This window comes from Amia ocellicauda, chromosome 6 (genome assembly GCF_036373705.1).
Source record: "Amia ocellicauda isolate fAmiCal2 chromosome 6, fAmiCal2.hap1, whole genome shotgun sequence".
Taxonomy (NCBI): domain Eukaryota; kingdom Metazoa; phylum Chordata; class Actinopteri; order Amiiformes; family Amiidae; genus Amia; species Amia ocellicauda.
The window spans coordinates 41,783,838-41,855,926 of record NC_089855.1 but is presented as its reverse complement, the minus strand read 5'-3'; the positions used below and the strand labels follow the sequence as shown (position 1 = coordinate 41,855,926).

General features: G+C 43.0%; 4 non-coding genes across 4 annotated transcripts; 3 read left to right on the top strand and 1 right to left on the bottom strand.

Moving 5' to 3' along the window:
• The first annotated feature begins 6,322 nt into the window (after positions 1 to 6,322).
• LOC136751972 (U5 spliceosomal RNA) lies at positions 6,323 to 6,437 on the top strand. The gene has a single exon (XR_010817155.1). It is a non-coding gene; the product is annotated as a U5 spliceosomal RNA (small nuclear RNA).
• A 10,407-nt stretch (positions 6,438 to 16,844) lies between these two features.
• On the top strand, positions 16,845 to 16,959 carry LOC136752127 (U5 spliceosomal RNA). The gene has a single exon (XR_010817290.1). It is a non-coding gene; the product is annotated as a U5 spliceosomal RNA (small nuclear RNA).
• Positions 16,960 to 24,276: 7,317 nt separating this feature from the next.
• LOC136751936 (U5 spliceosomal RNA) lies at positions 24,277 to 24,391 on the top strand. Its single transcript, XR_010817122.1, has one exon. It is a non-coding gene; the product is annotated as a U5 spliceosomal RNA (small nuclear RNA).
• A 20,012-nt stretch (positions 24,392 to 44,403) lies between these two features.
• On the bottom strand, positions 44,404 to 44,518 carry LOC136751974 (U5 spliceosomal RNA). Its single transcript, XR_010817157.1, has one exon. It is a non-coding gene; the product is annotated as a U5 spliceosomal RNA (small nuclear RNA).
• Positions 44,519 to 72,089: the final 27,571 nt, after the last annotated feature.

Genomic DNA, 72,089 nt, shown 5'->3' with positions numbered 1-72,089 from the left:
CCAGCTCCCTACCCAGGGAGAAGCGCTGCCACACCTCTAAAACAGAACTATAAAAAACAGGCAGGGACGGAAGTATATTGGGACGTGTCTTAAGTAAAAACATGTGTCTGTCATAACAAGTGTCCAGGGCGGGAGACACTGGGGATCTGGAGGGTACAGGAGCCTCTGAGCTGTCTGCAGCCGAAAGGCACTCAGCCTGCTTAACAGATCTACCAACCCCTGTCCCCCCTCCTGGAGCGGCAGGTACAGCACTGCTTTGCGCACCCAGTGCAGCCCGTCCCAGAAGAAATCCAGGAGCAGGGTCTGTATCTGGGACACCAGGGCCGGTGGGGGGTCCAGACATGCATAAGTGTGCCAGAGCATGGAGGCCACCAAGATATTAATTACAATTGCTCTCCCCCTAAAGGAGAGCTGGGGCAGCAGCCAGTGCCATGCCCTCAACCGGCCCTGTACCCTCTCCAGCAGGCCAGCCCAGTTCTCCTGCGTCTCCCCCAAAGTCACACCCAGCATCCGAGGGCCTGAGAGAGACCACTGCAGCCCCGCAGGGAGGGCAGGGGGTGCAGAAACCTCCCACACCCTAACCAGATGAGCGCTGCTCTTGCCCTAGTTGACCTTGGCTGAGGAGGCCCTGCTGAACTCCTCCAGACACTCCCACAATGACCTGGACGTCTCGCTGCCCAGACTGCGTGTTTCAGCAGCATAGGCCGACACCCTTGGGTGACAAGGGATTGACAGCCCGGCTAGCAGCCTGTGCAGCAGGGGCTCGATAGAAAGGAAGTATAGCATCCCTGACAGACTGCAGCCCTGTCTGATGTCTCGATGGATGGGGATAGGCTCACTCAGGCCACCATTGATCTTCAGCACAATAAACACATGACAGTACAGCAGCTGAATCAATTCTACGAACCGCGGGCCGACACCAACTGCTCTCAGCACCTGAAACAGGCACTGCGGCCGGCATGATGTCTCTGAGCCGCTTAGCCAGAGCCTTAGACAGGATCTTATAGTCCTGACACAGTAGCGCCACTGGCCTCATGTTCACAATGGAGGACAGATTCCCCTTCTTGGGCAGCAGGGTCAGAATAGCTCTACGACAGCTAATGGGCAGCAGCCCAGCTCACAGGCCCTCCTGCAGCACTGAGAGCAGGTCCGGGCCCAGCTCAGTCCAAAACTCTGAGAAAAACTCCACAGTGAGCCCATCCAGCCCCGGTGCCCAGCCCTTATTGAGCTCTTGCATTGCGCAGGTCAGCTCTGCCAGATTTAGAAGGGCCTCCAGCCCCTTGACCCCATCCTGTGGGAACTTAGGCAGACCCTGCAGAAACTGCCGCTGCTGCTCCAGGCGGCCTGGCTCTGCGGAGTACAGCTCCCTATAGAACTGGGCGGCATGACTACACATCTCTTGCCCATCCTGCAGCGCGCGGCCCTCAGCCGTCCTCAGGCAGAGCATCACCCTGCTCTGCTGCCGCCTGCATTCCAACCCAATGAAGAACTTGATGGGCGCATCCATCTGTGTCAGGCTCTGGAACTGCAAGCGCACCATTGCTCCTCGAGCCCGCGTCCTTAGCAGCTCTGACAATGCCTGCTGCATAGCTTTGAGGTCCTCTAATGCCCCTGAATCTCCAGAGTCCAAGGCTCGGTGGAGCACCTGAATCTCTCCTTCTAACTCCTTCTTAGATTCATTCAAGCTGTCAGTCCTATGCTCAGTGTACTTCTGGCAGAAGAGCCTGATCTGAACCTTGCCAATGTCCCACCACTGTCTCAGGGAGGCAAACCTAGGGTGCTCTGATCTCTGCCAAAAGAAAAGAAAAGAATTACAAAAAATCCTGTCCTGCAGCAAGCTATTATTGAAAAGCCAGTAGGCACTGCGCAGCCGGACAGGAGGCAGGGTGACACTCACAGTGATGAGACATTGGTCAGTGGTCAGGTGGGGGTGATATGGAAGCCACCGATCAGATTGACATGATGTCTAAAGGTATTAAATCTATTCAGCCTGGCTAGCGACATAATGCTAGAACCCAGCCTCACCCAGGTGTACTGTTTCACCTTTGGGTTGGCATTCCTCCAGACATCGACCAGATTGTGCAACTGTGTATTACCTTCCAGCTGTTTTGCCGACTGTGGACTGGGCTCCAAATGATTCCTATCTAATCTATAGTCCACAGTACAGTTCCAATCACCCCCCCAAAACCAGGATCTCCTCAGCCCCACAGTCTGCTAGCACTTTGCTGAGCACCGAAAACACTGACAGTCTGTCTCTCACAGCATTGGGGGCATAGATATTAATAAACACTGTAGCATTATGTTGGGTGTATTTTTATAAGAGCATTTTAGCTCTGAGCTGAAGCACTGACTTCTCCCCCCAAAGTTATCAGATTTTCTTAACTCATCAGCTTGGAACTGGTTTACATCAAAGTGACAGTTTTGGGGAGGATAGCACCAAGAATAGGCCAAATAGTTTGGAATCCTGCTGTGGGATGTCTGGAGAAGTGGGCCTGTAGGTAATATAAGTCTTTGAACTGGAAATCCAATCTCACAAACTCAAGAACCAATCATCTATTGATCTGACAGGCGTATACAGAACAGCACACGGTCTCTCTCTCTCTCTCTCTCTCTCTCTCTCTCTCTCTCTCTCTCTCTCTCTCACCTGAACCAGAAACTTGCTGCCACAGCTCAACCTGTAGCTCTGTTGCCAGAACCAGAACCAGAAACCAACTAAGTCTTTTCCGGCAACAGAAGAGTTAAACTGGGAGAAGGAGATTGAGCCGTACGAAGAATTCTTTTAAAGGACTTTATCAAATAAAGAATTTTACAGACTGCGCTGCCCGCCTGTGCCCACCTGATCAGTGGAGTTTTTACAGCTGGACAATTGACTAAGTTGACTGTATACGAAAGTGTCAGTCATATAAATAGCTACTGAGTCTTAAGAAACTCGATCCTTGGAATGAACAGGGCCCTGCTTTCCTCAAAGACTTTGTCTTCAAGTAACTATGGTGGAAACCCTGCTTACAAAGAAGATTTTGTGCACAACCTTGGAGCCTTCAAACCACTGGAAAATCGGTTTGGAAAAGACTCTACATTCGCGAAACCCCAACTTCCAGGTGCATCGACTGAGTGGAAGTTCTTGGACAAAGCCGAACCGGACTGCCTTTGTTCCAAACCACACGGACCTCGTGCCGTGTGCTGTTATCTGAGCCCGAAGCCAGAGAGGCCTCTCTGCGACGAAGTTCAGATAAGTTTAACAGTTTGTGATTCATGACATTTGAGAAATCAATTAGAAATGTTAATCTGTGATTCATAACTCTAGAATGTGTAATATCATTTAGTTTTCTTCAATATAAATGTGTGTTGCATTAAACTGTTTTGTTGATAATTTTAGAAATAAAATCTGTCAACGCCGTGAAATATCTTCTCATTCCTGTTTAACTTTTTAGTCTGAAATTGACACAAGTTAATAGACATTAGATTATAGGTGGCCCTGCCTATCCTTAATCATTGAATAATAATCAGTTAAGGGAAATTGTGGTAACAAGTAATGATAGGATCTTTCTCGGCACCTACGTAAATGAGACTGATATATACATAACGAGAAGTTACCTGACATAAATACTATCCTGCGTAGTTATTTAATGTCTGACTAACAATACTAATGAGAGACTCACCTTCGTCTTACTAACCGGTATTGTGGTCAATGTGTTTATAACCTTTTTTGTTTAACCATTTGTGTGATATCATATGCGATCACATGGTCTTTGATTTGGTCAAGGAAGTGATTTGTCTTTGAGTTGTTGATCTAGAGATGAATGTTAATTAGTTTTGCCCTTTTGTATAATTAGTGTAGTGCTACATTTAGTCTTTGTTTTTGAATAAATTTGACAATTTATATCTTTGGAATTGGAGTCTGCATCCAATTATTACAGAAATTGAGTTCTACAAGATTCCAGGATTCGTGATAAGGTGATACTATAAATTCACTACTTGAATTGAAATTTATAAGTGTACCTTACGCTACAATAAACAGAACTATTATTTTGAAAGTGTGCAATTTGTAGCCGAAACCGAAGCACACCGGAGCCCCGGAGCGCGGACGGAACAGAGTCGGATTAGCTATCAAAGATAATAACTAATAACACAAATAGACACAGACAATAATAACAACGGTGGTGACAGCACAGCCGTGAAGCCAAATAACCGAGCAAAAATAATTGTTAATAAACAATTGTAAGAGAATTTTGAATGCTCGTTTTTTCAGTCAATCTAAATAAATAGTTGAACTGAAAACTCATAGGTCAATTGGTTTCTCTTTTAAGATTCTTTTTAGAGGGAAGATGCGTTCAAGTCACAGATGTGCAATAATCATTTATTTTGACAAAAATAGGAAACTAATATCATTCAATTATATTACTGAAAATAAGTAATATTAAGCTTCTGCTGGATTACAGTAAGAAACAGATAATACCCATTTTCTTCTTTCTCCTCACAGTACAGCTTATAGGCCAGTCTGGTCAGGCAGGAAGCAGTGTGTCTCTCTCTGTCTCCCTCCAGCTCTCTCTTGTGTCTCGTTGCAGGATGAAGAAGTTAAGAGAACTCAAATTCTCTTTGTTTTCCCTTTTATAAGGTTTCCTTCCAACCAATAGCATTTTGCCACCACCATGACCTAATTATGAAGTGGGGGTCCCTTCGAATTTGGCTAGGAACCGGTAAGAGGACAGGTCCCTTTTGGTCTTCTGGACATACAGACAAGGTTACCAGGGGCTACCAGAGGCTACCAGTGGCTACAAAGGAACTGTCCATTGCTTATATTTAAATAAATTCTGTTATCCAATCAAAAAACATAACAGCCATTACTGTTATCCGTCAGTCTGCTGTACTGTACGCTCCTATACTGTACTATCAAGAGTATGCGCTGCACACATTCATATCGGTTTCCTCTTTAAGTAAAGAGGACATTTAAAAACCTTTACATTAAATCTTCTATTTAACATTTACCAAATTTTATAATTGATAATTATATATATACAGTATGTTATTACATAATTATTTAAAAAGATATAATTCTTCTAAATAGTTATTTCTGTTCTAATTATTGTAAATAAGCAATTATTTTTAAAAGAGAAGAGTAAGAAATTATGCAGGTTTTCCATTATGTAGAGAGGGAAAAAAAAACACAGAAACTGCATGCAACTTCCATAATGCACCATTTTGGGCAACACAAATGTTCCCATGTAAATTAGACTGAGTTGACTATCTAATTTACATAGAGGACATTTAGCACCCCCTGGATGTGCCCTGGATGTGCATCCCACAAATCTCCATCAACTGCAAGATGCTATCCTATCAATATGGGCCAACATTTCTAAAGAATGCTTTCAGCACCTTGTTGAATCAATGCCACTTAGAATTAAGGCAGTTCTGAAGGCGAAAGGGGGTCAAACACAGTATTAGTATGGTGTTCCTAATTATTATTATTATTATGTATTTGTTAGCAGACGCTCTTATCCAGGGTGACTTTCAAAACATAGGAGCATTGCTGTGTGTCTGGCAACAGGGACAATGCAACAGTAATTTTAGACCTTCATCACAGACTTCATCAATAAGCACAATATCCCATTAAAGCATTAACATCACCTGAGATGGTCCAACAGTTTATTGATCTGCCCACAATTGTGCCGCAAAAACCAACAAAACAGTCGGATCCATAATCAATAGGCTAGCCAATTGTTTTTTAAATAAGAATAAAAGTAAAGATACGCCACAAAATGAATGAAAATTTGAACTGTGTGCATGGTGACGAAAGGCTGATCTTAGCATATTCGTATACTTGTATGTTCGTTTCTGGTTTTCTACATGTGATTTCGTGTTTTTTGTTTGGTTTTTACAATGTATCTGTGCTGTGTGTAGACGTGGAATGAGTTTGATTGTGATGTTAAATAGGGTTTAGAAACACAGTCGCCTCGGGGCTGATTACTATTGCTGTGTTTCTTCACTTCTACTCAAATACAAAATTGAGGAAGCAGTGGTTAGTTCTGAATCAAACATATTGACCCCCTCACTCAATCTGTAAGTCCTGCAGCAAACATTGGAATATGCATAGATATTTGCACACATTTCTCTCTTTCTCTCATTCTCTCTCTCTCTCTCAATTCAGTGCATTTGTATTGTGAAAGCAATTGGACATGCAAACATACATACATACATACATATATATGGAAAATAAACAATACAATTATAAATCACAATAAGATGTAATAAAGTACAGAAAAACAAAATGTAATAAAATGTGATCTTTAATACACACATATGTATGGCTGGTCGGAAGCGTCTTGGACTCGGGTTCCTCTTCATTACTTATAATGCTTTTGCCTTTTGCTAAAGCTTTCCATGGAGGGGAACGTGGATGAGTTTGTACCATTCTTGGGAGGCTCTGCCTTGTTGGGGCGGAGCTGTGATCCAGGTGAACAGCAGATCGGGCATAGGTGGGCATGTGGGCGGAGGAGGAGGAAGACCGGTCAAGCAAATAAGCTTGCTAAGGTACGCAGCAGCAGCAAACAGCCCCCCCATCCAGCCAGCCAGGCAGTCTGGCTGGCAGTGACTGAGTGGTTGACAGACTGCAAGCAACGGAATGCACGTGCTCTGTGATGTCATAGCAGTCAGCTCAGAGAGAGGTTAGTGATGTCATCGCTGAGTTGGCTGGCTCTGTGTGTCTTGCTGGCTGTTTGTGTATGTGAGAGAGAGAGATAGTGTGTGTGTGTGTGAGTGGGTGGGAGGTTGTGCTAGTGTCTGTCTGTCTGTCTGTCTGTCTGTCTCTGTCTCTCAATTCAATTCAATTCAATTCAATTCAATTCAATTCAAGGGTGCTTTATTGGCATGACAAACAGTTTTCTCTGTCTCTCTCTCTCGCTCTGTAGATGCATCATAGGGAACATATGTAACAATCTCTCTTCTTGTTTACCAAAAATGTTTATGAACGTATTTCAATTGGGGTTTGCCTTGGTTGGAAACGTTTTAAGATTATTTATGAAGTGAAAATAGGATTTGTCTAAATTCTCCGTAGTTTTCAATGTATGTGCCATTCAGTAGCGTTCATGTTACAGATGTGTCCTATGCAGTGGTTTGGTCAATAAAATGTAAGTAAAACTTTATTTAAGCAATTAAAGAGGGGATCAAATGCAAATAGAGGGTCCTAACTAATTATCTAATTTACCAACAACTTTTAAAATTAGGTCTTGCGAAGCTGCAAGAAATGCTGTATAATCGTATGTGTGTTCATACACCAGCTGCTAAAGTCTGATAGCTTTTGGAGACTCTGTATAGGACGTTGAAGAATGTGTTTTGTGATAATAATATAATGTTTTATATTAATACTAGCATTAGAAGTAGTTTTGTATACAGGCTGAGCAGATTAGATTTAGCAGGACAAGTAAAGGGTCAACAAGGTCGGTTTGTTAGAAACTCCTGTCAGTAATGAAAGATTACACAGTGCCGAAATAGCCTACAGATGTCTGCTGTAAATTTGTTTATGACTTAACCGTTTCTCCAGATAGGCAGGAATTGTTTCTGTTAATGGGCGATTGACACTAGGTAAATGACGACCGTGGGATCGCATCTTCCTAGTGCACATCAAAGACGGACATCTGCTTTGGAACCATCACCTCTTCACGGGAGGACAGATCGTAAAACGGACCCAGACCTGTATCTTCTGATTGGATGAACGTCCATAAGATGTTATGTCATTTTTCCTATAAAGTTATACTCATGTTTGTAAACATTAAGCCTCACTGAAGGAGTTATTCCTGACGTGGGGCTTCCGAGCAGCTCGATTGATGTTCTGTTTGCATTATCTCCATGACTTCTCTAGTTATTTCTGACACGGTTCTACAACTTGGCATAACGAACGAGGATCTGAACTTGCCTCCACTCCCGGGACCAAAATATGGGTGAGTAGCTTTAAAAATGACCACCCTGTATATTTAATTTTGATCTCGGGATTTTGTGAGGCTCTCAGATTGTAATTTAAAGAGAACCTGTGGAGAGGTAGAGGTAAAACAAACAGAAAGGTTGACTGTACAGCGGAGGATCACAGTAGGGTGAACTCCAGGTAAGACAGATCTGTGGGGAACCGAAAGGTACGACGAGGCCTGCTGAGCCCCAGGTTAAGCAAGGAAACCCTTGTACACCAGGGCCAGAGTCAGTTGCAGTCAATAACCAGACGGAACCAGAGGTCCAGCAATATAGCCCCATCGTTGGCAAAGATAGGATTGGCATAATGGCGTTAAATAAGTGTCTGTATGTGAATTCCTACAAGTTTTAATTGTTAAACTTAAAATGGTAAAGGCAAGATAAAAAAACGACAAAGTTTCTATAATTCTTTGTCTGAATAATAAGAATTTAGAGAAGAAATTGATCATAATAGATCAAGAAAACACCAAAGTAGTGTATTTCAAAGATTATTTTACATCTGATTTTTAATAATAACAATATAACAAATTAATAAATGCTAAGGGCTGTTTGAGACACTGCAGGGTCAACAAAACACGCCACTAATCTAATATCTGAATTATCTTTGGATGTCAATCTGTATGTGCTTTGTGTGTTTATGTATATATATAGTCTGAAGGTTATGTAAGGTAAATGTCTGTTTTGCACGCTTTGTATTTTTAATATTGTGCATAGTCCAGAATAAGACTGAGAAGGGAAGTAACCAATAATTTCTGAATTATATTTACAATTACGCAGTTATTGATGTTTTAACAACAGATTAATGAGGATTTAGACATATAACTGTATACATAGTGCATAAAGCATCAGAAATTAGAAATGAATAATCTATCATTAGAATAATGTTAAAGTAATACAAAACATACACTAAATACATAGATTAATAATACTAATAAAGTAAATAAATAGTAATGGTGTCCTCTAAGACTCAGAAGAACAATAATTTGTTTGTTAAAAATCATATTATGGACAAATTCTGTAAAGTCAAATTAAAGGAAAACTAAAGGCTGGAATCCACAGGAGCAGCACTCTGGTGCAGCCCTGAGTGACAGCCTGATGTAAAACCCATAGCAGGAGAATGTAAACAGTATAGTGACATATTATAGTCTTATTTTAGAAAATATTTGGTTATTGGTGCATAGCATAAAATACCTGAAATAAAAGTTAAAATTAGACCTTGGATTTAAGATGAGTGAATTAGTCAAAGGGTAAGAATTTTAAGGATACTATAGAAATATAAATTATAAGCATTGAGTAAGTGAGCTAAAATTAGTATTGCATAATTTTGAAGGAGAAAATAAAACATAAAAATACTATTAGAATGAGTTTTACCAAACAGAAATAAAAAATAATTATGTTAAAAATTGAATTAGAGCTAATTTTTGAAATGGAAATCTGAGGATACAGTGAAATTTGGTGAAGATATAAATACATAGATAACCAGATACTCCAGGAATTTAAAGGTGTGGTCATTTGGTAGCTGTGAGTTCCACAATGAAGAGTTTTTGAAATCCCCAGATTTAGGATCCCTAAATTCAAGGTGTAGGTAAGAAATGAACTATTGATCAGTTCAATCTGGCTTTGGGAACAGTTCTTCTGAACATGTACCGGTGTAGATTGGACTTCAATAGGAGGAAGTGAAACAATAAAGACATATATGAGCCGTGCAGGCAGACAGTCTTAGTGCCCACACAGGCTCTTCATTGGGGAAATCATTGACTGAACACATTTGTTTTGAAAATTTGTTTTCCTGAGGTATCTGGGAATCATTATTGAAATCAATTAAAATGCTTATTTTCTAAAAATATATTTTATTAGGAAAATATCTTAATTTATTAACACAAATAATGGAGCGAAATATGTTTATAAATAGTAATAATACATGTCAATAAATATAACTTGAATTGTCTAGTAAGAAATTAGGAAAGGAGAAAGAACAGCTGTTAGGATACAGAGTGATGTTTTCAGAGGGGGCATTGGGGCAGTGAAAGTGTCTGTGAGGTCAGCTCCCCACTGAGAGAGATAAGAGAGCTGCCTTGTAACTAAATACAGATGTACTACTACAAACCAAGCAACATTGTCAACCGACAGTAATGTCCTGGGAAATCGAGAATAGTTACATTACTAATAATACTGATGTTGATACAGATGAATAGAAAAATAACTACTATTATCTGTCTTCACAGGAACCAGCAACAATGAATTTCCCTCACATTTAGTCCACAGGTTCCCTACTCACATGCCATGACACATCAGTGCATAGTCTCCCCTCTCACATTGGCCTCCGCTCTAAGTGCTGCAGCCCATAATCCGTCCTCATGGCCACTGATGCCAGTGTGTGTGGACGGACAGGAGGGAGGGGGATGGTGGAAACATACGATGCTTACCATACTCTGGTAAAAGTAATAAACCAACTAACTCTGCTGATTCCAATTGACAACAGGAGGGTGGCGATGTCCAGGAATAGACGGACAGATTATTAACAATGCATTTCTGATTGATTTCAGGTGCTGAAAAATAACAATTTTATCTTTGAGGAAAAGGCCTGAAGAAACAATATGGAAATAGATTGGGAAGAAACATGAATACTCATACAACTCCAACCTCTTTTAAATCTAAGCACAAGGATACAGAGTCTGGTGGGACTATGGGCATTTCATGAACTATCCTTTCCATAGTTTATTAGAGTGACTACTGGATTGAAAGAATTGTGCTGTTTGGATGTGTGACCGAAGTGTGAAATGATATGTGATGTTTCAATGTGATGTAAGTGGATACACACTTAATAATGCTACTATGGTGTATTGTATTATTGTATATGGGAATTGAGTGAAAAACTAGTTCTAAAAAAATGTATGTGATAACAAAGCCAATGCTTTTTAATGAACGAATAATACATATTAAAAAAAAAAAGGTTTTATTGCATAATAAGTCTATTGGGTGATAGAATTGGCTTTAGAGCAGTGCCAATTTGGTTCTAACTTTTGGGAAATATAACTATTTACTTCTCCCGGTTTTGTATTCATTTTTTGCAAAACCGTTTTTAGGTGCTCAAGTCTATCTGAATCAAAAGTCCCATCTTCTGGAAACCTTAACTTTCTGTCACCTATTGTCCAGTCAAACCACTTGTGCACATCGCACACATCTTCACTCCATAGTTATCATACATATATCTGACATGTGTACCTTTGGGTGGCGGGTCACCAGTTTTACTGGAGCCGTTACCACGCATTTTCTTTGTAACGTTTTGTACACAACTACCAAGACATACAAGCACAAAATAATAACAAAATGACAGGAGAGAAAAGAAAAAAAAGTAAGAAGAAATAAAAATATAACAAAACACAAATTAAAATAAATCCTATATTCGAATAATAACAAACATGTTTTTCAATATGTTTGCATTTATATAACTTGTATATAACTTCATGACGTTTCTTCATTTACCATTCATGGTTCTACAAAACACGTGCTTTTATATTATCACCGGCATATCAGATATTGAACATTTTTTTTTTTTCTAATTGTAGGTCAAACCTACCCTGCAGTTTTACAGACACACTTTTGTCTACGGGAACCCAAACAGGAAGACACAGTCCTGTTTCTTCACAAACAAGAAAACACAGTCAAGTTCATGGCAACCCAGGTTAAATAGGAAGACACAGTCCTATTACTTCATAAACAAGAAGACACAGTCAAGTCTATGGTAACACTAAGAAACTTTGTTTGTTAACAAGCAAGAAAACATTTCCTGCCTCAAGTAATTGATATAAGGCAAGCAACAACGTTTAATAAAATATAGATTGCGTTACCTCATCGTCAGAGGGCCAGGCGAGCAGACAAGTGAAAGCAAAGCACCGCAGTAGGGAATTTTTCAAAAAGGTTCCTTTACCTTTTTCTATTTTGCTGGCGCGGTTTTGCTGGTCACTGGTCTGGCCATTCCAGTCCTCTCTGTCAGGGTTAGCAATCCCATCCTCGTCGCCATGTAATGTGGAAGAAAAACCATCTTCAATCAGGTTGGAACGTTCGTTGCAATGCCTTTAATACACGCAGCGTGGAGAGGAACAGTGAATCAAGAAGATCCCAAAGTCGCTCTGCCTTCATTTAAAAGTCAGAGGCTTTTATACACAAAAAACAAAGATCTGGTTACAATCACAGAGTCATTACTATATTATCATTAGAGAGTTAGCTAAGCAGAATATATATCAGAGTTCATAGGTCAACACATGGATTAGGGGGCAGGCACTTCAATCGTACTGTTTGACATTGTCTCCAAGGTTCTCATCTTAAATAACGAACAGAAAACAAGCTACCTTCTGGCATGTCCTCCTGGCTTGACCTTATCTTTCTTAAGTATACAAGAGAGTAGAATTGATATGAGGGAAAGAATTCTAACTTTCCTTCCACAGTGCCCAACACCTACCAGTATGTCCTTTAAGTATGTCACAAAGGTTCCCTAATTAGTTTTACAAATGTTCCCTGTATGTTATGAATGTTCTCTAGTTTATGTTACAGAAGTGCACTAGCACTTCTATCTCTCAATTCAGAGCATTTGTATTGGAGGGGAACGTGGATGAGTTTGTACCATTCTTGGGAGGCTCTGCCTTGTTGAGGCGGAGCTGTGATCCAGGTGAACAGCAGATCGGGCATAGGTGGGCATGTGGGCGGAGGAGGAGGAAGGCCGGTCAAGCAAATAAGCTTGCTAAGGTACGCAGCAGCAGCAAACAGCCCCCCCCATCCAGCCAGCCAGGCAGTCTGGCTGGCAGTGACTGAGTGGTTGACAGACGGCAAGCAACGGAATGCACGTGCTCTGTGATGTCATAGCAGTCAGCTCAGAGAGAGGTTCGTGATGTCATCGCTGAGCTGGCTGGCTCTGTGTGTCTTGCTGGCTGTGTGTGCGTGTGTGTGTGAGTGGGTGGGTGGGTGGCTGTGTTAGTGTCTGTCTGTCTGTCTGTCTGTCTCTCTCTGTCTTCCTCTCTCTCTCTCTCTGTCTCTCGCTCTGTAGATGCATCATAGGGAACATATGTAACAATCTCTCTTTTTGTTACCAAAAATGTGAATGAACGTATTTCAAGTGGGTTTTGCCTTGGTTGGAAACGTTTTAAGATCATTAAGATTAAGTGTAAAGTGGATTTGTCTCAATTCTCTGTAGTTTTCAATGTATGTGCCTTTCAGTAGCGTTCATGTTACAGATGTGTCCTATGCAGTGGTAGGGTCAATAAAATGTCAGTAAAACTTTATTTTAGCAATTATAGAGGGGAACAAATGCAAATAGATGGTCCTCACTAATTATATAATTTACCGACAACATTTGAAATTAGGTCTTGCGAAGCTGCAAGAAATGCTGTATAATCGTATGTGTGTTTATACACCAGCTCATATTTTTTCTCTCGTGAACAACAAATGCTGTTGGCTTGATTTTTACAGAGTATGTCATAAATTCCATTTTTATGAAGCCTGACAAATTGTACGCTGTGATATTGAATATTTTCAAAGTTACATAATTTGTTTGTTTTTCCTATCATGTTGCAAATGTTCCCTATGTGAAAGATGCATTATATCTTAATAATGTCAAAACAACTAAAGATATTCAGATTATTATTTACGTTAAAGTTATAACACATCTCTTTTCACTATGTGTGTCAGTAAAAGTTTAAAAAATCCTGAAAGTTTTTTATTGATCCTGCAAAATAAGTGTTTAGGGAACATTTTTAACTTAAAGTTATGCTTAGTGTTAGGGTTAGGGATATGAATATAATTGATATATAGAATTGTTAAGAAGTGTAAATAATTACATTCCATTTCTCATGGATTGTCTGAAAGTTTCAGATGTATATTCAGTTTGGAAACCATTTTTTCTATTTGTGTATATGAAAGATATACATCTATACAATATCTTCACTATTACTATTATCACTATTATTAATTATTATTTTTGGCATTGTGAAAGCACATTGGTATTACCTATGTGTATCTTTAAAAGTTTAAAATTCCTAAAGGTTCTTTATTGATCTTGCAAAATAAGGTTTTAGGGAACATTTGTAACATAGAGTTAGGGTTAGCCACTGGGTAAGGGTTACATCTTACACAAGGGTTACACAAGTGCCGGAATGAGGTCAAGGACTCTGCTGTTTTGACTTCGGTGGTGGAATGACCTGCCCACCAAAGTCAAAACAGCAGAGTCCTTGACCTCATTCCGGCGCTTACTCAAGACGCATCTCTTCTGACCGCACTTGTAATATTAGTCCTCTATCTCTGCTAGAAAGCACTTCAGCTTATTATGCTCCTCTCGTTCTTGAATGTTTTCCTCCTTGCTCCCTTTCCTGTAGCCCTAGTCTGTAACCCTACATCTTGACAGCACTTAGCTTTCACCGTCCAGGATGTAGGAAGTCTTTTACTGTACTTGTGTAAATTGTAATTGGAATTTTTAAAATGTATTTTGAATTGCGATATTTTTTAACTAAGTTGAATTTGTAATAATTGATGCCTTGTACTTCTCTGTATTTTTGCACTTATGTTGTAAGTCGCCCTGGATAAGGGCGTCTGCCAAGAAATAAAATTAATAAAATAATAATCTTCAACAGTAAGTTAATTCATGTGAATTATTCTCATCAATGTTAAAGAACAATAAGTTCTATTATGTGTGTCGATAAAATGCTGATATTCCATAACATTTGCTTGTGTATTCTGCAAAAAACATATTTAGGGAACATTTGTAACATTAGGGTTACGATTTGCCATAGACGCGGAATGAGTTTGATTGTGAAGTTAAAGACGCAGTTGCCTCGGAACTGATTATTATTGCTGTGTTTCTCCACTTCTACTCCACGCTTGGGAACGCCCACATCCAGTGACGTCAGCGTTCGATTCTAAAACCGGTGGAAAAGCGGGCCGGTTCACAAGAAGATCAGCTGGATCCCAGGCCGAGCAGCGGCTCTGGCTCCAGTACCGGCACCATGTCGGTGGAAAAGCGCTAAGTGAGCTCACACTGAGCTCAGTGTAATGTCTGCTCTGGAGAGCTCACAGTGTGACCTAGTCGTGAGTTCACGTCTTTACTGGGTAGTCCTTGACAACTTAATTGACTCAATTCTTGGGCTTAATTGGTCAAAATGACCATTGGTTGAAAGTACTCAGGGACTGATGTGTAGAGAGACTTATTAAACCTGCAGGATTGTGGTTTTCCCAGATCAGAATTAACCAGCTCACCACAAAGGAACATGGTAGGTGCTATTGCAAAATGGATTACACAAAAACATTGAAATCCAAGTTTGCAGTGGTCCTTCGGCCATTGCGTGGTGTTCCAGATCACTTCAGCACGAATTTTGCAGTGGTCTGGACTACAACTCCAGGGACTACTGTGCAGTGGTCCAGACCTCAGAAACTGAATGTATATGAACAGTGAAGTAGGCATCATAACTGTAGCCAATACTTTGTGGTTAAAATACTTAATTTAATCCCTGTTTTGTACTGTAAGATATTATTTGTTAGAATGTATTTTTCTATGGGAAATTCTATACCATCTGGTTTGGTAGAGGAAACAGATCTCCTCCCTGGTAGCCCCTGGTAGCCCCTGGTAGCCCTGGTAACCCTATCTTTATGACCAGAGACCAAAAGGGACCTGTCCTCTGATTGGCTCTTAGCCAAATTTGAAATGACCCCCCCACTTCTAGATTACTTTAGCATTAGACACCCAAGTCAGTAGTGGTGGCAAAATGCTATTGGTAGGAAGGAAACCTTATAAAAGGGTAAACAAAGAGAATTTGAGTTCTCTTAACTTCTTCATCCTGCAACGAGACACAAGAGAGAGCTGGAGAGGAGAGACAGAGAGAGACACACTGCTTTCTGCCTGACCAGACTGGCCTATAAGCTGTACTGTGAGGAGAAAGAAGAAAATGGGTATTATCTGTTTCTTACTGTAATCCAGCAGAAACTTAATATTACTTATTTTCAGTAATATAATTGATTGATATTAGTTTCCTATTTTTGTCAAAATAAATTATTATTGCACATCTGTGACTTGAACGCATCTTCCCTCTAAAAAGAATCTTACAAAGAGAAACCAAATGACCTATGAGTTTTCAGTTCAACTATTTATTTAGATTGACTGAAAAACCAAGTATTCAAATTCTCTTACAGTATGATTGTAGTTTGGATGATCTATTAATGCAAGTTGATAACATATTTTACAGAAAATGGGTTTTAGGAATTGTGTCAAAAAACTAAAAGAATTGTCTTAGGGACCACTGCTCCTTTTTTCCAGACCAATGTATAGCCCACTTTTCTTTTAAATTATGTTTAAAACAAAACTGAGGAAGCAGTGGTTACTTCTGAATCAAACATATTGACCCCCTCACTCAATCTGTAAATCCTGCAGCAAACATTGGAATATGCATAGATATTTGCACAGACTGGTATTAATGTCCCAATTAAAATAACCAAATGCCATTTTTGTTGTTTCAAATGTGCCCAACATCTTACCAGTATGTCCTTTTAGTATGTCACAAAGGTTCCCTAATTCGTTTTACAAATGTTCCCTGTATGATATGAATGTTCCCTAAGCATGTGACGAATGTTCCATAGTTTATGTTACAGATGTGCCCTAGCACTTCTCTCTCACTCTCTCTCTCTCTCTCTCTCTCAATTCAGTGCATTTGTATTGTCAAAGCAATTGGACATGCAAACATACATACATACATACATCCATACATACAAACATACATACATACATATGGAAAATAAACAATATCATTATAAATCACAATAAGATGTAATAAAGTACAGAAAAACAAAATGTAATAAAATGTGATCTTTAATACACACAAATATGTATGGCTGGTCGGAAGCGTCTTGGACTCGGGTTCCTCTTCATTACTTATAATGCTTTTGCCTTTTGCTAAAGCTTTCCATGGAGGGGAACGTGGATGAGTTTGTACCATTCTTGGGAGGCTCTGCCTTGTTGGGACAGAGCTGTGATCCAGGTGAACAGCAGATCGGGCAGAGCTGAGCATGTTGCCGAAGGAGGAGGAAGGCCGGTCAAGCAAATAAGCTTGCTAAGGTACGCAGCAGCAGCAAACAGCCCCCCCATCCAGCCAGCCAGGCAGTCTGGCTGGCAGTGACTGAGTGGTTGACAGACGGCAAGCAACGGAATGCACGTGCTCTGTGATGTCATAGCAGTCAGCTCAGAGAGAGGTTCGTGATGTCATCGCTGAGCTGGCTGGCTCTGTGTGTCTTGCTGGTTGTGTGTATGTGTGTGTGTGTGTGTGAGAGAGAGAGAGATAGAGTGTGTGTGAGTGGGTGGGTGGCTGTGTTAGTGTCTGTCTGTCTCTCTCTGTCTCTCAATTCAATTCAATTCAATTCAAGGTTGCTTTATTGGCATGACAAACAGATTCGTAGTGTTGCCAAAGCAGTTGATATATACATACATTGAAAAATAATAAGAATAAGGTAAGAAAAAAGAAACAAAAAAAATGAAACAGTAACATTATAATTTATAAATTAAATCTTAATAGACATGTACATTTACTTTATAGTTATCAGGTTACAGCTGGTGCTCATGTATGTCATGTTTTCACAGTGAGCCCCTCAGGCTGTGGCAGGCGGCTACATATTGGGCGGCCAGGGGGGCTGTGTGTCCCTCCCCCAGGAGGATAGCTTTTTTTTTTTTCATTCATCAATTCAGAGAATGATTTTATAATATTTATGAATTTATTATAGAACGTGTCCCTTAATTTGGCATATTTATTGCATCGGAGGAGGAAGTGCATCTCTGTCTCGACCTCTCCTGTCTCGCAGTGACCACAGCGCCGCTCCTCTCTGGGCAGCCAGCTCTGCCTGTGTCGGCCCGTCTCTATGGCCAGGCTGTGGTCACTGAGCCTGTACTTGGTCAGGATCCATCTCTGCTTCATATCTCTGACAGTGAAGAGATATTCTGCCAGGGTGTATTCTCTGTTTAGGGCCCGATAGCAATCCAGTTTACTTTGGGATTTGGTTTCATTGTTCCAATGTTCCAGATAGGAGGTTTTGGTTATCTTTATGATTTGGTTGACTCTGATTGGGGGCAGGTAAGCAGTGCTGACCTGAAGCTGGTCTCTGTTCGCAGTATTAGCGGGGGTCAGTGCCGTGAGCTTCAGGGCCAGCTGACTCAGTGGACTCTTTTCAGGGCTGAGCTCTTGGGTTTGGAGGGCCTTGTACTGGAGTGAGTCTGACTCACTTTTCTTCAGGTGCATCCAGAATTTCAGTGTTCTTTTCTTTATATTAATGAGGGTTGGGAAGCGGCCTAATTCTGCCCTGCATGCGTGGTTTGGTGTGCTCCTGTGCACCTGCAGTATGTTTTTATAGAGTTCAGCATGCAGGGTCTCTATTGGATGTTTGTCCCACCTAGTGTAGTCCTGTTGACTGAGTGGACCCCATACTTCACTACCGTACAGCGCAATGGGCTGGATCACACTGTCAATTAGTTTGAGACAGAAGAAGATTCTATAACATTAATATCCCATTTCAATCTGATTGCGTAGAAAGCTCTTCTTGCTTTGTCTTTGAGTGCCTTCACTGCCAGGTTAAAGCCCCCTGACGCACTAATAGTCAGGCCCAGGTTAGTGTAGTGTGAGGTGTGTTCTATGGTAGTGTTGCCTAGCGTGAAGTGGTATTTGTTTCCCTGAGGAATTTTTTTTTGGAAAATCATGATCTTTGTCTTCTTCATGTTTACTGCCAGGGCCCAGGACTAACAGTACTGCTCTAGCAGTGCAAGGTTTTGCTGAAGCCCCTGTTCTGTGGATGACAGCAAGACTAGGTCATCCGAATAGAGCAGGAATTTGACTTCTGTGTCATTTAGGGTGAGGCCAGGGGCATCAGACTGCTCCAACACCGTTGCCAACTCACTGATGTAGATGTTGAACAGTGTTGGGCTCAGACTGCAGCCCTGCCTCACTCCCCGCCCCTGAGTGAAGAATTCTGTTCTTTTGTTGCCAATTTTTACTGCACATTTGTTTTCGGTGTACATTGTTTTTATAACATCATAGACTTTACCCCCTACACCGCTTTGAAGAATTCTGTAATAAAGTCTCTCGTGCCAAATGGAATCGAATGCCATTTTGAAATCAATGAAACAGGCAAAGATTTTGCCTTTACTTTTTTGGTGGACGTGTTTGTCTATGAGGGTGTGTAGGGTGTAAATATGATCTGTAGTGCAGTGATTTGGGAGGAAGCCAATCTGACTCTTACTCAGGACACTGTGCTCGGTAAGGAAGGCCAGTATCCGGGCGTTGATGATACTGCAGAACACCTTCCCCAGGTTACTGCTAACACAGATGCCCTGGTAGTTGTTAGGGTCGAATTTGTCTCCACTCTTATAGATTGGGGTGATCAGCCCCTGCTTCCAGATGTCAGGGAAGTAACCAGTTCTGAGGACCATGTTGAACAATTTAAGCACAGCCTCCTGCAGTTGTGCGCTGCTGTGTTTGAGCATTTCAGTGCTGATACTGTCCGGGCTGCAGGCTTTTCTGGGTGGAAGTGCCTGGAGCTTTTTAGATAGTTCCTGTAGGGTGATTGGAGCGTCATTTGGGTTTTGATTATTTTTAATTGATTGTTCAAGCAATTTCAGTTTTTCCATGGTTTCAATTTGTTTGTGTGTCAGATCATTTTGTTGGATATCTTTATAAAGGTTTTCAAAGTATTTTTTCCAAATGGTTCCGTTTCGTATTGCCAATTCTTGTTGTTTTGTTGAATTTAAATTGTTCCACATTTCCCAGAACTGGTTTTGGTCAACAGATTTCTCTATGTCTGTGAGTGTTTTGTTTGTGTGTTTCTGTTTTTTATTTTTAAGGGTGTTTGTAGTGTTTTAGGGTCTAACAGTACTGTTGGCATAGTTCTGTGTCTTGTGGTTGATGATGTTTTTGATTGGATAGGTGCCTTAAATTTGTTTCTTATTGATTTACACTCATCATCAAACCATGTCTGTGTGTGTGTATGATTCTGGTTGATTTTTTCTTTGTCTTTTTAAGATTTGCCATTGTGGCTGCAATTTGAAATATTTGATTGATATCATTTATGGCCAGATTTAGTCCTGTCACGTCAGGCTGGTACTGTGAGCTGAGGAAAGTGTTGATGATGTCTGTTATTTCTGTAGAACTGATTGCTTGGTTAAATTCCTCTGTGCTGTTTGGAGCCCATCTGTATGTTTGATTAAGGTTGTACAGCTTACTGGGCTGTGTCTGTGTGTTGCTGGCCTGACTTCTTCTTTTCAGGAACACTGTGATTTGGTTGTGGTCTGACAGGGGGGTTTGCTGCCTGACAGTGAATGCACTGATGAAGGAGGGGTCCATGTCAGTGAGGGCGTAGTCGACTACATTAGTCCCAAGAGCTGAGCAATACGTGAACCTTCCTAAAGAGTCCCCTCTGATCCTGCCATTAAACCCCGTCGGGGATGTTCCTCTGGGTTGTGGTGGAGGTGAGGTACAGAGGGGCCTGGCCGAACACATGGCTGTTTCCCTGTGTGCCGATGCAGTTGGGCTCGGTGCCTGTCCGGGCATTGAAGTCCCCACAGAGCAGCACATTCCCCTGGGCCTGGAAATGGCCGATCTCTGTGTGGAGGGTGTTAAAAAATTCCCCATTGTAATAGGGGGATTCAGAGGTGGGGGTATACGCTGTACAAAGGTATATATGGTTCTCACACTGGGCTATTCCCTTCTTAATTTGAAGCCATGTGTGCGTTGGGCCCTGTTTGACTGGGCTGATGTGGTTCGCCAGCTCCTCTTTGTACCACACTATGATCCCCCCAGAGTCCCTGCCACGCCGCACTGTGCTCAGTTTAATTGAGGGCACAATAACCTCCCTGTAGCCCAGGGGGCAGTGTGTGGGCACCTCTGCAAGGCACCATGTCTCCAACAGAACTATGATATCTAATTCTTTAATGCTTTTAATGAATTCAGGGTCTGTGCTCTTTAGCCCGAAAGGCGAGGAGTTCAGGCCCTGAATGTTCCAGCAGCTGACTGTAAATGAGCTCATTTTAGCTAACATTGTACTTGGTGGAATAAAATGCCTATCAACAATACAACTTTTTAATCAAAGGTTTTGTTTAAACTAGAATTTCAAATATAATAATTATTAGTTTTATGTAAAGTATGGTTACATTGTATGTACACAGGTATTTAGTTTTAATTTACAAGTGGGGTTGTCCGTCCCTACCCGAGTTCTCTGGCTCAGCTCAGCAGTCTGGAGCAAAGGAGGCTGAGCAGGTGCTTTATCTCCCCCAGCTCGGTGGGGGCCGGAGTGGCGGCCTGGGTCAGGGCTGCGGCATAGCTGAGCGGCTTCTGATGGGCGCTGTGCCTGGTGCTCGTGGGGCGGGTGGGAGGCTGGGTGATGGGGGGCTGGCCGGTGCTGCGGCATCGTGGTACGTGTGCTCCAGTGCGCGGGGGTTGTATGTTTGGCTGGCCTCTGTTGGTATTGTTGTGTGGATAGGAGCTCATACATTCAGTGACTTCTCTCTCTCTCTCTCTCTCTCTCTCTCTCTCGTTCTGTAGATGCATCATAGGGAACATATGTAACAATCTGTATATTTGTTTACCAAAAATGAGAATGAAAGTATTTCAAGTGGGTTTTGCCTTGGTTGGAAACGTTTTAAGATAAATTATGAAGTGTAAAATGGATTTGTCTCAATTCTCCGTAGTTTTCAATGTATGTGCCATTCAGTAGCGTTCATGTTACAGATGTGTCCTATGCAGTGGTAGGGTCAATAAAATGTCAGTAAAACTTTATTCTGATAGCTTTGATTATTATTTTTTTTCTCATGAACAACAAATGCTGTTTGCTTGATTTTTACAGAGTATGTCATAAATTCCATATTTATGAAGCCTGACAAATTGTATGCTGTAATATTGAATATTTTCAGTTACATCATTTGTTTGCTTTTCCTATCATGTTACAAATGTTCCCTATGTGAAAGATGCATTATATCTTAATAACGTCAAAACAATTAAAGATATACGGATTATTATTATTGGAAAAGTTATAACACATTGCTATTAACTATGTGTGTCAGTAAAAGTTTAAAAAATCCTGACAGTTTTTTATTGATCCTGCAAAATAAGTGTTTAGGGAAGATTTGTAACTTAAAGTTAGGGTTAGTGTTAGGGTTAGGGTAATTAATATAATTGATATATAGAATTGTTAAAAAGTGTAAATGTTTACATTCCATTTTTCATGGTTTGTCTGAAAGTTTCAGTTCTATATTCGGTTTGGAAACCGTTTTTATATATATATATATATATATATATATATATATATATATATATATATATATACTTTATTCTATACAATATCTTCACTATTAAAGATAAACGCATTATTATTTTCGGCAGTGTTAAAGCACATTGGTATTACCTATGTGTATCTTTAAAAGTTTAAAATTCCTAAAGGTGTTTTATTGATCTTGCAAAATAAGTGTTTAGGGAAAATTTGTAACATAGAGTTAGAGTTAGCCACTGGGTAAGGATTACATCTTCAACAGTAAGTTCATTCATGTTAATTATTCTCATCAATTTTTGTCAATACAGTAAAAGTGTCAGAAATAGCAAATCGGTGTTAATCCCTTAATGCATCAATTAAAATACATACAAATAAAAGGCTGATCTTAGCATATTTGTATACTTGTATGTTCGTTTCTGGTTGTCTACATGTGATTTCGAGTTTTTTATTTGGTTTTTACAATGTATCTGTGCTGTGTGAAGACGCAGAATGAGTTTGATTGTGATGTTAAATAGGATTTAGAAACGCAGTCGCCTCGGTGCTGATTATTATTGCTGTGTTTCTCCACTTCTACTCCACGCTTGGGAACGCCCACATCCAGTGACGTCAGCGTTCGATTCCAAGACCGGTGGAAAAGCGGGTCAGTTCACAAAAAGATCAGCTGGATCCCAGGCCGAGCAGCTGCTCTGGCTCCAGTACCGGCACCATGTCGGTGGAAAAGCGCTAAGTGAGCTCACACTGAGCTCAGTGTAATGTCTGCTCTGGAGAGCTCACAGTGTGACCTAGTCGTGAGTTCACGTCTTTACTGGGTAGTCCTTGACAACTTAATCGACTCAATTCTTTGGCTTAATTGGTCAAAATTACCATTGGTTGAAGGTACTCAGTGACTGATGTGTAGAGAGACTTATTAAACCTGCAGGATTGTGGTTTTCCCAGAACAGAATTAACCAGCTCACCACAAAGGAACATGGTAGGTGCTATAGCAACATGGATTACACAAAAACATTGAAATCCAAGTTTGCAGTGGTCCTTGGGCCATTGCGTGGTGATCCAGATCACTTCAGCACGAATTTTGCAGTGGTCTGGACTACAACTCCAGGGACTACTGTGCAGTGGTCCAGACCTCAGAAACTGTGTGCATATGAACAGTGAAGTAGGCATCATAACTGTAGCCAATACTTTGTGGTTAAAATACTTAATTTAATCCCTGTATTGTACGGAATAATAATAACAACTGTAAAACATAAGAGAAGGGCCTGAGAATAAATACAATACACAATAGACTAGAACCCTTAGAATATAATAAGATGAACATCTTCATGATTAGTATGATTGTAGTTTGGATGTTATATTAATGCATGTTGATAACATATTTTACAGAAAATGGGATTTAGGAATTGTGTCAAAGAACTAAAAGAATTGTCTTAGGGACCACTGCTCCTTTTTTCCAGACCAATGTATAGCCCACTTTTCTTTTAAATTATGTTTAAAACAAAACTGAGGAAGCAGTGGTTACTTCTGAATCAAACATATTGACCCCCTCACTCAATCTGTAAATCCTGCAGCAAACATTGGAATATGCATAGATATTTGCACAGACTGGTATTAATGTCCCAATTAAAATAACCAAATGCCATTTTTGTTGTTTCAAATGTGCCCAACATCTTACCAGTATGTCCTTTTAGTATGTCACAAAGGTTCCCTAATTCATTTTACAAATGTTCCCTGTATGATATGAATGTTCCCTAAGCATGTGACGAATGTTCCATAGTTTATGTTACAGATGTGCCCTAGCACTTCTCTCTCACTCTCTCTCTCTCTCTCTCTCTCAATTCAGTGCATTTGTATTGTCAAAGCAATTGGACATGCAAACATACATACATACATACATCCATACATACAAACATACATACATACATATGGAAAATAAACAATATCATTATAAATCACAATAAGATGTAATAAAGTACAGAAAAACAAAATGTAATAAAATGTGATCTTTAATACACACAAATATGTATGGCTGGTCGGAAGCGTCTTGGACTCGGGTTCCTCTTCATTACTTATAATGCTTTTGCCTTTTGCTAAAGCTTTCCATAGAGGGGAACATGGATGAGTTTGTACCATTCTTGGGAGGCTCTGCCTTGTTGGGACAGAGCTGTGATCCAGGTGAACAGCAGATCGGGCAGAGCTGAGCATGTTGCCGAAGGAGGAGGAAGGCCGGTCAAGCAAATAAGCTTGCTAAGGTACGCAGCAGCAGCAAACAGCCCCCCCATCCAGCCAGCCAGGCAGTCTGGCTGGCAGTGACTGAGTGGTTGACAGACGGCAAGCAACGGAATGCACGTGCTCTGTGATGTCATAGCAGTCAGCTCAGAGAGAGGTTCGTGATGTCATCGCTGAGCTGGCTAGCTCTGTGTGTCTTGCTGGCTGTGTGTGTTGAACCGTCTTAGAAATAAGTGGAGAAGTCGCGGAGATAAAGCAAACAGTACTTTAATCGAGCCGCTCGGAAGCCCCACGTCAGGAATAATTCCTTCAGTGAGACTTAATATTTACAGACATGAGTACAACTTTATAGGAAAAATGACATAACATCTTATGGCCGTTCATCCAATCAGAAGATACAGGTCTGGCTCCGTTTACGATCTGTCCTCCCGTGAAGGGGTGATGGATCCAAAGCAGATGTCCGTCTTTGATGTGCACTAGGAAGATGCGATCCCACGGTCATCATTTACCTATTGTCAATCGCTCTTTATCGCTCTCCCTATCTGGAGAAATGATTAAGTCATATACAAATTCACAGCAGACATCTGTAGGCTATTTCGGCACTGTGTAATCTTTCATTACTGACAGGAGTTTCTAACAAACCAACCTTGTTGACCCTTTACTTGTCCTGCGGAATCTAATCTGCTCAGTCTGTAAACAAAACTACTTCTAATGCTAGTATTAATATAAAACATTATATAATTATCACAAAACACTTTCTTCAACTTCCTATACAGAGTCTTCATTCCCTGCTGTTTGGCAATAGAGCAAAGCGGAAAGAAGCCAAAAAGTTATGTTTGTCAGTTACAAGTAAATCCCCTTAGGGGTTAGGAAGATTTGACGCTTCTTGATTGAGGATTGCAGCTCCTTCATCCCAACCCTTCCCCGTGGGGTGTATATGTGTGTACGGCGAGTGTAAGGGTGTCCCTGCTGTCGGGGAGAGCGATAAGTGTGTGCCCCTAAGTGTGGATGTACAGAATGTCCTGAAGGCGTCTCATGGAGCTTAGTGACCTTTGTAATAGTATCTTTCCAATGCATCCTTTGGTTTTCCTTGAGTCATGAGGTTTATTGCCTTTGATACTAAATCCATTTGTCCTCAGTCACATGGAGCCTCCAGAACCAAGGGGATAGGATAATATTTGTGTCAATGGGTGTGTGAGTTTTGCTTCTCCCGAGTGAGGGACGGTGTCGTTTAGTAGAAATTTAGAGAAAGCCTGCCAACGAGGGTGTTTTAATTGCAGCTGTAACCATAGTAGATACATTATGAGGTTTACAAAGTTTTTGAGACAGTGTATTTAAGAAATAAAAAAGAAACTTACAGACATAGCAGAATATTAACTACTGATATCAATCCTTGTAACACAATCATACCCAGATTACCAAAGATATCAGCAAGCCATCCCCAGAGGGGTTTTCCTCCGGAGGACTGGTGTATCTTTGTAGTTGCTGTCCTAATGTGCTCTATAAGATTACCAATGTGTTCAGAGTTATCTGGTATGTAAGTACAACATTCCTGCCCTATAATGGCACATGTCCCTCCTTGTGCTGCTAGCAGGAAATCTAGAGCTAGCCTGTTCTGGAGGGCAACAGTTCGCATAGCCACTATTTCAGTTGTTAAATTGCTGAGAACTTCAGTTGTAGAAATACTTAATGTTTCTAATATACCAGCTACTAATCTGATTTCCTTTATTGCTCTTCCGACTCCATACATAGGAAATAGTATGGAAGCAAACCTGTCTCCTTCCCCTATCTCACGTTTAGGGTGAATAAATTGTTCTATATCTGGAAGGTATTTATCTTCAGTGTGGCGCAAAGCTGGCACCACAAATCCTAAATAACAAGAACCTGTGAACTTACAAGGAAGTTCCCAATATGCCCGCAAGCCGCATATCCAATAAGTCGCATTCCATGGGGCGTAAAATCGACAAGTCTGATACCTAAAGTCAGAACCATCGATAGCCACAGTGTGATTACAAGTGCTATTACCTATAAATTGGGATTGCATGGTTTGGTTATAGTATGAAACATACACAGATCCTTTGTTACTGTGAGCCAAGTCAATATTTGGCATTTTAAAATCTCTTCTATTCTGATCCATCTTCGGTACCATTCTCCTGTGATGCCTAAGGCATAATCATATGCATATCGTACATTAGAGGCAACTCTAAGTTGTGAATAATCAGAAAATACTGGAAATGGAATGGGGATCATTGGAACCCCTTTCTTAGTGTCGTATGGAATGTGGGAACAAACCCAACATTTTGTTTTATTAAGGGCATTTGCATAGGTGCGTGTAATTTGGATAAATCTGTCCATGATTCAACTAAGGACAGGCAGATCAGTCCAAATACTGTAGTGTACACAGTCGTCTTCATGCTGGATTATCTCTTAGTACCTGTAGGGGGACAAAACCTTTACCAGTTAGGGGAATGTCTCTCAAAATTCAGGAAATCTGCAACTGTTGCTTTCCTAGGAATGAGAAAAGATAAAGGTTTAGTACACAGTTCTCCTGGATTATAATTTTTTACTTGTGACCAATGTTTCCATCTAGTACCCCCCTCCTGTCCGTCAATACAGACTGAAGTGTCTGTAGAAAGAAGGACATTATGCGGTCCTGTCCATTTGGGCCTAAGCCCTGGTCTGCTTGGGATTATTTTAACCATCACTTGCGAACCAACCTCAGGAAGTGTTGTTGGCATTTCCTCTTTGAGTTCCAAGTCCCTGAGGGACTGGAGATCACGTGCTTGTGTTCTATGTTTTTTTAAGTGTGTACATAGCTGTGCTACATACTGTTTAAGATAGTCTTTGAATGGAGCACTGGGATCACTGGGACCCCAGATGCCAGCAGGGAGTTGCATATAGCTCTCCCTGTCATTAACTCATATGGAGAAAGCTGAGTACTCCGATTAGGTGATGCTCTAAGTTTATACAGCACAGCGGGGAGTGCAACTGTCCATCCCTTGCCTGTAGTTAACAGGGCTTTTGCCAAACTTTCCTTCAGTGTCCGGTTAGTGCGCTCCACTAAGCCTGAACTCTGAGGGTGATAAGGTATATGAAATCGTTGTTTTACCCCTAGCAGTAAACATGCTTCCTTCATTACCTTACCGGTGAAATGAGTCCCTTGATCTGAGTTCATTTGACGGGGCACACCCCATCGGGGAATAACCTCAGTCGCTAGGACTTGTGCTGCAGTGATGGCAGAGCAGTCCCTGCAGGGGAAAGCCTCAACCCATTTTGTGAAATGGTCAATTATTACCAAGCAATAGGATTTCCCATGACATTTTTTCAGGGGTCCTGTAAAGTCAATTTGAATATTTTCCCACGGACCTCAAGGCCGGGGCTGGTGTGATTTAGTGACCTTGATCGGTTTACCTGGGTTTACTTGTGCGCAAGGAATACACTGTTGACACCACTTCGCAGTGTCCCTGCCTATGCCAGGCCACCACCAGTGTTCACGCAATTGAGTTAACATGGCCCTGTGACCCGTGTGAGCTGGGCCATGGTACTGGTCCAGAAGCGTTGAGCTAATACACTGGGGTGCTAATACACATTGTAAGTTAGGACTTCGCCACAAACCGTCTGAGTGCACTGCACCTCCCTTAACCCACTCTTGTACTTCATCCTCCTCACAGTTTTTCTGTAGCTGTGCGAGGTCAGTAGTTTCTGGTTCTCGGATGCTCACAAGTTTACTAGAGCAGGGGAATCCTGCTAACGTCACATGACTGCCTGTCTCTGCTGCCTTTTTTGCAGCTAGGTCTGCAAAGTGATTCCCACAGGTGCGCGGGCATCCATCATCAGAAAGACTCTGATGAGCTTTCACTTTAACTACTGCTACCTTTACTGGAAGGTGTGCTGCCTCAGCTAGGGCTATAACATACTCATAATTTTGTATTACTTCTCCTGCTGTTGTTATAAACCCTCTACGTTCCCAGGTTGCCATATAGTCGTGTACTACTCCAAATGCATAGCGACTGTCAGTGAAAATGCTAACTTTAATGTCTTTCGCTATTTTTAATGAATCAGTTAGCACCACGAGTTCTGCCACTTGGGCTGAAAAGTGTCCTGAAGGGATCCAGATTTTACGACGGTGCTATCATCCAATACCACTGCCCACCCAGTGTGGGGGACTCCATCTATTATTTTCCTGGATCCATCAACATATCGTTCCAAGTCAGGGTCTGTGAGGGGGTTTTCTAGGAAGCGACTGTGGTCCTCCTGGAGCACCAGCTCAGAGCATGTATGCTCTTCTTCCTCCCCTGCTGGGTTTACTCGTGTGTCTTTTATTATTTGTATGGATTTATCTCTGGGGAGCAAAACAGCTTCCCATCTAGCTCGTCTACGGAGACTGAACACAATTTGCCGGTGTGTAATAATTAAACTAATGTGTGTCCTGTGTGCAGAATCAACTGTGTGTTCATTACAATCGGCTCGCATGCCTGCACTGCCCAAGAGGCGCAGTCTACTGCTGCCATACAGCGATGCATGCCTGCTGCTACCGTGGGTTGCTTTGTGGAGTAATAGGCGACGGGACATTGCCTATCCCCATGTTCCTGTGTCAGAACTGCTGTATAATAGATCCCATCTTGGGAACAGTAGAGGTGAAATGGTTAAGCATGATCTGGTAACCCGAGGGCGGGGGCATTGCTGAGAGCCTGTTTTATTACACGATAGGCTATTTCCTGTTCATGTCCCCAGTCTATGGGGTCCAAGGGAGCCGGGCTCCCTTTGATTAGCGCCTGTATCGGACCTGTGGCTTGTGTGAAATTAGGGATGAAAGTGCGCCAATAATTAAGGAGCCCCATAACTTTACGCACAGCCCTAACATGATGTGGTTTTGGCATATTTAGAATGGCTTCTTGCCTATTATGCGTCATAGATTTTTGTCCTTGTGAAATGTTGTGTCTGAGATATTGAACCTTAGTTAAGCCTATTTGTGCTTTCTTAGAGCTTGCTTTAAATCCTGCCTTTTGTAAGACACTGAGGACTGTAATTAATGCTTCTCTAAGGATATCTATACCTAATATTGTCCCCTCTGGGTTTTTACAAACCCAAAAAGACACTGGTAAGAGGAGATCGACTATTTCTAGAAGTTGAGCTGTGCTGAGTGTGGCTGTGATACATGCGCCACCTACACCTGAGATCTGTAGTCTGCGTTTAGTCAGTGGGAGGGGAGATCGGTTATCGAGACAGAGGCGCCTGTATCCACCGACATTGAACACTGCCGACCCCTAACAGTGCACTTATGTGGAGGCGGGGATCTTCCCCTGTACCGACCTCGGGGCCGAGGCGACCTATTTCCTATTGAGTTTCTCTGTCAGATCTCGGATGATGTGCTGAAGCTCCGCGTCTCCTCTGGGCTGATCGGGGTTTGTCTTGGTCTGATTGCAGGGCGCTTGGTGTCGCCTGGAGCGCCTGCCTTCCAGCACTTGTCCCCCGTGTGCCCTGTCCTCCCACAGAAAGTGCACTTAGGGCGGGTTGATTTAGACCGACAGTCTTTAGCAATATGTCCTATTTGTCCGCAATTGTAACATTTAAATGTATACATTTATTTTAGCTTTTGACTACTTGTTTTCTACCTCTGAAGCCCATTGTACAATCTGCTGATATGTGTTTCCTACAGGCACACCCATATTGAGGATGTCTTGGTGTGCTTTACTAAACCCTTCCTGTAATCATTTTAAACAGATCTCATTATCACAGTCCGGAGTGATCTCTAAAAGTAGTAAACTTTCGTTCCGCATAATCGCAGCAAGTCTCTCCTGGCTTCTGTACGAGGCCACAGACTAAACCCCAATTTCCCTGTCTTTACAGCCGCGATGAAGTGAGTGATCCTTAGATTATTATTATCATTTCCAGCTGTTATCCAGGTACCATCCTGCTGGGTTAACCTGTCCCAGATTGGCCTTGGACATTTAGTTATAATTATTATATGTACGTCTCTAACATCTCATAACATTTTACCCAGAAGTCCAGATTCCCATGATTGGGTTTAAGTTTTGGAAGGTCGCTTAATATTGTTTGTTTCTCTTCGGGTGTAAAGGGGCGATGCACCGACGTTGTTAATGCGTAAAATTGTCCGTCGGCAGAGAGATGTTGTCTAGTGCGCATCTCTGTAGGTGCTATTTGTATTTTTTCTGACTTAAATGAACTCAAATCTGGGTAAAGTTTAGACTCTGTTCTATTATCAGGGGGGTTGTCTGAATGTTTACATGGTGGAGGGGCAGAAGCACCAAACCCACATCCCCCATATTTTTCGCATTCATGTTCCCAGGCTTTTCGGTCTAAATCGTCCCAGTCGGGTTCATTTCCCTACATTATTAGTTCATTCTTTATTTTTCTCTTCCTCATTTCTAATTCTTTTCTCATTATCTATCTCTGTTTGCATCTCAGTGACATTCTCTTTTAATTCTTTTATTGTTGCTGTATTTTCCTCATCCATTGCGATTAGTTTCTTCTCTAATTTCGCACTATATTGACAAAGAATTACGGAAGCTTTATTGGTTTTCTCTCTCTTTTCCTTATTCCACCATTCTCTATGCTGTTTGGGAACCCAGTTAGGATCCCATCCTGCCTTTTCCATCTAAAGTTGAAGTTTTTAAAACTTCTCTTGTAGGTATTCACATATAGACACGTCTTGTTATGCCATAATGCCAACCCTATCTTTGCCAACGATGGGGCTATAACGTTGGACTTTATGTACCTCTGGTTCCGTCTGGTTATTGACTGCCACTAACTCTGGCCCTGGCATACAAGGATTTCCTTGCTTAACCTGGGGCTCAGCAGGCCTCGTCGTACCTTTCGGTTCCCTTGGCATCTCTCCCCACAGATCTGTCTTACCTGGAGTTCACCCTACTGTGATCCTCCGCTGTACAGTCAACCTTTCTGTTTGTTTTACCTCTACCTCTCCACAGGTTCTCTTTAAATTACAATCTGAGAGACTCACACAATCCCGAGATCAAATCTAAATATACAGGGTGGTCATTTTAAAGGTACTCACCATTGCTTTGGTCCCGGGAGTGGAGGCAAGTTCAGATCCTCGTTCGTTATGCCAAGTTGTAGAACCGTGTCAGAAATAAGTGGAGAAGTCGCGGAGATAAAGCAAACAGAACTTTAATCGAGCCATTCGGAAGCCTCACGTCAGGAATAATTCCTTCAGTGAGACTTAATGTTTACAGACATGAGTACAACTTTTTTGGAAAAATGACGTAACATCTTATGGCCGTTCATCCAATCAGAAGATATAGGTCTGGGTCCGTTTACGATCTGTCCTCACGTGAAGAGGTCATGGATCCAAAGCAGATGTCTGTCTTTGATGTGCACTAGGAAGATGCGATCCCACGGTCTTCATTTACCTTGTGTCAATCGCTCTTTAACAAAAACAATTCCTCCCTATCTGGATAAACAATTCAGTCATAAACAAATTCTCAGCAGACAGCTGTAGGCTATTTCGGCACTGTGTAATCTTTCATTACTGACAGGAGTTTCTAACAAACCAACCTTGTTGACCGTTTTCTTGTCCTGCTAAATCTAATCTGCTCAGTGTATATACAAAACTACTTCTAATGCTAGTAATAATATAAAACATTATATAATTATCACAAAACACTTTCTTCAACTTCCTTTACAGAGTCTTCATTCCCTCCTTTTTGGCAATAGAAATGAAGCGAAATGAAGCCAAAATAATCGTGTTTGTCAGTTACAATAATTTCTTCCTCCGGAGGGGCAGGTGGTATAGTGCTGTGTGTTCAGCTCCCATTAATCCCAACCTGCCACCTACGAGGTGTGTATGTATGTACAGCGAGGTATTCAAATAATCAGGGGATAGGAATGTATTTTTATTTGCCTGGTCGGGCAAACAATTATGTCATAACTACACCTTATTGAATATTGAGCTCTTTTATGGAAATTGCAGTGGCCACCTACAATTTCCTGGAGCTTTACTGTGTATCTCAAATTATATTTCATCCTGCCCCAGGTCATAAAGGTCAATCCCCAGTTACATAATACATACATTGTTTTGCTTCTAAAGGAATACAAAAGTCAGCAAACATGTTATTTTTACAAATTCAATTATTCACATATATTTCTGATGCATTTTAATTGATAAACAATGTACATTCCATACCTCTCAAGAGAAGGGCAATGGACTTATTCTTACTTCATGACTCTTATTCTATTCATTTGAGTAATTTGACATCTCCACCAAAAGTACATTATAAACTACCAATACAAGAATATATGCTACTGCAGATGTCATCTGTGCTGTTTTCACAATGTATTGCAGATTCCTATAATCTGGACAACCTTTAATTTCGGTATTTTAACTTATTTCTCCATTAAGTCAAGCATCACTTCAGTGTTGTGGACCTCAACATTGGTCTGTTCAAGATGCCGTGAGGCTGTCTTTAAAGCCGCGCCCTCGGCCTACTGTGTCTCAATGAGAACACCAGCGTCTTCTCCATATGCACCTCTGCCACCACGGGTCAGACATCGATTCCTTCAGGACACGATTCATAATGTGCATATCTGCCATGTGGAATAGATCGGTCATCTGAAGACACAATGTGTGGTTCGCACAACATCAGAGATCCTCCTTATAAAAGGCATCTCTATCACATGGACAGTAGTTGACATTCACACAATCTATGAGGTTTCCAGTAAAGGGACAATTCATAATAATAATCTTGATCCCAAATTTTCACAGATTATTTCAGTACAGCACTCAGTTGTCGTCAGCAGCATCATATCTCCTGTGTTACTGAATCAACTTTACTACCTAGTGTAAATACTCTTTCTTGTGTGGAGCTGTCAAACTTTCAAAACAATGCGCTTATCTCTTTGCTTTTATCTGACTTATATATCTAAGACTATTTTAATAATTATTACAGCAGCTCTTTCAACAACAAAGTTAATAGTTGTTAGGTAAATGATCATAGTTGACCTCACAGACACTTTCACTGCCCCAACCCCACCCCCCTTTTTTTTTTTTTTTTTTTTTTGTTTGGGGGGGTGAATCCCTTCCTGATTAATAGGGTATTTCTGTTTGGGAAAGCATTATTTCCATACACTTTCATGACTTTAGATTTTAAACTATATCTCATTCAATTTTTTATTTATTTTACATTAAGTTATACCTTAAGTAACTTCCTTATTTTCCCTCATATTCCATTCAATCGCCATCAAAACTCTTGTGCTGAAAGTGGAAGCACATTTCTTTCACACATACCAAACTCCCTTTTTACAGCTTCCCAAGCCTCATCGACTCTTAAACCCCTTGTCAACGTCCTCAAACCTTCATCAACATCGCTCAGACCCTCTGAAAACATCACTCTGTATCCTAACAACTGTTCTTTCTCCTTTTCCTAATTTATTACTACACAATTCAAGTTATATTTATTGACATGTATTATTACTATGTATACACATATTTCGCTCCATTATTTGAGTTAATAAGTTAAGATATTTTCCTAATAAAATATATTTTTAGAAAATAAGCATTTTAATTGATTGCAATAATGATTCCCAGATACCTCAGGAAAACAAATTTTCAAAAAAAATGTGTTCAGTCAATGATTTCCCCAATGAAGAGCCTGCGTGGGCACTAAGACTGTCCGCCTGCACGGCTCATATATGTCTTTATTGTGTCACTTCCTCCTATTGAAGTCCAATCTACACCGGTACATGGTCAGAAGAACTGATCCCAAAGCCTATACAGAGTCTTCAAAAGCTATCAGACTTTATCAGCTGGTGTATGAACACACATACAATTATACAGCATTTTCTGCAGCATCGCAAGACCTAATTTTAAACATTGTTGGTCAATTAGATATTTAGTGAGGACCCTCTATTTCCATTTCTTCCTCCATAATTGCTAAAATAAAGTTTTACTGACATTTTATTGACCCTACCACTGCATAGGACACATCTGTTACATGAACGCTACTGAATGGCACATACATTGAAAATTACAGAGAGAGACAGAAAGACAGGCAGACAGACAGACACTAACACAGCCACCCACCCACCCACTCACACACACACACACACACTCTATCTCTCTCTATCTCACACACACACAGCCAGCAAGACACAGAGCCAGCCAGCTCAGCGATGACATCACAAACCTCTCTCTGAGCTGACTGCTATGACATCACAGAGCCTGGCTGGCTGGATGGGGGGGCTGTTTGCTGCTGCTGCGTACCTTAGCAAGCTTTTTTGCTTGACCAGCCTTCCTCCTCCTCCGCCCACATGCCCACCTATGCCCGATCTGCTGTTCAACTGGATCACAGCACATGTGCTAGGGCACATCTGTAACATAAACTAGGGAACATTCGTCACATGCTTAGGGAACATTCATAACATACAGGGAACATTTGTAAAACGAATTAGGGAACATTTGTGACATACTAAAAATACATACTGGTAAGATGTTGGGCACATTTGAAACAACAAAAATGGCATTTGGTTTTTTATTAGGGACATTTAAACCAGTCTGTGCAAATATCGGTGCATATTCCAATGTTTGCTGCAGGACTTACAGATTGAGTGAGGGGGTCAGTATGTTTGATTCAGAACTAACCACTGCTTCCTCAATTTTGTTTTAAACATAATTTTTTTTTAAAAGTGTGCCAGATATTGGTCTGGAAAAAAGGAGCAGTGGTCCCTAAGACAATTCTTTTAGTTTTTTTTAACACAATTCCTAAAACCCATTTTCTTTAAAATATGTTATCAACTTGCATTAATATATCATCCAAACTACAATCATACTGTAAGAGAATTTGGGATTGCTTGGTTTTTCAGTCAATCTAAATAAATAGTTGAACTGAAAACTTATAGGTCCTTTTTTTTTTAAGATTCTTTTTAGAGGGAAGATGTGGTCAAGTCACAGATGTGCAATAATCATTTATTTTGACAAAAATAGGAAACTAATATAATTCAATTATATTACTGAAAATAAGTAATATTAAGCTTCTGCTGGATTACAGTAAGAAACAGATAATACCCATTTTCTTCTTTCTCCTCACAGTACAGCTTATAGGCCAGTCTGGTCAGGCAGGAAGCAATGTGTCTCTCTCTGTCTCTCCTCTCCAGCTCAGTCTTATCGTTGCAGGATGAAGAAGTTAAGAGAACTCAAATTCTCGTTGTTTTCCCTTTTATAAGGTTTCCTTCCATGCAATAGCATTTTGCCACCACCATGACGTGTCTTATGCTAAAGTAATCTAGAAGTGGGGGGTCATTTTGAATTTGGCTAAGAGCCAATCAGAGGACAGGTCCCTTTTGGTCTCTGGTCATAAAGATAGGGTTACCAGGGCTACCAGGGGATACCAGGGGCTACCAGATGAAAGGGAGGAGGTCTGTTTCCTCTACCAAACCAGATGGTATAGAATTTCCCATAGAAAATTACATTCTAACAAATAATATCTTACAGTACAAAACAGGGATTAAATTAAGTATTTTAACCACAAAGTATTGGCTACAGTTATGATGCCTACTTCACTGTTCATAGTATTGCCTACAGTTATGATGCCTACTTCACTGTTCATATGCACACAGTTTCTGAGGTCTGGACCACTGCACAGTAGTCCCATGGAGTTGTAGTCCAGACCACTGCAAAATTCGTGCTGAAGTGATCTGGATCACCACGCAATGGCCCAAGGACCACTGCAAACTTGGATTTCAATGTATTTGTGTAATCCATGTTGCAATAGCACCTACCATGTTCCTTTGTGGTGAGCTGGTTAATTCTGTTCTGGGAAATCCACAATCCTGCAGGTTTAATAAGTCTCTCTACACATCAGTCCCTGAGTACCTTCAACCAATGGTCATTTTGACCAATTAAGCCCAAGAATTGAGTCGATTAAGTTTTCAAGGACTACCCAGTAAAGACGTGAACTCACGACTAGGTCACACTGTGAGCTCTCCAGAGCAGACATTACACTGAGTGTGAGCTCACTTAGCGCTTTTCCACCGACATGGTGCCGGTGCTGGAGCCAGAGCCGCTGCTCGGCCTGGGATCCAGCTGATCTTTTTGTGAACTGTTCCGCTTTTCCACCAGTTTTGGAATCGAACGCTGACGTCACTGGATGTGGGCGTTCCCAAGCGTGGAGTAGAAGTGGAGAAAAATCTGCAATAATAATCGGCACCGAGGCGACTGCGTCTTTAACATCACAATCAAACTCATACCGCGTCTATGGCAAATCGTAACCCTAATGTTACATATGTTCCATAAATATGTGTTTTGCAGAATACACAAGCAAACGTTATGCAATATCAGCATTTTATCGACACACATAATAGATCTTATTGTTCTTTAACATTGATGAGAATAATTAACAAGAATTAATTTACTGTTGAAGATGTAACCCTTACCCAGTGGCTAACCCTAACTCTATGTTACAAATTTTCCCTAAACACTTATTTTGCAAGATCAATAAAAAACCTTTAGGAATTTTAAACTTTTAAAGATACACATAGGTAATACCAATGTGCTTTAACAATGCCGAAAATAAAAATGTGTTTATCTATAATAGTGAAGATATTGTATAGATGTATATCTTTCATATACACAAATAGAAAAAAAAAACAGTTTCATAACCGAATATAGAACTGAAACTTTCACACAATCCATGAAAAATTGAATTTAAACATTTACAGTTCTTAGCAATTCTATATATCAATTATATTCATAACCCTAACCCTAACACTAACACTTACTTTAAGTTAAAAATGTTCCCTAAACACTTATTTTGCAGGATCAATAAAAAACTGTCAGGATTTTTTAAACTTTTACTGACACACATAGTTAAAAGCAATGTGTTATAACTTTACCACAAATCATAATCCGTATATCTTTAATTGTTTTGACATTATTAAGATATAATGCATCTTTCACATACGGAACATTTGTAACATGATAGGAAAAACAAACAATGATGTAACTTTGAAAATATTCAATATTATAGCATACAATTTGTCAGGCTTTATGACAGAATTTATGACATAATCTGTAAAAATCAAGCAAACAGCATTTGGTGTTCACGAGAAAAAAAAAATGAGATCAAAGCTATCAGACTTTAGCAGCTGGTGTATAAACACACATACGTTTAAATGTTGTTGGTAAATTAGATAATTAGTGCGGACCCTCTATTTGCATTTGATCCCCTCTATAATTGCTAAAATAAAGTTTTACTGACATTTTATTGACCTTACCACTGCATAAGACACATCTGTAACATGAACGCTACTGAATGGCACATATATTGAAAACTACAGAAAATTGAGACAAATCCAATTTACACTTCATAAATAATCTTAAAACGTTTCCAAACAAGGCAAAACCCACTTGAAATACGTTCATTCACATTTTTGGTAAACAAAAAGAGAGATTGTTACATATGTTCCCTATGATGCATCTACAGAGCGAGAGACAGAGACAGAGAGAGAGACAGAGACTAACACAGCCACCCACTCACACACACATACACACACACACACACACACTCTATCTCTCTCTCTCTCTCACACACACACACACATACACACAGCCAGCAAGACACACAGAGCCATCCAGCTCAGCGTTGACATCACATGACAAACCTTTCTCTTAAGCTGACTGCTATGACATCACAGAGCACGTGCATTCCGTTGCTTGCTGTCTGTCAACCACTCAGTCACTGCCAGCCAGACTGCCTGGCTGGCTGGATGGGGGGGCTGTTTGCTGCTGCTGCGTACCTTAGCAAGCTTATTTGCTTGACCGGCCTTCCTCCTCCTCTACCCACATGCCTACCTATGCCCGATCTGCTGTTCACCTGGATCACAGCAAAACCCCAACAAGGCAGAGCCTCCCAAGAATGGTACAAACTCATCCACGTTCCCCTCCATGAAGAGGAACCCGAGTCCAAGACGCTACCGACCAGCTATACATATTTGTGTGTATTAAAGATCACATTTCATTACATTTTGTTTTCCTGTACTTTATTACATCTTATTGTGATTTTTAATTGTTTTGTTTCTTTTCCATATATATGGTTGTATGTATGTATGTATGTATGTATGTATGTATGTATAAATGTATGTTTGAATGTCCATTTGCTTTACAATACAAATGCACTGAATTGAGAGAAAGAGAGACAGAGAGAGAGACAGAGACAGAGACAGACAGACACAGAAGACAGACAGACAGGCACTAACACAGCCACCCACGCACCCACTCTCACACACACACACACACACTCTCTCTCTCTCTCTCTGCATGCTGGGAGTTTATGGGGGGAGTCAGTGGTGGTGGGAGGTTTGTTTGGAGAGAGTGTGTGTGTGTGTGTTTTTACTACTCTTTTTCTTTCCTTTTCTTGTTTTTTTGTAGATACTTTTAATCGTTTGTTGGTTTTAAACGATTCGGGTTTAGGGGGTTGTTTTTCGATTTATATCAGCATGGCGTTGCGGGCGGGGAGACCCCTCCCTTCATTTAATTACGAAACGCTGACCCGAAAGCACGGGTTTATACTCGTGTCCCAGGAGTAGGTGTCGGTAGAGGACTGTGCGATGGAGATCGGATGGAAGGTCGGCTTCCAGAACATCGTCTCTGCGGCTCGAATGAATAAGGGCATCGTGGTTTTCCTGAATTCTGAGGCGCTGGTGAAGGATGTGATGGAGGAGGGGGTCACAGTGAAGGGGACCTTCCTGCCCACGCTCCCTCTGGCCACCCCGGCTGTAAAGGTGGTTACTTCCAATGTGCCCCCCTTCCTGAGCAACGATCTGCTGGTGGGGGATCTGAGTCGCTATGGCCGGCTCACCTGCGCCATTAGGAGGGTGCTGCTGGGCTGCAGTGCCCCGGAGCTGAAACACGTCCTCTCTTACCGCAGACAGGGTTTCATAGTGCTGGCGGACGGCGCCGATGAGTTAAGCCTGTCTCTGAAGTTTAAGATCGAGGGGTTAGTGTAGGTGGTGTTCGTGTCAACTGATACCATGAGGTGTTTCAGGTGTAGGGCGCAGGGGCACATCAGTAGCTCTTGCCCTCAGGGAGAGTCTCCGGCGGCCGGGCGAGAGGAAGGTGAGGAGCAGGCAGAGCCGTCTGGTGTCGGCTCTGCCGGCCGGGGGAGCGGTGAGGGGGAGTCGGTGGCAAACGCTACTGGCCTCGGTGGGGACAGAGTAGGGGATGCTAGTGGGGAAGCTGCTAGCAGTGAGAATGCAGAGCAGCCACGGGCTCAGTTAGCCGAGGAGGGAGCTGCTGTTGCTGCTGATGCGGCCGCCACCAAGACTGAACACTTAGCCAGTGATGATGGGTTTAAAGTGCCCAGGAAAAGACAGCAGAAGCAGTCTGCCCCGTCTTCTGAGGCCGTTGATACAGTTGTCTAAAAAGGCGAATATTGCGAGGACGGCTGGTGAGGAGGATCCCGGAGGCGGTGTGGGGGCTGTGGTGCGGCGGGACTCGCAGTCAGGGGAGTCTGTCTGGGGGAACCTGCCGTCTCAATCCAAGGTGGCCGACCGGCTGCGGCGCCGGGAGTCTGAGTGCAGTGCTGCGGCTGTGGAGAGGGCAGACTCGGACAGCGCTGCTGAGGGGGACATCGCTGACTCCCAGGGCGAGCCCGCCTCCACTGACACTGCGGGATACAGTGCTAAAAGCATTAAGGATTTTTTAAGAGAGACCAAGGGGAAGAGGAACATAGTTTTAGAAAACTTCTTCCCTAATGCAAAGCAGTTCCTGGCATCTGCACAAGTGATCCTGCAGGATGTGGCACTCGCGGAGTTTAGTGAGCCGGAGTGCTACAGGTTAAAGAAGTGGAAAGAGTGTTGTCAGGACTGCTTTGCAATCTAATGATGATGGTTAATAGTATGTTTTTTTATGTCTCAATTTTTATTTGTACAAGAGACGCACGCAGACAGTGTGAATGAGTGTGAGTGGCAGCGGGATTGGAAAGGAGAGAGTGTGTTTAGCCAAGGGTCTAGTGTGAGTGGGGGAGTGGGGATTTTATTTTCACACACTTTTAAAATGGATTATTTTAAGAAAACAGAGTTTGTTGGTGGAAGATTGTTGATGGTAAAGGCTGAGAGCGGGGGAAGGACCTTTGTGTTTATTAATATCTATGCCCCCAATGCTGTGAGAGACAGACTGTCAGTGTATTCGGTGCTCAGCAAAGCGCTAGCAGACTGTGGGGCTGAGGAGATCCTGGTTTTGGGGGGGTGATTGGAACTGTACTGTGGACTATAGATTAGATAGGAATCATTTGGAGCCCAGTCCACAGTCAGCAAAACAGCTGGAAGGTAATACACAGTTGCACAATCTGGTCGATGTCTGGAGGAATGCCAACCCAAAGGTGATACAGTACACCTGGGTGAGGCCGGGTTCTAGCATTATATCGCTAGCCAGGCTGGATAGATTTTATAACTTTAGACATCAAGTCAATTTGATCGGTGGCTGCCATTTCACCCCCACCTGACCACTGATCACTGTCTCATCACTGTGAGTGTCACCCTTTCTCCTGTCCGGCTGCGCAGTGCCTACTGGCTTTTCAATAATAGCTTGCTGCAGGACAGGATTTTTTGTAATTCTTTTCTTTTCTTTTGGCAGAGATGGAGATCAGAGCGCCCTAGGTTTGCCTCCCTGAGACAGTGGTGGGACATTGGCAAGGTTAAGACCAGGCTCTTCTGCCAGAAGTACACTGAGCATAGGACTGACAGCTTGAATGAATCTATGAAGGAGTTAGAAGGAGAGATTCAGGTGCTCCACCGAGCCTTGGATGCTGGAGATTCGGGGGCATTAGAGGACCTCAAAGCTATGCAGCAGGCATTGTCAGAGCTGCTAAGGACGCGGGCTCGAGCAGCAATGGTGCGCTCGCAGTTCAAGAGCCTGACACAGATGGATGCGCCCATCAAGTTCTTCTTTGGGCTGGAATGCAGGCGGCAGCAGAGCAGGGTGATGCTCTGCCTGAGGACGGCTGAGGGCCGCGTGCTGCAGGATGGGCAAGAGATGGGTAGTCATGCCACATAGTTCTGTAGGGAGCTGTACTCCGCAGAGCCGGGCAGCCTGGAGCAGCAGCAGCAGTTTCTGTAGGGTCTGCCTAAGGTCCCACAGGATGGGGTCAAGGGGTTAGAGGCCCCACTAACCCTGGCAGAGCTGACCTGCGCAATGCAAGAGCTCAATAAGGGCTGGGCACCGGGGCTGGATGGGCTCACCTGCTCTCAGTGCTGTAGGAGGGCCTGTGAGCTGGTCTGCTGCCCATTAGCTGTCGTACAGTTGTTCTGACTCTGCTGCCCAAGAAGGGGAATCTGTCCTCCATTGTGAACTGGAGGCCAGTGGCGCTGCTGTGTCAGGACTATAAGATCCTGTATAAGGCTCTGGCTAAGCGGCTCAGAGACATCATGCCGGCCGCAGTGCCTGTTTCAGGTGCTGAGAGCAGTTGGTGTCGACCCACGGTTCGTAGAATTTATTCAGCTGCTGTACTGTCGTGTGTTCAGTGTGCTGAAGATCAATGGTGGCCTGAGTGAGCCTATCCCCATCCATGGAGGCATCAGACAGGGCTGCAGTCTGTCAGGGATGCTATACTTCCTTTCTATCGAGCCCCTGCTGCACAGGCTTAGGCAGTTGCTAGCCGGGCTGTCCATCCCTTGTCACCCAGAGCAGGCGGTCAGGGTGTCGGCCTATGCTGCTGAGACACAGTCTGGCCAGCGAGACATCCAGGTCATTGTGGGAGTGTCTGGAGGAGTTCAGCAGGGCCTCCTCAGCCAGGGTCAACTGGGGCAAGAGCAGCGCTCATCTGGTTGGGGTGTGGGAGGGTTCTGCCCCCCCTGCCCTCCCTGCGGGGCTGCAGTGGTCTCTCTCAGGCCCTCGGGTGCTGGGTGTGACTTTGGGGGAGACGCAGGAGAACTGGGCTGGCCTGCTGGAGAGGGTACAGGGCCGGTTGAGGGCATGGCACTTGCTGCTGCCCCAGCTCTCCCTCAGGGGGAGAGCAATTGTTATTAATAACTTGGTGGCCTCCATGCTCTGGCACACTTATGCCTGTCTGGACCCCCCACCGGCCCTGGTGTCCCAGATACAGACCCTGCTCCTGGATTTCTTCTGGGACGGGCTGCACTGGGTGCGCAAAGCAGTGCTGTACCTGCCGCTCCAGGAGGGGGGACAGGGGTTGGTAGATCTGTTAAGCAGGCTGAGTGCCTTTCGGCTGCAGGCAGCTCAGAGGCTCCTGTACCCTCCAGATCCCCAGTGTCTCCCGCCCTGGACACTTGTTATGACAGACACATGTTTTTACTTAAGACACGTCCCAATATACTTCCTTCCCTGCCTGTTTTTTATAGTACTGTTTTAGAGGTGTGGCAGCGCTTCTCCCTGGGTAGGGAGCTGGGGGGCAGCAGTCTGTATTGGCTGTTAGAGGAGCCACTGCTCTGGAACCCCGGTTTTAGCTGTCCACTCCTGCTCTCCAGCAGCCTCAGGTCAGTCCTGCTTAAGGTCGACGTGATCCGGCTGAGGGATTTGTTGGATTTTAACAGGGGACAGTGGGTTGGTGCCGACAGCCTGGCTGCCAAGCTGGGTATGAGGTCACTGAGAGTCGTAACCAGATTTCTCTGGGCAGTACAGAACGCCCTTCCCATAGGCGCTGTGGAGCAGCTTTTCCAGGCTCTCACGCAGCACTGCTGGCCCAAGGACCCTGACACCGTCTTTCCCCTTGTTTGTCTGTGTCTCTCAGTCCCCCCTAGCTCATCAGGCCGCCTACTGTCGCCTCATAGTCTGTGTAGTGTGCCTGTCTCCACAGCTCATCGTCAGGAGCTCAATCAGCTCAGTGTGAGGGAGCTGCACCATCAGCAGCTGCAGCCCCTCCCTGACACCCCCTGGAGGGAGCACCTGGCTCTGGGGGAAGATGCCTGTCCGGCCTGGAGGAGCCTGAACAAGCCCCCGCTTCTGCATGGCTTCTGCATGGCGTCATCGCAACAAACTCTATTGCACATACACTGGACCCCAGAGTGAGCGACACCTGCCCCTACTGCGGGGAGAGAGAGACTCTTTTTCACTGTTTCTGACACTGCCCTAGATTAGAGCTGCTGTTCACTGCACTGGAGAGCCTGTTCAAGCAGCTGGGCCTCCTTTTCTCACGCACTTTGTTTATTTTGGGAGTCCAGTACAAGCAGCGCCAATGACATGTTTGTCAGTTAGCAAACCTTCTAGTGGGGCAGGCAAAGCTGGCTAATCCTGAGCAGTAGGAGAAGTCAGACTGAGCGCAGCAGCAACAGTGTGCACTCTCCCTCTTCAGGTCTCTCGTAAGCTCCAGAGTGCGACTGGATTACAATTTCTACAGCCTGATGGGAGACCTGGACACTTTTCTGCAGATGTGGGGGGTCGGGGCGGCCCTCTGTGCCATTGACTTTGGACATTTAAACCAACTGGTTTAATTCACTTGAATATTTTATTGGTAGTACGTGTGTAGTGCTTTTTATTGAGGGTTTTTAGAATAGGCTGTGTTTTTTTAATGTTTTTTAGGTGTTTCTAGTTTGTTCTAAATGTTTTGTTACTATTTCTTTAGTAAAATAAAGGTGTTAATATTCAAAAAATCTCTCTCTCTCTCTCACACACACACACACACACACACACACACACACACTCTCTATCTCTCTCTCTCTCACACACACACACACACATACACAGCCAGCAAGACTCACCAAGCCAGCCAGCTCAGCGATGACATCATGAACCTCTCTCTGAGCTGACTGCTATGACATCACAGAGCACGTGCATTCCGTTGCTTGCCGTCTGTCAACCACTCAGTCACTGCCAGCCAGACTGCCTGGCTGGCTGGATGGGGGGGCTGTTTGCTGCTGCTGCGTACCTTAGCAAGCTTATTTGCTTGACCGGCCTTCCTCCTCCTCCGCCCACATGCCCACCTATGCCCGATCTGCTGTTCACCTGGATCACAGCTCCGCCCCAACAAGGCAGAGCCTCCCAAGAATGGTACAAACTCATCCACATTCCCCTCCATGGAAAGCTTTAACAAAAGGCAAAAGCGTTATAAGTAATGAAGAGGAACCCGAGTCCAAGACGCTTCCGACCAGCCATACATATTTGTGTGTATTAAAGATCACATTTTATTACATTTTGTTTTTCTGTACTATATTACATCTTATTGTGATTTATAATTATATTGTTTATTGCTTTGACAATACAAATGCACTGAATTGAGAGAGAGAGAGAGAGAGAGAGAGAGAGAGAGAGAGAGAGAGAGAGAGAGAGAGAAGTGCTAGGGCACATCTGTAACATAAACTATGGAACATTCGTCACATGCTTAGGGAACATTCATATCATACAGGGAACATTTGTAAAACGAATTAGGGAACCTTTATGACATACTAAAAGGACATACTGGTAAGATGTTGGGCACATTTGAAACAACAAAAATGGCATTTGGTTATTTTAATTGGGACATTAATACCAGTCTGTGCAAATATCTATGCATATTCCAACGTTTGCTGCAGGACTTACAGATTGAGTGAGGGGGTCAATATTTTTGATTCAGAACTAACCACTGTTTCCTCAATTTTGTTTTAAACATAATTTAAAAGAAAAGTGGGCTATACATTGGTCTGGAAAAATGCAGCAATGGTCCCTAAAGCTATTCTTTTAGTTTTTTGACACAATTCCTTAAACCCATTTTCTGTAAAATATGTTATCAACTTGCATTAATATATCATCCAAACTACAATCATACTAATAATGAAAATGTTCATATTATTATATTCTAAGGGTTCTTGTCTATTGTGTATTGTATTTATTATGAGGCCCTTCTCTTATGTTTTACAGTTGTTATTATTATTTCGTACAATACAGGGATTAAATTAAGCATTTTAACCACAAAGTATTGGCTACAGTTATGATGTCTTCTTCAGTGTTCATATGCATACAGTTTCTGAGGTCTGGACCACTGCACAGTAGTCCCTGGAGTTGTAGTCCAGACCACTGCAAAATTCGTGCTGAAGTGATCTGGATCACCACGCAATGGCCCAAGGACCACTACATACTTGGATTTCAATGTTTTTGTGTAATCCATGTTGCAATAGCAGCTACCATGTTCCTTTGTGGTGAGCTGGTTAATTCTGTTCTTTAACATTGAAGAGAAAAATTAACATGAATAAACTTACTGTTGAAGATTATTATTTTATTATTTTTATTTCTTGGCAGACGCCCTTATCCAGGGCGACTTACAACATAAGTGCAAAAATACAGAGAAGTACAAGGCATCAATCATTACAAATTCAACTTAGTTAAAAAATATCGCAATTCAAAATACATTTTAAAAATTCCAATTACAATTTACACAAGTACAGTAAAAGACTTCCTACATCCTGGACGGTGAAAGCTAAGTGCTATCAAGATGTAGGGTTACAGACTAGGGCTACAGGAAAGGGAGCAAGGAGGAAAACATTCAAGAACGAGAGGAGCATAATAAGCTGAAGTGCTATCTAGCAGCGATAGAGGACTAATATTACAAGTGCGGTTGGAAGAGATGCGTCTTGAGTAAGCGCCGGAATGAGGTCAAGGACTCTGCTGTTTTGACTTTGGTGGGCAGGTCATTCCACCACCGAAGTGAAAACAGCAGAGTCCTTGACCTCATTCCGGCGCTTGTGTAACCCTTGTGTAAGATGTAACCCTTACCCAGTGGCTAACCCTAACTCTATGTTACAAATGTTCCCTAAAAGCTTATTTTGCAAGATCAGTAAAGAACCTTTAAGAATTTTAAACTTTTAAAGATACACATAGGTAATACCAATGTGCTTTCACAATGCCGAAAATAATAATGCGTTTATCTTTAATAGTGAAGATATTGTATAGATGTATATCTATCATATACACAAATAGAAAAAAAAATGGTTTCCAAACCGAATATAGAACTGATACTTTCAGACAGTCCATGAAAAATGGAATGTAAACATTTACACTTCTTAACAATTCTATATATCAATTATATTCATAACCCTAACCCTAACACTAACCCTAACTTTAAGTTGCAAATGATCACACTTATTTTGCATGATCAATAAAAAACTGTCAGGATTTTTTAAACTTTTACTGACACACATAGTTAATAGCAATGTGTTATAACTTTTCCAAAAATAATAATCCATATATCACATAGGGAACATTTGTTACATAATAGGAAAAACATACAAATGATGTAACTTTGAATATATTTAATATTACAGCATACAATTTGGCAGGCTTCATAATAATGGAATTTATGACATACTCTGTAAAAATCAAGCAAATAGCATTTGTTGTTCATGAGAAAAAATATATATAATCAAAGCTATCAGACTTTAGCACGTGGTGAATAAACACACATACGATTATACAGCATTTGTTGCAGCTTAATTTTAAACGTTGTTGGTAAATTAGATACAAAGTGAGGACCCTCTATTTGCATTTGTTCCCCTGTATTATTGCTAAAATAAAGTTTTACTGACATTTTACTGACACTACCACTGCATAGGACACATCTGTAACATGAACGCTACTGAATGGCACATATATTGAAAACTACAGAGAATTGAGACAAATCCAATTTACATTTCATAAATAATCTTAAAACGTTTCCAACCAAGGCAAAACCCACTTGAAATACGTTCATTCACATTTTCGGTAAACAAAAAGAGAGATTGTTACATATGTTCCCTATGATGCATCTAAAGAGCGAGAGACAGAGATAGAGAGAGAGAGAGAGAGAGAGAGAGAGAGAGAGAGAGATAGAAGTGCTAGGGCACATCTGTAACATAAACTAGGGAACACTCGTCACATGCTTAAGGAACATTCATAACATACAGGGAACATTTGTAAAACGAATTAGGGAACCTTTGTGACATACTAAAAGGACATACTGGTAAGATGTTGCGTTCATTTGAAACAACAAAAATGGCATTTGGTTATTTATTAGGGACATTTATACCAGTCTGTGCAAATATCTATGCATATTCCAATGTTTGCTGCAGGACTTACAGATTGAGTGAGGGGGTAAATATGTTTGATTCAGAACTAACCACTGCTTCCTCAATTTTGTTTTAAACTTAATTTAAAAGAAAAGTGGGCTATACATTGGTCTGGAAAAAAGAAGCAGTGGTCCCTAAGACAATTCTTTTAGTTTTTTGACTCAATTCCTAAAACCCATTTTCTGTAAAATATGTTATCAACTTGCACTAATATATAATCCAAACTACAATCATACTAATCATGAAAATGTTCATATTATTATATTCTAAGGGTTCTAGTCTATTGTGTATTGTATTTATTCTCAGGCCCTTCTCTTATGTTTTCCAGTTGTTATTATTATTCCGTACAATACAGGGATTAAATTTAGTAATTAAACCACAAAGTATTGGCTACAGTTATGATGCCTACTTCAGTGTTCATATGCATACAGTTTCTGAGGTCTGGACCACTGCACAGTAGTCCCTGGAGTTGTAGTCCAGACCACTGCAAAATTCGTGCTGAAGTGATCTGGATCACCACGCAATGGCCCAAGGACCACTGCAAACTTGGATTTCAATGTTTTTGTGTAATCCATGTTGCAATAGCACCTACCATGTTCCTTTGTGGTGAGCTGGTTAATTCTGTTCTGGGACAACCACAATCCTGCAGGTTTAATTAGTCTCTCTACACATCAGTCCCTGAGTACCTTCAACCAATGGTAATTCTGACCAATTAACCCCAAGAATTGAGTCAATTAAATTGTCAAGGACTACCCAGTAAAGACGTGAACTCACGACTAGGTCACACTGTGAGCTCTCCAGAGCAGACATTACACTGAGCTCAGTGTGAGCTTACTTAGCGCTTTTCCACCGACATGGTGCCGGTACTGGAGCCAGAGCCGCTGCTCGGCCTGGGATCCAGCTGATCTTCTTGTATACCGGCCCGCTTTTCCTCCGGTTTTGGAATCGAACGCTGATGTCACTGGATGTGGGCGTTCCCAAGCGTGGAGTAGAAGTGGAGAAACACAGCAATAATAATAATCGGCACCGAGGCGACTGCGTCTTTTACATCACAATCAAACTCATTCCGCGTCTATGGCAAATCGTAACCCTAATGTTACAAATGTTCCCTAAATATGTGTTTTGCAGAATACACAAGCAAACGTTATGCAATATCAGCATTTTATCGACACACATAATAGATCTTATTGTTCTTTAACATTGATGAGAATAATTAACAAGAATTAATTTACTGTTGAAGATGTAACCCTTACCCAGTGGCTAACCCTAACTCTATGTTACAAATTTTCCCTAAACACTTATTTTGCAAGATCAATAAAAAACCTTTAGGAATTTTAAACTTTTAAAGATACACATAGGTAATACCAATGTGCTTTAACAATGCCGAAAATAAAAATGTGTTTATCTATAATAGTGAAGATATTGTATAGATGTATATCTTTCATATACACAAATAGAAAAGAAACAGTTTCAAAACCGAATATAGAACTGAAACTTTCAGACAATCCATGAAAAATTGAATTTAAAAATTTACAGTTCTTAACAATTTTATATATCAATTATATTCATAACCCTAACCCTAACACTAACCCTTACTTTAAGTTAAAAATGTTCCCTAAACACTTATTTTGCAGGATCAATAAAAAACTGTCAGGATTTTTTAAACTTTTACTGACACACATAGTTAAAAGCAATGTGTTATAACTTTACCACAAATAATATTCTGTATATCTTTAATTGTTTTGACATTATTAAGATATAATGCATATTTCACATTTCATTATTTTATGACATACTCTGTAAAAATCAAGCAAACAGCATTTGGTGTTCATGAGAAAAAAATAATGAGATCAAAGCTATCAGACTTTAGCAGCTGGTGTATGAACACACATACGATTATACAGCATTTTTTGCAGCTTCGCAAGACCAAATTTTAAATGTTGTTGGTAAATTAGATAATTAGTGCGGACCCTCTATTTGCATTTGATCCCCTCTATAATTTCTAAAATAAAGTTTTACTGACATTTTATTGTCCTTACCACTGCATAGGACACATCTGTAACATGAACGCTACTGAATGGCACATATATTGAAAACTACAGAGAATTGAGACAAATCCAATTTACACTTCATGAATAATCTTAAAACGTTTCCAATCAAGGCAAAACCCACTTTAAATACGTTCATTCTCATTTTTGGTAAACAAAAAGAGAGATTGTTACATATGTTCCCTATGATGCATCTACAGAGCGAGAGACAGAGACAGAGAGAGAGACAGAGACTAACACAGCCACCCACTCACACACATATACACACACACACACACTCTATCTCTCTCTCTCTCTCTCTCTCTCACACACACACATACACACAGCCAGCAAGACAGACAGAGCCATCCAGCTCAGCGTTGACATCACATGACAAACCTCTCTCTTAAGCTGACTGCTATGACATCACAGAGCACGTGCATTCCGTTGCTTGCCATCTGTCAACCTCTCAGTCACTGCCAGCCAGACTGCCTGGCTGGCTGGAAGGGGGGGGCTGTTTGCTGCTGCTGTGTACCTTAGCAAGCTTATTTGCTTGACCGGCCTTCCTCCTCCTCCGCCCACATGCCCACCTATGCCCGATCTACTGTTCACCTGGATCACAGCAAAACCCCAACAAGGCAGAGCCTCCCAAGAATGGTACAAACTCATCCACGTTCCCCTCCATGAAGAGGAACCCGAGTCCAAGACGCTTCCGACCAGCTATACATATTTGTGTGTTTTAAAGATCACATTTTATTACATTTTGTTTTCCTGTACTTTATTACATCTTATTGTGATTTATAATTGTATTGTTTCTTTTCCATATATATGTTTGTATGTATGTATGTATGTATGTATGTATGTATAAATGTATGTTTTAATGTCCAATTGCTTTGACAATATGAATGCACTGAATTGAGAGAGAGAGAGACAGAGAGAGAGACAGAGACAGACAGACACAGAAGACAGACAGACAGGCACTAACACAGCCATCCACCCACCCACACACACACACTCTCTCTCTCTCTCTCTCTCTCTCTCTCTCTCTCTCTCTCTCCCTCTTTGCATGCTGGGAGTTTATGGGAGGAGTCAGTGGTGGTGGGAGTTTTGTTTGTAGAGAGTGTGTGTGTGTGTGTTTTTACTACTCTTTCTCTTTCCTTTTCTTGTTTTTTTATAGATACTTTTAATCGTTTGTTGGTTTTAAACATTTCGGGTTTAGGGGGTTGTTTATCGATTTAGATCAACATGGCGTTGCGGGCGGGCAGACCCCCCCTTCATTTAATTACGAAACGCTGACCTGAAAGCACGGGTTTATACTCGTGTCCCAGGAGTAGGTGTCGGTAGAGGACTGTGCGATGGAGATCGGCAGGATGGTCGGCTTCCAGAACATCGTCTCTGCGTCTCGAATGAATAAGGGCATTGTGGTTTTTCTGAATTCTGAGTTAGAAGGAGAGATTCAGGTGCTCCACCGAGCCTTGGACTCTGGAGATTCAGGGGCATTAGAGGACCTCAAAGCTATGCAGCAGGCATTGTCAGAGCTGCTAAGGACGCGGGCTCGAGGAGCAATGGTGCGCTCGCAGTTCCAGAGCCTGACACAGATGGATGCGCCCATCAAGTTCTTCTTTGGGTTGGAATGCAGGCGGCAGCAGAGCAGGGTGATGCTCTGCCTGAGGACGGCTGAGGGCCGCGTGCTGCAGGATGGGCAAGAGATGTGTAGTCATGCCGCCCAGTTCTATAGGGAGCTGTACTCCACAGAGCCGGGCAGCCTGGAGCAGCAGCAGCAGTTTCTGCAGGGTCTGCCTAAGTTCCCACAGGATGGGGTCAAGGGGCTGGAGGCCCTTCTAAATCTGGAAGAGCTGACCTGCGCAATGCAAGAGCTCAATAAGGGCTGGGCACCGGGACTGGATGGGCTCACTGTGGAGTTTTTCTCAGAGTTTTGGACTGAGCTGGGCCCGGACCTGCTCTCAGTGCTGCAGCAGGGACTGTGAGCTGGGCTGCTGCCCATTAGCTGTCATAGAGCTATTCTGACCCTGCTGCCCAAGAAGGGGAATCTGTCCTCCATTGTGAACATGAGGCCAGTGGCGCTGCTGTGTCAGCACTATAAGATCCTGTCTAAGGCTCTGGCTAAGCGGCTCAGAGACATCATGCCGGCCGCAGTGCCTGTTTCAGGTGCTGAGAGCAGTTGGTGTCGGCCCGCGGTTCGTAGAATTTATTCAGCTGCTGTACTGTCATGTGTTTATTGTGCTGAAGATCAATGTTGGCCTGAGTGAGCCTATCCCCATCCATTGAGACATCAGACAGGGCTGCAGTCTGTCAGGGATGCTATACTCCCTTTCTATCGAGCCCCTGCTGCACAGGCTGCTAGCCGGGCTGTCCATCCCTTGTCACCCAAGGGTGTTGGCCTATGCTGCTGAGACACACAGTCTGGCCAGCGAGACGTCCAGGTCATTGTGGGAGTGTCTGGAGGAGTTCAGCAGGGCCTCCTCAGCCAGGGTCAACTGGGGCAAGAGCAGCGCTCATCTGGTTGGGGTGTGGGAGGTTTCTGCACCCCCTGCCCTCCCTGCCGGGCTGCAGTGGTCTCTCTCAGGCACTCGGGTGCTGGGTGTGACTTTGGGGGAGACGCAGGAGAACTGGGCTGTCCTGCTGGAGAGGGTACAGAGCCGGTTGAGGGCATGGCACTGGCTGCTGCCCCAGCTCTCCTTTAGGGGGAGAGCAATTGTTATTAATATCTTGGTGGCCTCCATGCTCTGGCACACTTATGCATGTCTGGACCCCCCACCGGCCCTGGTGTCCCAGATACAGACCCTGCTCCTGGATTTCTGGACGGGCTGCACTGGGTGCGCAAAGCAGTGCTGTACCTGCCGCTCCAGGAGGGGGGACAGGGGTTGGTAGATCTGTTAAGCAGGCTGAGTGCCTTTCGGCTGCAGGCAGCTCAGATGCTCCAGTACCCTCCAGATCCCCTGTGTCTCCCGCCCTGGACACTTGTTATGACAGACACATGTTTTTACTTAAGACACGTCCCAATATACTTCCTTCCCTGCCTGTTTTTTATTGTACTGTTTTAAAGGTGTGGCAGCGCTTCTCCCTGGTTAGGGAGCTGGGGGGCAGCAGTCTGTATTGGCTGTTAGAGGAGCCACTGCTCTGGAACCCCGGTTTTAGCTGTCCACTCCTGCTCTCCAGCAGCCTCAGGTCAGTCCTGCTTAAGGTCGACGTGATCCGGCTGAGGGATTTGTTGGATTTTAACAGGGGACAGTGCGTTGGTGCCGACAGCCTGGCTGCCAGGCTGGGTATGAGGTCAATGAGAGTCGTAACCAGATTTCTCTGGGCAGTACAGAACGCCCTTCCCATAGGCGCTGTGGAGCGGCTTTTCCAGGTTCTCACGCAGCACTGCTGGCCCAAGGACCCTGACACCGTCTTTCCCCTTGTTTGTCTGTGTCTCTCAGTCCCCCCTAGCTCATCAGGCCGCCTACTGTCGCCTCACAGTCTGTGTAGTGTGCCTGTCTCCACAGCTCATCGTCAGGAGCTCAATCAGCTCAGTGTGAGGGAGCTGCACCATCAGCAGCTGCAGCCCCTCCCTGACACCCCCTGGAGGGAGCACCTGGCTCTGGGGGAAGATGCATGCCTGGAGGAGCCTGAACAAGCCCCCGCTTCTGCATGGCTTCTGTATGGCGTCATCGCAACAAACTCTTTTGCACATACACTGGACCCCAGAGTGAGCGACACCTGCCCCTACTGCGGGGAGAGAGAGACACTTTTTCACTGTTTCTGCCAATGCCCTAGATTAGAGCTGCTGTTCACTGCACTGGAGAGCCTGTTTAAGCAGCTGGGCCTCCTTTTCTCACGCTCTGTGTTTATTTTGGGAGTCCAGTACAAGCAGCGCCACAGACATGTTTGTCAGTTAGCAAACTTTCTAGTGGGGCAGGCTAAGCTGGCTATCCTGAGCAGTAGGAGAAGTCAGACTTAGCGGGTGCAGCAACAGTGTGCACTCTCCCTCTTCAGGTCTCTCGTAAGCTCCAGAGTGCGACTGGATTACAATTTCTACAGCCTGACGGGAGACCTGGACACTTTTCTGCAGATGTGGGGGGTCAGGGCGGCCCTCTGTGCCATTGACTTTGGACATTTAAACCAACTGGTTTAATTCACTTGAATATTTTATAGTTAGCACATGTGTAGTGGTTTTTATTGAGCGTTTTTAGAATAGGTTGTCATTTTATGTCGGGAGTTTTTTTCATGTCTTTTATGTGTTTCTAGTTTGTTTTAATTGTTTTTTGTAGTAAAATAAAGGTGTTAAAAATCAAAAAATCTCTCTCTCTCTCACACACACACATACACACAGCCAGCAAGACACACAGAGCCAGCCAGCTCAGCGATGACATCACGAACCTCTCTCTGAGCTGACTGCTATGACATCACAGAGCACGTGCATTCCGTTGCTTGCCGTCTGTCAACCACTCAGTCACTGCCAGCCAGACTGCCTGGCTGGCTGGATGGGGGGGCTGTTTGCTGCTGCTGCGTACCTTAGCAAGCTTATTTGCTTGACCGGCCTTCCTCCTCCTCCGCCCTCATGCCCCGCTCTGCCCGATCTGCTGTTCACCTGGATCACAGCTCTGCCCCAACAAGGCAGAGCCTCCCAAGAATGGTACAAACTCATCCACGTTCCCCTCCAATACAAATGCTCTGAATTGAGAGATAGAAGTGCTAGGGCACATCTGTAACATAAACTAGGGAACATTCATAACATACAGGGAACATTTGTAAAACTAATTAGGGAACCTTTGTGACATACTAAAAGGACATACTGGTAGGTGTTGGGCACTGTGGAAGGAAAGTTAGAATTCTTTCCCTCATATCAATTCTACTCTCTTGTATACTTAAGAAAGATAAGGTCAAGCCAGGAGGACAGGCCAGAAGGTAGCTTGTTTTCTGTTCGTTATTTAAGATGAGAACCTTGGAGACAATGTCAAACAGTACGATTGAAGTGCCTGCCCCCTAATCCATGTGTTGACCTATGAACTCTGATATATATTCTGCTTAGCTAACTCTCTAATGATAATATAGTAATGACTCTGTGATTGTAACCAGATCTTTGTTTTTTGTGTATAAAAGCCTCTGACTTTTAAATGAAGGCAGAGCGACTTTGGGATCTTCTTGATTCACTGTTCCTCTCCACGCTGCGTGTATTAAAGGCATTGCAACGAACGTTCCAACCTGATTGAAGATGGTTTTTCTTCCACATTACATGGCGACGAGGATGGGATTGCTAACCCTGACAGAGAGGACTGGAATGGCCAGACCAGTGACCAGCAAAACTGCGCCAGCAAAATAGAAAAAGGTAAAGGAACCTTTTTGAAAAATTCCCTACTGCGGTGCTTTGCTTTCACTTGTCTGCTCGCCTGGCCCTCTGACGATCAGGTAACGCAATCTATATTTTATTAAACGTTGTTGCTTGCCTTATATCAATTACTTGAGGCAGGAAATGTTTTCTTGCTTGTTAAGAAACAAAGTTTCTTAGTGTTACCATAGACTTGACTGTGTTTTCTTGTTTGTGAAGAAACAGGACTGTGTCTTCCTGTTTGGGTTCCCGTAGACAAAAGTGTGTCTGTAAAACTGCAGGGTAGGTTTGACCTAGAATTAGAAAAAAAAAAAAAAAAAAGACCGCTAATTAATTGTTTAATATCTGATATGCCGGTGATAATATAAAATCACGTGTTTTGTAGAACCATAAATGGTAAATGAAGAAACGTCATTAAGTTATATACAAGTTATATCAATGCAAACATATTGAAAAACACGTTTGTTATTATTCGTATATAGGATTTATTTTAATTTGTGTTTTGTTTTGTTATATTTTTATTTCTTTTTACTTTTTTTTCTTATTTCCCCTGTCATTTTGTTATTATTTTGTGTGCTTGTATGTCTTGGTAGTTGTGTACAAAACGTTACATAGAAAATGCGTGGTAACGGCTCCAGTAAAATGGGTGACCCGCCACCCAAAGGTACACATGTCAGATATATGTATGATAACTATGGAGTGAAGATGTGCGCGATGTGCACAAGTGGTTTGACTGGACAATAGGTGACAGAAAGTTAAGGTTTCCAGAAGATGGGACTTTTGATTCAGATAGACTTGAGCACCTAAAAACGGTTTTGCAAAATAGGAATACAAAACCGGGAGAAGTAAATAGTTATATTTCCCAAAAGTTAGAACCAAATTGGCACTGCTCTAAAGCCAATTCTATCGCCCAATAGACTTATTATGCAATAAACCCTTTTTTTTTATCTAGAGCAAATATGTATTATTCGTTCATTACAAAGCATTGGCTTTGTTATCACATACATTTTTTTAGAACTAGTTTTTCACTCAATTCCCATATACAATTATACAATACACCATAGTAGCATTATTCAGTGTGTATCCACTTACATCACATTGAAACATCACCTATCATTTCACACTTCAGTCACACATCCAAACAGCACAATTCTTTCAATCCAGTAGTCACTCTAATAAACTATGGAAAGGATAGTTCATGAAATGCCCATAGTCCCACCAGACTCTGTATCCTTGTTCTTAGATTTAAAAGAGGTTGGAGTTGTATGAGTATTCATGTTTCTTCCCAATCTATTTCCATATTGTTTCTTCAGGCCTTTTCCTGAAAGATAAAATTGTTATTTTTCAGCACCTGAAATCAATCAGAAATGCATTGTTAATAATCTGTCCGTCTATTCCTGGACATCGCCACCCTCCTGTTGTCAATTGGAATCAGCAGAGTTAGTTGGTTTATTACTTTTACCAGAGTATGGTAAGCATCGTATGTTTCCACCATCCCCCTCCCTCCTGTCCGTCCACACACGCTGGCATCAGTGGCCATGAGGATGGATTATGGGCTGCAGCACTTAGAGCAGAGGTCAATGTGTGAGGGGAGACTATGCACTGATGTGTCATTGCATGTGAGTAGGGAACCTTTGGACTAAATGTGAGGGAATTTCATTGTTGCTGGTTCCTGTGAAGACAGATAATAGTAGTTATTTTTCTATTCATCTGTATCAACATCAGTATTATTAGCATTAGTAATGTAACTATTCTCGATTTCCCAGGACATTACTGTCGGTTGACAATGTTGCTTGGTTTGTAGTAGTACATCTGTATTTAGTTACAAGGCAGCTCTCTTATTTCTCTCAGTGGGGAGCTGACCTCACAGACACTTTCACTGCCCCAACGTCCCCTCTGAAAACATCACTCTGTATCCTAACAGCTGTTCTTTCTCCTTTCCTAATTTCTTCCTAGTGTAGCGTAAGGTACACTTATACATTTCAATTTAAGAAGTGAATTTATAGTATCACCTTATCACGAATCCTGGAATCTTGTAGAACTCAATTTCTGTAATAATTGGACACAGACACCAATTCCAAAGATTTAAATAGTCAACTTTATTCAAAAACAAAGACTAAATGTAGCACTACACTAATTATACAAAAGGTAAAAACTAATTAAAATTCAACTCTAGATCAACAAATCAAAGACAAATCACTTCCGTGACCAAATCAAAGACCATGGGATAGCATATGATAACACAAATCGTTAAACAAAAAAGGTTATAAACACATTGACTACAATACCGGTTAGTAAGACGAAGGTGAGTCTCTCATTAGTATTGTTAGTCAGACATTAAATAACTACGCAGGTTAGTATTTAATGTCAGGTAACTTCTCGTTATATATATATCAGTCTCATTTACGTAGGTGCCGAGAAAGATCCTATCATTACTTGTTACCACAATTTCCCTTAACTGATTATTATTCAATGATTAAGGATAGGCAGGGCAACCAATAATCTAATGTCTATTAACTTGTGTCAATTTCAGACTAAACAGTTAAACAGGAATGAGAAGATATTTCACGGCGTTGACAGATTTTATTTCTAAAATGATCAACAAAACAGTTTAATGCAACACACATTTATATTTAAGAAAACTAAATTATATTACACATTCTAGAGTTATGAATCACAGATTAACATTTCTAATTTATTTCTCAAATGTCATGAATGATGAACTCCAAACTGTTAAACTTATCTGAACTTCGTCGCAGAGAGGCCTCTCTGTCTTCGGGCTCAGATAACAGCACACGGCACGAGGTCCGTGTGGTTTGGAACAAAGGCAGTCCGGTTCGGCTTTGTCCAAGAACTTCCACTCAGTCGATGCACCTGGAAGTTGGGGTTTCGCGAATGTAGAGTCTTTTCCAAACAGATTTCCACTGGTTTGAAGGCTCCAAGGTTGTGCACAAAATCTTCGTTGTAAGCAGGGTTTCCACCATAATTACTTGAAGACAAAGTATTTGAGGAAAGCAGGGCCCTGTTTGTTCCAAGGATCAAGTTTCTTAAGACTCAAATAGCTATTTAAATGACTGACACTTTCGTATACAGTCGACTTAGTCAATTGTCCAGCTGTAAAACTCCACTGATCAGGTGGGCACAGGCGGGCAGCGCAGTCTGTAAAATTCTTTATTTGATAAAGTCCTTTAAAAGAATTCTTCATACGGCTCAATCTCCTTCTCCCAGTTTAACTCTTCTGTTGCCGGCAAAGACTTGGTTTGTTTCTGGTTCCAGTTCTGGCAACAGAGCTACAGGTTGAGCTGTGGCAGCGAGTTTCTTGTTCAGGTGAGAGAGAGAGAGAGAGCCTGTGCTCTGTTCCTTATAGTCTGTCAGATCAATAGATGATTGGTTCTTGAGTTCTTGAGATTGGATTTCGGTTTCAGGCCCCAGTGTCCTATTGGAGGGGGGCTTGATTTATGACTGATGTCAATCCATGCCATCTTTTGGAAATGCCGGTTTGCCCGGGTTCGTAGCTCTATGTCGGGATTTCGGCTCTCGTTCACTTCAAAGAGTTTTTATCACCTACAGGCCCCTTTCTCCAGACATTTCATAGCAGAATTCCAAACTATTTGGCCTCTTCTTGGTGCCATCCTCCCCAAAACTGTCACTTTGATGCAAACCAGTTCCAAGCTGATGAGCTAAGGAAATCTGATAACTTTGGGGGGGGAGAGGTCTTCTTTAGATCAGTGCTTCAGCTCAGAGCCCAAATGCTCTTATCCAAATACACCCAACATAACGCTACAATGTTCAAATTATTATATTCTAAGGGTTCTTGTCTTTTGTGTATTGTATTTATTCTCAAGCCCTTCTCTTATGTTTTACAGTTGTTATTATTATTCTGTACAATACAGGGATTAAATTAAGTATTTTAACCACAAAGTATTGGCTACAGTTATGATACCTACTTCACTGTTCATATGCATACAGTTTCTGAGGTCTGGACCACTGCACAGTAGTCCCTGGAGTTGTAGTCCAGACCACTGCAAAATTCGTGCTGAAGTGATCTGGATCACCACGCAATGGCCCAAGGACCACTGCAAACTTGGATTTCAATGTTTTTGTGTAATCCATGTTGCAATAGCAACATCCATGTTCCTTTGTGGTGAGCTGTAATTCTGTTCTTTAACATTGAAGAGATTAAGATGAATAAACTTACTGTTGAAGATTATTATTTGATTATTTTTATTTCTTGGCAGACGCCCTTATCCAGGGCTTACAGGTTACAGACCAGGGCTACGGGAAAGGGAGCAAGGAGGAAAACATTCAAGAACAAGAGGAGCATAATAAGCTGAAGTGCTATCTAGCAGGGATAGAGGACTAATATTACAAGTGCGGTCGGAAGAGATGCATCTTGAGTAAGCGCCGGAATGAGGTCAAGGACTCTGCTGTTTTGACTTTGGTGGGCACGTCATTCCACCACCGAAGTCAAAACAGCAGAGTCCTTGACCTCTTTCCGGCACTTGTGTAACCCTTGTGTAAGATGTAACCCTTACCCAGTGGCTAACCCTAACTCAATGTTACAAATGTTCCCTAAAAGCTTATTTTGCAAAAAAAAAAAATCCTTTAGGAATTTTAAACTTTTAAAGATACACATAGGTAATACCAATGTGCTTTAACAATGCCGAAAATAATAATGCGTTTATCTTTAATAGTGAAGATATTGAATAGATGTATATCTTTCATATACACAAATAGAAAAAAAACGGTTTCCAAACCGAATATTGAACTGAAACTTTCAGACAGTCCATGAAAAATGGAATGTAAACATTTACACTTCTTAACAATTCTATATATCAATTATATTCATAACCCTAACCCTAACACTAACCCTAACTTTAAGTTACAAATGTTCCCTAAACACTTATTTTGCAGGATCAATAAAAAACTGTCAGGATTTTTTAAACTTTTACTGACACACATAGTTAATAGCAATGTGTTATAACTTTTCCGAAAATAATAATCCGTATATCTTTAATTGTTTTGACATTATTAAGATATAATGCATCTATCACATAGGGAACATTTGTTACATGATAGGAAAAACATACAAATGATGTAACTTTGAATATAGTTAATATTACAGCATACAATTTGGCAGGCTTCATAATAATGGAATTTATGACATACTCTGTAAAAATCAAGCAAATAACATTTGTTGTTCATGAGAAAAAATATATATAATCAAAGCTATCAGACTTTAGCACGTGGTGAATGAACACACATACGATTATACAGCATTTGTTGCAGCTTCGCAAAACCTAATTTTAAACGTTGTTGGTAAATTAGATACAAACTGAGGACCCTCTATTTGCATTATTCCCCTGTATTATTGCTAAAATAAAGTTTTACTGACATTTTACTGACACTACCACTGCATAGGACACATCTGTAACATGAACGCTACTGAATGGCACATACATTGAAAACTACGGAGAATTGAGACTTATCAAATTTACACTTCATAAATAATCTTAAAACGTTTCCAAACAAGGCAAAACCCACTTGAAATACGTTCATTCTCATTTTTGGTAAACAAAAAGAGAGATTGTTACATATGTTCCCTATGATGCATCTACAGAGCGAGAGACAGAGAGAGAGAGAGAGAGAGAGAGAGAGAGAGAGAGAGATACTTTTTTTAACTTTAAAATGTACTTTATTACAAAAGTGCATCATTCAACACACAAAATCTACAAAAAGCATTAAAAAAAAACAATGCAGCCTACAAAAAATGCAGCTGTTAAACAACTATCCAATTACCATAAAAACAGAACAGACATCACTCTTTATATATTTAAAACCAAACCCTCATTCCCAACCAGGCAGAGAACCCTATCAAGGCACCATACCTTCTCAAACTGATCCACACTACACATTGTTTTGTGGTATTCATAATCGACAGTGATTTGAACAGCTACACTAATTTTAAAAACAGTCAAAACCTCACAAAAGACATGGCCACTCAATTTCCGTTTCCTACTCTTTTTGCCCTATCAAAAAATTGGTTAACTTGACCTTGTCTTTCAGTTGAACAATAGCACTTATACCGAACACAAACACCCTTGGAGAAAAACACAATGAGAGTTGAAAAAAGAACTTTCAACCATAGAAATAAAGGTTGTAATCTATTACAGTCTAAATAACGGTGAGCAACAGTTTTCGTTTGACCACAAAACACACAGGCATCAGTCACATCATGATCAATAATGGACAGAAAGGAATTCACTGCTAAGTGCCAGTGTAAATCCCCAGCTCTCTTATTCAGGGGGGCTGTATACAGGGTTCCCCAAGCTGGGCGAACTGCACTCTCAAATAGCAGCTTCCCTCTCCAGGGTGAATCAAGGACATCTTTTAACTGTGCAAAATGAGTAGTTTTCAATACAAATTGATACAGCGTCTTATTATGGGCACTAGAGAAAACAACATCGGAGACTTCCTTCATCTGTAAAATCAGATCTGGCCTATCCTGCCTGAGCCACATGGAAGGGGAAAGCTTCAGCTCAATGAAAAGCCTCTGTCTATCGGATTCATTGCTGCCCATCCAAACCTACCCCTGTACACCCAGCCCCTACTCCTGCAGGGCCACACTCTACTGAGACAGCAACACCCCTACCACTCGCACTGAGTGCACCTGCAGCCTTCCTGCCAAGGCCTCCACACTCATCCAGCCACCCCCCCTCCCCATCACAACCTGCCCCAGCCTGGTCACACCTGCCTTAACCAGCCTGCTGTGCAAGCCCTGAGACTCCAACACAGGGAGCCGCAGTGCAGGGTTACACAGCAACGGCTCTCTCAAAAGCCAATAAGCCCCCAACCTCTCCATGTCTCTTCGCACCCGCACTAGCCACCACGCTTTCAAAACACTATGGTAAAAAAGTGGAACCCCTCTGAGATCCAACTGAGACATGTCTGTCACAAACAACTGCCTGTCCAGCTACAGCCTCTGAGAACAGCAGCTTCTTAACTGTCTGTAACCTGAACACTGCCACCCTGCTGGTCAGGTCTAAAAGTCCCTGCCCACCTTCTGCTACTGGCAGAAAAACCACACTCTGCCTGATCCAGTGCAGCCTGTCCCAAAAGAAATGGAGCAGGATCCTCTGGAGTCTGGTGAGCACACCTGCTGGCGGCTCCACACACACTAGCCTGTGCCACAGCATTGAAGCCACCAGATTATTAATGACCAGCACCCTCCCTCTGTACAAGAGCTGGGGTAGCAGCCATCGCCAGCGCCCCAACCTCTCCTGTACCTGCTCCTCTATCCTCTCCCAGTTCCTCTGCTTTGCCTTCTCTTCCCTCAGGAACACCCCCAGACACTTTAACTCCCCACTACTCCACTGCAGGCCAGCTTGCAAACCCAGGGGCTGCCTCCCCCCAACTCCCAGAGCAGCACCGCACTGCTCTTCATCCAATTAACTCTTGCTGATGACACCTGCCCATATCTCTCTAGGCTCTCTTCCAAAAGCACAACGTCCCAGTCCCCCACCACACACACACACACACATCGTCTGCATATGCACACAACCGAACACACACCACACTGCAGGACGGGATGCTCAGACCAGTCAACACAGTCCTCAGCGTGTGCAAGAGAGGCTCTATGGACAAGGAATACAGCATTCCCGATAGCAAGCAGCCTTGTCTAATCCCTCTCTGCACTGGAAATGGGGTACTCAACCCGCCATTTATTTTTAACACACTAAAAACATTATTATACAAACATTTAATCAGTGCCAAGAAATTAGGGCCCTAACCAAAAGCTTCCAAGGTATGGAACAAATACTTATGATCCACACGATCAAATGCTTTTTCTTGACCCAAGGAGATCAAACCTGCTTGAAAGCCAAACAACCTGGATGCCGACATCAGGTACCTCGCCAAAAAAAAAAGATCAAATATAGAGCGCTGTGGGACACAATAAGTCTGATCTGGGTGCACTAGGGATCCCATAACTGGATTGAGACGGTTGGCAAGGGCCTTTGACAAGATCTTAAAGTCACAGCACAACAATGACACAGGTCTCCAGTTGGAGATTTAACATAAATCACCCTTTTTAGGGAGCAGTGTAAGTACTGCCCTCCTGCAGCTCAATGGCAGCTCACCGTCCAGCACACCCTCTTGACACACACTGAGTAAGTCCATCCCTAGTACTGGCCACAGAGTCTTATAAGAACTGCACCGGCAGGCCGTCCAGTCCGGGAGCCTTTCCGTTGTTCAGGCCCTGCAGGGCAACACTGTTTTCTAGTTTTTTTTCTAGTTTTCTCAATATAAACCTTTCTGGATTCTCAAGCTCCGCAGAGCCCCGCAACAGAGCCTGTGCCGAGTAAACAAACTGTTTTAAATCCGAAACAATGGACTCCACATTCACCCTGTAGAACCGTGTCTGAAATAAGTGGAGAAGTCGTGGAGATAAAGCAAACAGAACTTTAATCGAGCCGCTCGGAAGCCCCACGTCAGGAATAACTCCTTCAGTGAGACTTAATGTTTACAAACATGAGTATAACTTTATAGGAAAAATGACATAACATCTTATGGACGTTCATCCAATCAGAAGATACAGGTCTGGGTCCGTTTTACGATCTGTCCTCCCGTGAAGAGGTGATGGATCCAAAGCAGATGTCCGTCTTTGATGTGCACTAGGAAGATGTGATCCCACGGTCATCATTTACTTAGTGTCAATCGCTCTTTAACAAAAACAATTCCTCCCTATCTGGAGAAATGATTAAGTCATAAACAAATTCACAGCAGACATCTGTAGGCTATTTCGGCACTGTGTAATCTTTCATTACTGACAGGAGTTTCTAACAAATCGACCTTGTTGACCCTTTACTTGTCCTGCTAAATCTAATCTGTTCAGCCTATATACAAAACTATTTCTAATGCTAGTATTAATATATAACATTATATAATTATCACAAAACACTTTCTTCAACTTCCTTTACAGAGTCTTCATTCCCTCCTTTTTGGCAATAGAAATGAAGCGAAATGAAGCCAAAATAATCGTGTTTGTCAGTTACAATAATTTCTTCCTCCGGAGGGGCAGGTGGTATAGTGCTGCGTGTTCAGCTCCCATTAATCCCAACCTGCCACCTACGAGGTGTGTATGTATGTACAGCGAGGTACTCAAATAATCAGGGGATAGGAATGTATTTTTATTTGCCTGGTCGGGCAAACAATTATGTCATAACGACACCTTATTGAATATTGAGCTCTTTTATGGAAATTGCAGTGGCCACCTACAATTTCCTGGAGCTTTACTGTGTATCTCAAATTATATTTCATCCTGCACCAGGTCATAAAGGTCAATCCCCAGTTACATAATACATACATTGTTTTGCTTCTAAAGGAATACAAAAGTCAGCAAACATGTTATTTTTACAAATTCAGTTATTCACATATATTTCTGATGCATTTTAATTGATAAACATTGTACATTCCATACCTCTCAAGAGAAGGGCAATGGACTTATTCTTACTTCATGACTCTTATTCTATTCATTTGAGTAATTTGACATCTCCACCAAAAGTACATTATAAACTACCAATACAAGAATATATGCTACTGCAGATGTCATCTGTGCTGTTTTCACAATGTATTGCAGATTCCTATAATCTGGACAACCTTTAATTTCGGTATTTTAACTTATTTCTCCATTAAGTCAAGCATCACTTCAGCGTTGTGGACCTCAACATTGGTCTGTTCAAGATGCCGTGAGGCTGTCTTTAAAGCCGCGCCCTCGGCCTACTGTGTCTCAATGAGAACACCAGCGTCTTCTCCATATGCACCTCTGCCACCACGGGTCAGACATCGGTTCCTTCAGGACACGATTCATAATGTGCATATCTGCCATGTGTAATAGATCGGTCATCTGAAGACACAATGTGTGGTTCGCACAACATCAGAGATCCTCCTTATAAAAGGCATCTCTATCACATGGACAGTAGTTGACATTCACACAATCTATGAGGTTTCCAGTAAAGGGACAATTCATAATAATAATCTTGATCCCAAATTTTCACAGATTATTTCAGTACAGCACTCAGTTGTCGTCAGCAGCATCATATCTCCTGTGTTACTGAATCAACTTTACTACCTAGTGTAAATACTCTTTCTTGTGTGGAGCTGTTAAACTTACAAAACAATGCGCTTATCTCTTTGCTTTTATCTGACTTATATATCTAAGACTATTTTAATAATTATTACAGCAGCTCTTTCAACAACAAAGTTAATAGTTGTTAGGTAAATGATCATAGTTGACCTCACAGACACTTTCACTGCCCCAACCCTACCCCCCTTTTTTTTGTTTTTTTTGTTTTGTTTGGGGGGTGAATCCCTTCCTGATTAATAGGGTATTTCTGTTTGGGAAAGCACTATTTCCATACACTTTCATGACTTTAGATTTTAAACTATATCTCATTCAATTATTTATTTATTTAAAATTAAGTTATACCTTAAGTAACTTCCTTATTTTCCCTCATATTCCATTCAATCGCCATCAAAACTCTTGTGCTGAAAGTGGCAGCACATTTCTTTCACACATACCAAACTCCCTTTTTACAGCTTCCCAAGCCTCATCGACTCTTGAACCCCTTGTCAACGTCCTCAAACCTTCATCAACATCGCTCAGACCCTCTGAAAACATCACTCTGTATCCTAACAGCTGTTCTTTCTCCTTTTCCTAATTTTTTACTACACAATTCAAGTTATATTTATTGACATGTATTATTACTATTTATACACATATTTCGCTCCATTATTTGAGTTAATAAGTAAAGATATTTTCCTAAAAAAATATATTTTTAGAAAATAAGCATTTTAATAGATTTCAATAATGATTCCCAGATACCTCAGGAAAACACATTTTCAAAAAAAATGTGTTCAGTCAATGATTTCCCCAATGAAGAGCCTGCGTGGGCACTAAGACTGTCCGCCTGCACGGCTCATATATGTCTTTATTGTGTCACTTCCTCCTATTGAAGTCCAATCTACACCGGTACATGTTCAGAAGAACTGATCCCAAAGCCTATACAGAGTCTTCAAAAGCTATCAGACTTTATCAGCTGGTGTATGAACACACATACAATTATACAGCATTTTCTGCAGCTTCGCAAGACCTAATTTTAAACAGTTGGTCAATTAGATATTTAGTGAGGACCCTCTATTTCCATTTCTTCCTCCATAATTGCTAAAATAAAGTTTTACTGACATTTTATTGACCCTGCCACTGCATAGGACACATCTGTTACATGAACGCTACTGAATGGCACATACATTGAAAACTACAGAGAGAGACAGAAAGACAGTCAGACAGACAGACACTAACACAGCCACCCACCCACCCACTCACACACACACACACACACTCTATCTCTCTCTCTCTCACACACACACACAGCCAGCAAGACACAGAGCCAGCCAGCTCAGCGATGACATCACGAACCTCTCTCTGAGCTGACTGCTATGACATCACAGAGCACGTGCATTCCGTTGCTTGCCATCTATCAACCACTCAGTCACTGCCAGCCAGGCTGCCTGGCTGGCTGGATGGGGGGGCTGTTTGCTGCTGCTGCGTACCTTAGCAAGCTTATTTGCTTGACCGGCCGTCCTCCTCCTCTACCCACATGCCCACGTATGCCCGATCTGCTGTTCACCTGGATCACAGCTCCGCCCCAACAAGGCAGAGCCTCCCAAGAATGGTACAAACTCATCCACGTTCCCCTCCATGAAGAGGAACCCGAGTCCAAGACGCTACCGACCAGCTATACATATTTGTGTGTATTAAAGATCACATTTTATTACATTTTGTTTTCCTGTACTTTATTACATCTTATTGTGATTTATAATTCTAATGTTTCTTTTCCATATATATGTTTGTATGTATGTATGTATGTATGTATGTATGTATGTATGTATAAATGTATGTTTGAATGTCCAATTGCTTTGAAAATACAAATGCACTGAATTGAGAGAGAGAGAGACAGAGAGAGAGACAGAGACAGACAGACACAGAAGACAGACAGACAGGCACTAACACAGCCACCCACCCACCCACACACACACACTCTCTCTCTCTCTCTCTCTCTCTCTCTCTCTCTCTGCATGCTGGGAGTTCATAGGGGAAGTCAGTGGTGGTGGGAGGTTTGTTTGGAGAGAGTGTGTGTCTGTGTTTTTACTACTCTTTTTCTTTCCTTTTCTTGTTTTTTTATAGATACTTTTAATCGTTTGTTGGTTTTAAACGATTTGGGTTTAGGGGGTTGTTTTTCGATTTAGATCAGCATGGCGTTGCGGGCGGGGAGACCCCTCCCTTCATTTAATTCCGAAACGCTGACCCGAAAGCACGGGTTTATACTCGTGTCCCAGGAGTAGGTGTCGGTAGAGGACTGTGCGATGGAGATCGGAAGGAAGGTCGGCTTCCAGAACATCGTCTCTGCGGCTCGAATGAATAAGGGCATTGTGGTTTTCCTGAATTCTGAGGCGCTGGTGAAGGATGTGATGGAGGACGGGGTCACAGTGAAGGGGACCTTCCTGCCCACGCTCCCTCTGGCCACCCCGGCTGTAAAGGTGGTTACTTCCAATGTGCCCCCCTTCCTGAGCAACGATCTGCTGGCGGGGGATCTGAGTCGCTATGGCCGGCTCACCTGCGCCATTAGGAGGGTGCTGCTGGGCTGCAGCGCCCCGGAGCTGAAACACGTCCTCTCTTACCGCAGACAGGGTTTCATGGTGCTGGCGGACGGCGCCGATGAGTTAAGCCTGTCTCTGAAGTTTAAGATCGAGGGGTTAGTGTAGGTGGTGTTCGTGTCAACTGATACCATGAGGTGTTTGAGGTGCGGGGCACAGGGGCACATCAGTCGCTCTTGCCCTCAGGGAGAGGCTCCGGCGGCCGGGCGAGAGGAAGGTGAGGAGCAGGCAGGGCCGTCTGGTGTCGGCTCTGCCGGCCGGGGGAGCGGTGAGGGGGAGGCGGTGGCAAACGCTACTGGCCTCGGTGGGGACAGAGTAGGGGAGCCTAATGGGGAAGCTGCTAGCAGTGAGAATGCAGAGCAGCCACGGGCTCAGTTAGCCGAGGAGGGAGCTGCTGTTGCTGCTGATGCGGCCGCCACCAAGACTGAACACTTAGCCAGTGATGATGGGTTTAAAGTGCACAGGAAAAGACAGCAGAAGCAGTCTGCCCCGTCTTCTGAGGCCGTTGATACAGTTGTCTAAAAAGGTGAATATTGCGAGGACGGCTGGTGAGGAGGATCCCGGAGGCGGTGTGGGGGCTGTGGTGTGGCGGGACTCGCAGTCAGGGGAGTCTGTCTGGGGGAACCTGCCGTCTCAATCCAAAGTGGCCGACCGCCTGCGGCGCCGGGAGTCTGAGTGCAGTGCTGCGGCTGTGGAGAGCGCAGACTCGGACAGCGCTGCTGAGGGGGACATCGCTGACTCCCAGGGCGAGCCCGCCTCCACTGACACTGCGGGATACAGTGCTAAAAGCATTAAGGATTTTTTAAGAGAGACCAAGGGGAAGAGGAACATAGTTTTAGAAAACTTCTTCCCTAATGCAAAGCAGTTCCTGGCATCTGCACAAGTGATCCTGCAGGATGTGGCACTCGCGGAGTTTAGTGAGCCGGAGTGCTACATGTAAAAGAGTGTTGTCAGGACTGCTTTGCAATCTAATGATAATGGTTAATAGTATGTTTTTTTATGTCTCAATTTTTATTTGTACAAGAGACGCACGCAGACAGTGTGAATGAGTGTGAGTGGCAGTGGGTGTGGAAAGGAGAGAGTGTGTTTAGCCAAGGGTCTAGTGTGAGTGGGGGAGTGGTGATTTTATTTTCACACACTTTTAAAATGGATTATTTTAAGAAAACAGAGTTTGTTGGTGGAAGATTGTTGATGGTAAAGGCTGAGAGCGGGGGAAGGACCTTTGTGTTTATTAATATCTATGCCCCCAATGCTGTGAGAGACAGACTGTCAGTGTTTTCGGTGCTCAGCAAAGCGCTAGCAGACTGTGGGGCTGAGGAGATCCTGGTTTTGGGGGGGTGATTGGAACTGTACTGTGGACTATAGATTAGATAGGAATCATTTGGAGCCCAGTCCACAGTCAGCAAAACAGCTGGAAGGTAATACACAGTTGCACAATCTGGTCGATGTCTGGAGGAATGCCAACCCAAAGGTGATACAGTACACCTGGGTGAGGCCGGGTTCTAGCATTATGTCGCTAGCCAGGCTGGATAGATTTTATACCTTTAGACATCATGTCAATTTGATCGGTGGCTGCCATTTCACCCCCACCTGACCACTGACCACTGTCTCATCACTGTGAGTGTCACCCTGCCTCCTGTCCGGCTGCGCAGTTCCTACTGGCTTTTCAATAATAGCTTGCTGCAGGACAGGATTTTTTGTAATTCTTTTCTTTTCTTTTGGCAGAGATGGAGATCTGAGCGCCCTAGGTTTGCCTCCCTGAGAAAGTGGTGGGACATTGGGAAGGTTAAGACCAGGCTCTTCTGCCAGAAGTACACTGAGCATAGGACTGACAGCTTGAATGAATCTATGAAGGAGTTAGAAGTAGAGATTCAGGTGCTCCACCGAGCCTTGGATGCTGGAGATTCGGGGGCATTAGAGGACCTCAAAGCTATGCAGCAGGCATTGTCAGAGCTGCTGGGGACGTGAGCTCGAGGGGCAATGGTGCGCTCGCAGTTCAAGAGCCTGACACAGATGGATGCACCCATCAAGTTCTTCTTTGGGCTGGAATGCAGGCGGCAGCAGAGCAGGGTGATGCTCTGCCTGAGGATGGCTGAGGGCTGCGTGCTGCAGGATGGGCAAGAGATGGGTAGTCATGCCACATAGTTCTGTAGGGAGCTGTTCTCCACAGAGCCGGGCAGCCTGGAGCAGCAGCAGCAGTTTCTGTAGGGTCTGCCTAAGGTCCCACAGGATGGGGTCAAGGGGTTAGAGGACCCACTAACCCTGGCTGAGCTGACCTGCGCAATGCAAGAGCTCAGTTAGGGCTGGGCACCGGGGCTGGATGGGCTCACCTGCTCTCAGTGCTGTAGGAGGGCCTGTGAGCTGGGCTGCTGCCCATTAGCTGTCGTACAGCTGTTCTGACCCTGCTGCCCAAGAAGGGGAATCTGTCCTCCATTGTGAACTGGAGGCCAGTGGCGCTGCTGTGTCAGGACTATAAGATCCTGTCTAAGGCTCTGGCTAAGCGGCTCAGAGACATCATGCCGGCCGCAGAATTTATTCAGCTTCTGTACTGTCATGTGTTCAGTGTGCTGAAGATCAATGGTGGCCTGAGTGAGCCTATCCCCATCCATGGAGGCATCAGAAAGGGCTGCAGTCTGTCAGGGATGCTATACTTCCTTTCTATCGAGCCCCTGCTGCACAGGCTGAGGCAGTTGCTAGCCGGGCTGTCCATCCCTTGTCACCCAGAGCAGGCGGTCAGGGTGTCGGCCTATGCTGCTGAGACACAGTCTGGCCAGCGAGACATCCAGGTCATTGTGGGAGTGTCTGGAGGAGTTCAGCAGGGCCTCCTCAGCCAGGGTCAACTGGGGCAAGAGCAGCGCTCATCTGGTTGGGGTGTGGGAGGGTTCTGCCCCCCCTGCCCTCCCTGCGGGGCTGCAGTGGTCTCTCTCAGGCCCTCGGATGCTGGGTGTGACTTTGGGGGAGGCGCAGGAGAACTGGGCTGTCCTGCTGGAGAGGGTACAGGGCCGGTTGAGGGCATGGCACTTGCTGCTGCCCCAGCTCTCCCTCAGGGGGAGAGCAATTGTTATTAATAACTTGGTGGCCTCCATGCTCTGGCACACTTATGCCTGTCTGGACCCCCCACCGGCCTTGGTGTCCCAGATACAGACCCTGCTCCTGGATTTCTTCTGGGACGGGCTTCACTGGGTGCGCAAAGCAGTGCTGTACCTGCCGCTCCAGGAGGGGGGACAGGGGTTGGTAGATCTGTTAAGCAGGCTGAGTGCCTTTCGGCTGCAGGCAGCTCAGAGGCTCCTGTACCCTCCAGATCCCCAGTGTCTCCCGCCCTGGACACTTGTTATGACAGACACATGTTTTTACTTAAGACACGTCCCAATATACTTCCTTCCCTGCCTGTTTTTTATAGTACTGTTTTAGAGGTGCTTCTCCCTGGGTAGGGAGCTGGGGGGCAGCAGTCTGTATTGGCTGTTAGAGGAGCCACTGCTGTGGAACCCCGGTTTTAGCTGTCCACTCCTGCTCTCCAGCAGCCTCAGGTCAGTCCTGCTTAAGGTCGACGTGATCCGACGTGAGGGATTTGTTGGATTTAAACAGGGGACAGTGGGTTGGTGCCGGCAGCCTGGCTGCCAGGCTGGGTATGAGGTCACTGAGAGTCGTAACCAGATTTCTCTGGGCAGTACAGAACGCCCTTCCCATAGGCGCTGTGGAGCGGCTTTTCCAGGCTCTCACGCAGCACTGCTGGTCCAAGGACCCTGACACCATCTTTCCCCTTGTTTGTCTGTGTCTCTCAGTCCCCCCTAGCTCATCAGGCCGCCTACTGTCGCCTCACAGTCTGTGTAGTGTGTCTGTCTCCACAGCTCATCGTCAGGAGCTGAATCAGCTCAGTGTGAGGGAGCTGCACCATCAGCAGCTGCAGCCCCTCCCTGACACCCCCTGGAGGGAGCACCTGGCTCTGGGTGAAGATGCCTGCCCGGCCTGGAGGAGCCTGAACAAGCCCCCGCTTTTGCATGGCTTCTGCATGGCGTCATCGCAACAAACTCTATTGCACATACACTGGACCCCAGAGTGAGCGACACCTGCCCCTACTGCGGGGAGAGAGAGACTCTTTTTCACTGTTACTGTCACTGCCCTAGATTAGAGCTGCTGTTCACTGCACTGGAGAGCCTGTTCAAGCAGCTGGGCCTCCTTTTCTCACGCACTGTGTTTATTTTGGGAGTCCAGTACAAGCAACGCCAATGACATGTTTGTCAGTTAGCAAACCTTCTAGTGGGGCAGGCTAAGCTGGCTAATCCTGAGCAGTAGGAGAAGTCAGACTGAGCGCAGCAGCAACAGTGTGCACTCTCCCTCTTCTGGTCTCTCGTAAGCTCCAGAGTGCGATTACAATTTCTACAGCCTGACGGGAGACCTGGACACTTTTCTGCAGATGTGGGGGGTCGGGGCTGCCCTCTGTGCCATTGACTTTGGACATTTAAACCAACTGGTTTAATTCACTTGAATATTTTACTGGTAGCACGTGTGTAGTGGTTTTTATTGAGGGTTTTTAGAATAGGCTGTGTTTTTTTAAT